Raw genomic sequence first — 72,089 nt, forward strand, 5'->3', positions numbered from 1 at the left:
AGATCTTTACGCTTAGTAGTGTAATACCTTAACCAGCATGTCAACTTGTGAAATTTTTATTGTTCATCTGTGGCAGTTATGATATACCTTTCGCCAAAAAGTATGCATGCCCTTTCACATTGTAAGCTTCTTTAGTAGTAAATGCAGTGGTTGTAGAGCGTGCATGTGCATGTATGCCAGCTTCTGAGATCTACTATAGCTTTCAGATGAGAGATCAGCACTGCTCCACACAACTGCACATTTAATCTAGTCTAAAAAAAGCTTTGTGCTCGTTGCCTTGCATGATAAGTCGACCACTTGCAATGTCAGTTGCTGTACTGGTGTGCTTGGACTAACAGACCTGACACATCAGTGAAATGTTTGTGTTGTTTGCAAGTTGCCCAATGAGCACAATAAATATTTGTTGCTTCGAACTGCACCGGTGACTCTTGAATTACATTTGCAGAAATATTTATAACAATAAGTAATGACCACTGTAATCTTTATTGCAATAAGACTGAGCTGAGACTGTTTGCACATATTCATATAAAAAAACTGGGGGTACAAACAAGAAAAAAGCGGTGTTTTAACTTTCCTCTTGCGTTAATGTTTACAAACCCAATATAAATAAAAATCGTGTTACTTGTATGTACTAGGACGAACTTGTCATCATTATAGATAAACCCATGACTGCAAGGGCATTTGCATGAACTCAGACGCTGAGTAGCTCTGTGTTTCCCAACAATGTTGCCCATTGTATTTTAACATTATTGTATTCAGCTTGCCATACAAATTTGCTGCCTTGAATGCTGAGCTTAAAAAGCACTCTTAAATTTTTTTAACAGTTTATCACATCCACTTTGTCAACATACCATCATAGTGCTAGCTATTTTGGTGGTTCATCGTATGCCAAACTACACACATTGTATTTAATTTTCACGGTGAGTGAAAGTTGCATGGAACAACACCGCACGTATTTACACACACGTGGTGACCCAACCACCTTTGGCTGATGTGGGGAAAAATATCACATTTATTTATAACCAAATTTCACTCCTTAAGAAGCATTGCTTACGTGGGTCATAAACAACCCAAGGGGCAAGATGAACCATAATATATTCGCAGTGGTTAGCATCTGTAGCATGCAACCAGCACAATCAAAGCGTGCTGCTTTTAGGCAGGATAATGTGTCCAAAAAAAGTTCCCGCTAAACAACAATATAAAGAATCAAATGCAGTGCTCAGTAGAGCAACTTACATGGAATTAATGTTGCATGTACGTAGACTATTACAGCAATACATGTCATGACTATGTGAAAAATTGAACAAAAATATCGTCTTATTTTGCAATACTGAACCAAGCTGCTGTAAGTTCAAACCTGTCACAAAAAAAAATCTTGAAACCTGAATAATAGTCAGCATCATGTGTGGTCCGTAGTACACTGCCTAACTTATTGGAATTAACATAGCAATGGCATTGCTGCAGGTCGCATTTGAATCAACGTAAGCCAGGTTGAATATTGAACTGTAAAGTGCGTTCAGCAATCATGCAGGCAGCCTTTAGGCCACTTGCAGCAAACATACAATGCAATATACTCTATAGTGTCAGTGCACATATGCAGTAAACAATAATGCTCCATACTCAAAGGGTGTGGCTGGAAGCCATACTCATGAAAGGTAACATTTACTGAAAAAATGCCTTCTCATCCATAAACATACACTTTCTCGAAGATGTAAACACATGTTTTTAGACCCTACGCCCATAACAGAGTCACGTAATCACCTGCTTCAGAGCGTCGTTATAAAATAATTGAAAATTGACCAGAAACTCCTAAGAAGTCTTATTACAATAACTAAGGCAAACCATACTCCTATCAAGAGTGAGCCGAAGACACTATGAGTGTACACAGAACGGGACATTAAATTCTACGCAGCAATGTCATGTGTTAGCAATCGGTGTTCGAGTATTGTAGTCGTTAAATGCAGTTCCTTGGAGCCCAGGAAATCTGCAAATGTCATTGTCAGAAAAAAAAGTTGAATTTTTTTAGTCATAATATGTCTCATAATTGGACCCCTTTCAAGTTCTTGATATTTGGCTACAATTTCGCATTGCGGTGCAGCTCGTTTATGTATCGCTTTTTCTATAAAATGGCTGTGAAGTACTTGTTGAATTTTCCTACATCATATAAACACGGGCCCGATCCCATTTGAAGAGGAAACATAGCTAGAAAAAGCTTGAATGAGGGCAGTTTTATTTACAAGCTGCTCAGGCGAGGGGTGCCTCATCACTTCCACCAGTCCACAGGGATCCCCAAAATATGCAAGTAATGTAAATCGTTTCTTCTGTCCTGAAAATATTCATGGCTGAAAAACTCTGCTCTAGTAGAGTACATTTGAAGACATAACTGCTCCCCCCCCCCCCCCGCAAAACACGTCCTCTTCAAAGCGTACCAATAACAGTAAATAAAGTAATGTTAATAAGCCGACACATACTTCAATGACTCACATAGAAAGAGTTAAAAGGATGTTCACTAAAGGCAGCAAAACTAACACAGAGCATAAAATCACAGTGAGACACTCTGGGGCAGATGGTCCCGCAGCCTTGCTGCCAACGTAGATTTGTGGTCAACATCAACTGGCTCACTGGAGAATATGCCAAGGTCGCTGTTTGCAATGTCACTATCTTCAAAAACATCGGCATGTCTAGGGGCAAGGTTGTGCAGCACACAGGCTGTCATCACAATTTCCACAGCCTGCGGAATGCTGTTAACATCGATCTTGTCCAATCACCGAAAACGTCCCTTCAGCAGGCCAAATGCTATTTCAATAAGAACGCGTTGCTTGGAGTGCACGTGGGTAAACTTGCTCATCCATGGCTGCCAGCTGCTTGTGACGTGGCAATAAGGTGGCAGCAGCCACGGGAGCAGAGGGTACGCAGCATCCCCCAAAAGATATCCACTTGCAAATGTACATGGATGTTACTTCGGAGTGCCAATTATAATGAGTTATTACAAACATATAAAGTATGTACTCTTAACATTAGTCTCTTGCTTACACTCCAGAACAGGGGTTGTTTAGCTACCCTAGCGCAACAAGAATCAATCAAGGTCACTGCCAGCCAAACAAACCTGTAGAAATTGCGATCTTATTCGATTAAATATTACTTATTCGCTCACCGTCGGATCTCGACGCTGCCTCTTCGAATAGAAAACTCTCCTCCAACACCTTGGCGTCGTGTGCTTTGTCTGGGAAGCCAACGAATACGTCAGGGAACACCATGTCGGCATCACAAACAGCCTGGAGGATGATGGAGTGGAACTTCTTCCTGTTGTAGTAGTCCTCCTCGCATGCTGTGGGTCTTGTGATGCGAACATGGCATCCATCAATGGCACCGATGACATCTGGCAGGCCAGCCTCGACGCCTTCACAACGACCAAGCGCGCGAAACGCACGCTTATTTCGTGCAGCCTCCTCGTCGTTAGGCCAGCGTATTTCTCTTTCGCTTATGGACAGCAGAAAGTCCAAAACGCGGCGTATCGTGACGTGCACCGTCGACTCGCTGACACCAAACTTGTCGTCTATGGCATTCATGGACCACTGCGTGCCCAGGTACGTCAGGGCAATCAGCATAGTCTTCGATGCTGTTATTTTCGGTCTTCCGTGCCCACCGCGAGGATAGTATGACGAAGACTCGAAGTCGGCCGTGATCACTTCACTGGTGCACCTCTGTAAACGGAACAGCCTTCGGAACTCTTCGTCACTGTAGCTGTCCACCACGCTTTCTACATACAGCCGCACCCGGTGTCGGTCTTCCTTGATGATTTGTGCGACAAGCACGGCAGCAACGGCGAGATCTGAAGTCTCCCCCTGTTCTTCCTCCGACTGCAGATCCGACATTTCGCCGTCATCTTCATCTGAAACCAGCACGTCTGCGACAAGCTTAGCGAGCGCGGCAAAATTTGCTTTCGCGGCAGCCATTTTTGCAGCAATCGGTGGCGTCGCTGGCGATACGGCGAGCGCTTGGTCACCGGAAGCCCTGATTTCGAGGCCCGGGATCACTAGAATCACGTGACAAATGACGCCGATCACGTCGTTTCCTGTCAGCGACCGTAATATCACGGTGGAGGAACGCACGTATGAAACGTTTGCGTATAAGAGCACCCTAGACAACACCTCGCGGGGTGTATTAAGTGGAGTGGGCAGAGAGGAACCCAAAGAACAGATCACTCGGTTCCTAGTGAACAAGCATAACCCCACCATTGTGGCCACACACCGGCTCGGAAATTCTGAGTCGGTGGTAATTCTATTTGAAGGAAACAAAGTACCGCGCTACGTAAAGTATGGGGGCTTTGTCACGAAGTGTATGCTGTACAGGCAGCACCGTGGGGTCTGCACTACATGCGGCCAAATAGGGCACAGGAAAAATGTGTGCCCAAGTCCGAACGCTAGGGTATGCTTCGCTTGCGGTAGAAACAACCCAGGAGAAGACCAAGCAAAATACTGCAAATCAAGATGCAAGTTCTACGGCGGCTCCCACGTCACGTGTGCGGGCAGAACAAATTTGAAACGCCGCTACAAATCAAGCTGCGGCAGAGGGTAAAACAGAACACCGAAACTATAGCCAAGATGAGACCCACCGAGATGGCGCCCGCGAAAGCGCCCGGGGAGGCTGCGCTTTCTAGAAGATACGACTTCCCGGAGCTGGGAGCCAGCGGCACATGTCACGAACGGAACGGCGGGGCGAGCCGCGATAGGAGCAGAGCGGAACCGGAAAAAGTGAAGTGGGCGGACGTCACCTCCGGAAGCCCGGAACAAGCGCGTTCGCCAAGACCGGCGCCACAGGTGCAAGCGCACCTGAGCCTGACAAACAAGTCTGACGTCAATCGCGTGGCGATGACGCAAAAGAGCGGGGCCCCGAGCAGAGCAGCAGCTGCAACGCTGAAGGAGCCTGTCAAGATGCCGAGCGGCGGTGGCTGCAGCGAACAATGCAAGAAAGAGACGTGGGAGTTGAAAGCTACCATTAAGAAAATGGAGAAGGCGATGGAGGAACTCCAGACGGCGATGGCGGCGACGCAGCTCACCATCGAACAACAACGAGGCGTCATCGACCAACAACGAGACGCCATTAGAAGGCTTCAAGAGGGGGGATCAAGGAACGAAGCCAACGACAACAAGATGGCGACAGACGCCGATGAGGAAGACAACGGAACCCCAATGAACATCGCGGGCAACGCCTTTGTCAACACTACAACCCCTTAGACCTACCAATTCACCGCCAAAGCGAAGGCTCCGACGAGGGCATCTATGGTTGCGGTGGCAAGAGGGTAGGAAGAACAACCCGAAGAGGAACTAGAAAGCGAAAGCAACGAGAAAGAAGATGATAGCGCCTCGGTCATCTCGGTGGCATCTACAAACAATGGAGACAGGATCAAACCTCTCGGCTGTGGGAGCTTCAGGGAGAAGATCGGTCGGAACGCAAGAGCTATAAAAAATGGGGCAAGAGCTTTGAGGGCCTCGAGCAGAGGATCCTCACGAAATGCACCCAAGTCATCCAACAACAACTTGCGCAAAAGACTCAGCTCCAAATCGAGCAAGCGCTAGAGAGGGCCCTGAGCCCCGAGAAGCTGCAGCTTCTCGGGGCTCAATCAATATTGCCAAACACAAAAGGCTCTCCCTCATAATGGACAGCAACAATAAGATCAAGATCTGGCACTGGAACGCCAACGGAATCCGGTGCCGAAAAACAATCCTGCAACAGTACTTGAGATTGTTGGAACCGACGGCTCGCCCAGACGTGATAGCGGTCCAAGAAACCCACACCGAAGACACGTCGACGCTGCCAGGGTATCGGACACACGCCTGCCCCCCGTCCGCTCGCACATGCGGGAAGGGTGCGGTGCAGGGCGTGTGCACGTTCATCCGGAAAGGCATCGCCCACGTGAAACACCAACACTTCCTGGGCAGCAGGGACACCGCCAACGAGCTGTGCGTCACCAAGCTAGCGATTAGCGGCAAAGGACGACGAGCCCGGGGCGGAAAAAAGAAGAGGACATCGACCACCATCTTCATCGCTAACATCTATAGCAATCCAAGACAGGGTGAGGGGAGTGACAGTTTTGCGGGTGTCTTCTTGGGCCGGCACATGACGCGAGCCGCAGCCGTCGCCAAAGAGAGATATCGTGTGACTAAGAAATGCTCGACATGTAAAACGTGCTTCAACTTCTTCTGGCAGGAGAACACCAGGCTAGGTAGGGGGTTAAATTAACCCTACTTAGGTTAAAGAAAAAAAAAACGTATGTAGGGTTAAATTGACAAGATGTAAGAACAGACTTGTTGGCGGTGATACAATATGAAAACATGTGGCCATACAAAAAAGACAATGAGAAAGATGACTGAAAGATATGCTGTCCTGCAAATCGCCCTGTTGTTTTTTCAGATCACGTCTTTGTCATGCAGCACGTGTTTTTTTCAATGAAAAGTTAAACTTTTTTAGTTCTTTGCAAATGAAAAGTTGCTTCTTAATTGGTTTTTCATCACTTCTAGAAATAAATCGGTTCCCAATCACTTTATATCTGTCGTCTTGAATTTTAAATGTACTGTCTTCGGGGGTGCGAGTGATGCCTTCTTATTTGTAAGGTGGCACCGCCCTTTTGGGTATTTATCACTCTGTGTGTGTGTTTTTTTTTTGCAGGCTGTCTATGTAAAGCGTGACGAGAAAGCGATGCGCTTAGCATTCACAATGTGTATGTTACGCAAGGCCTTCACGGAATTTGGCCAAAGGACGATCTGCGGAAACTCTGCACTCACTCGGCGCTGTGATCTTCCAAACAAAGTTTACCTTTGCTGAATATCCAAGTGTGAGAAACTGATGCAGCAGACAGCTCCAAAACATGATATATGGAAGTCGCGTTTAGATAAGCTGCAAATAACAAAAGAAAAAAAGAAAAGAAAGTGTATCCTCAGTATTTATGCACTTTTATTACACTATAGCAGTATATATCTGAATAAACCATCTAAAACTTGGTGAATCGGTGGTGCTGCAGAAAGCAAATGAATGCTTGTCAAACTGTGCAAATACAAAAACAAGCATATGATCTTACCATACGCATGATCGCTGCTTCTTTCCTTTCCCCCCAAAAAGCACGTGGTACAGCTAAGCGTACTTAGGAATTGACAACGTAGGACGTAGCAGATGTTCAACATGAAAAACTTTCTTTCTTGAAACAAGTCACTTTAATTGAACTTTGCTGAATAAATTTTCTTCGTATGCCCCTCCAAACAAGTGCAAGCATGAAATTTTAATTTGACTGCATCACCGAAGTGCCTAAACATAAATAGTTTATTTATATTATACTCTCAATGCCAAACATTCTACAGAGGAGAGTGGTCAATACAATTATGTTATATCATGTTATGCAAGACCACTTGAAAAGAATAATAGTCTTACTTGTTGGCAACTGAGTGGAGAAGGTGCTTCTATAGGTGAGGTGTAAACTCGCAAAGGCTTATGGGATGCATGCGGTCTGCACTGGTTTCCGGTTTAATGGCTCTCCGTCCGTCCGCTGCGTCTCTCCTTGGGTATCAGTGGGCTCTCTTTCTTTATAGCAACCTAACGTGTATGCTGTGAATTTCTAGAGACCGTTAGCATAGCCGCACCTACGACTGACCACGAAAAGAAAGCATGTGCTGTCGTGATATATTTTCCAGTGGCAAACAACAGACTGTACATGCTATCACGATTCTGCGTTTCTTCGTAATAATAAGTGGCGTGGACTTTGCTGTCACGTCTTTGAACTATTTCACACTTTTAAATGAATGTAGGGTGTCAACGTGCTTATTTTTACGTGTTTTCTTTTTTGAGGGTGCTCAGCTGCTTTTGCATTCGTAGTTGCATCGCAGCTCGTATCAATGTTCATCATGTGAAAATGGTATCCTTTATTATTTAAACTACGCGTTCAACGGCAACGGCCTGGAAAACTGTTAAATCGTTCGTTCGTTATGACCTCGACTATGACACAGCCCTGACAAAGCTTTAAAAACCTAAATATGTGGGCGACAACTTTTTTTTTTTAGGAAAGTCGCGCTTATTTGGCGTTTCCGAATTGCATCGGGTGGGTAAACAAGCTGGCCTAGAGGACACTCACCTCATAGTCAGGCGCTGTGCATGTTATGCGTAGTTACCTGTTCTGTTCGATTTGCAGTTGATGATGTATGAATAAACTCAGTACTAAAAGAAATGCTTGGAAAAACACTTTAAATCCCCAGCAACATATTGCATAGTCATTATATAAGTAGAATAGTATTTTCTCGTCTACATAACGTTATACTGACATAATTTTCTCCTATTGGTGCGAGGTTGTCGCCATCAGAACCACTGACTGATTGCATATACATCGCTGCAGTTGATGTCGTTGACAAATGCTGTGTCCATGGATTCCGCAGCGTCACCGCTGGCCTGATGTCGCGCGGCTGCTGTGTCACGTATTTTCCGGTATCAGGGTCAGAGCTGGCTGCACGTTACGTGGCGGCCGCACATTTTAGCGTGAAGACCATATGCTTGTAGTAGATGCATATATAGTGATCGTGGTTGTGATGAAAAACTACACATTCTAATGCCTTTTGTGCTTCCGTCTTGATGCTTCAGTTCCTCTTTTGTCATACCAAAATGTCGACGACACGTAGTCAACCTACCGTGAATTTTTGCTGGGAGCGCCTGTGCGTAAATACCAAATGTGTCATACAAACAAAACTATCCATGCGGAATTTGGGACAAATATGACCCACCTGACGTTAGGCATCCAAAGGCTATAGCACTCACCATGGCTGCCCTTATTACCACAAAACCCACTTCCATAATTTATCTTTATTTCGAGGGAATCTAAACGTCTTTTTTTCTTTGGCGCTTGAACTCGAGTAACCGATAGCTGCACAATCAACCATGATTGCGAGAGTGATTAGCCTGCAACCAAAACTAAAGAAAAGACGTGTCTACAGCTCCAAAAACACGGCCAGCAAAACAGGGCACCGCGGTATCTTGAACCGGAAGCCGATGCAGACGGCGCCTCGCATGAGCCTTTGCAGGTTTATGCCTCACTTATTCAGATGCTCTCTTCAGCATGAATAAATTGAAGGAAAGGTTCATGTGGCAGCTTGGCACTTTGACTTTGGTGTCCATCTATTCGCATTCAGGTGTGGCAAGTAGTGTGGCATCTCACTTACACACTTTTTTTTTACGTTTACGCTCCTTATTCTTTAAAACTACTTAGTCATCGACCTACATGCTTCTTTGGCATAATTACTAGCAACTGAAGAAATTGTCACAATGGGTGCAGACTTGCTGTTTTGCTTTCACTAAAATGCATACCTCAACAGAAAGGCGCACGCCAGTGAAGTGGATAAAAAGCACCATTCCTTTTCTAGCAACCAGCAGCAGATCAGAACAATCTATGCAGTATTAAAGAAAAAAGGGTATTTTAAGAACTTGTTTTTCTTTGTTAGATACAATATTACAGAGCACAGGAAGGAATGGCAAGGAAAGTCTAGGAGATGTTATTTGTAGCAGTCATCGGTTGCAGCAAGTTGTCTTTCTGCCCTCTTCACACTTGTATGATAATTGCAACAAATAACATCCCCTTGAATGTTATTTGGCATTAGCGTCTATTCTAATTAGTTCGAGTAGCATTGTATTGGTGGCTTTTTTTAATCAACCTAGGTTATACCCATTATGGCAACAATAAACCGCTTGGGAAGACAGCAAAAAATTTTCTGGCAATGATACTGAAAGAGGTCGAATATTGCACTGAAATTTTGCCCACAATTTTTCGGTCCAAGAAACTGATTGGTTTCTATATAGTTTCATTGTGAATAAACAAGCACGCCACCGTATTTTCTACTTGTGTAGTTGCGCATGCGTGCGCGCTAATTTATGAACGTGCAAGATAAAGAAAATCCAACCTGCGCCTGTTATTTGCACCACCGCGTTCATGTCTGCTCGAGAGGCTGCGTCTGCTGTCCGTCTCAACAGTGCAACTTTGCTAAGAGTGGCGAAAACAGGAGCTCGCTTGCTTATGGGTTACTGTACTGGCTGAGGCCAGCTCAGTGATGACAGCAGCCGAAGGGAAGCTGCAGTGGCGAAAGTCTCATAGCTTCGTGTGGTGCAGAAAACAAGCCAACAAGGCAGTTCATGCATGCAACTTCATCTTAAGACAACGAAAAGACGGAAGAAGCTGGCCAACACGAGCGCTGTCTTTCATGTGTTTAGTCTTTGCACTATTTCAAAATCAGCCCAAACCAACTACCCCAACTTCCGTTATTGCTGCAGTTTGTGCAATCACAGGCCGATATTCTTTCTGGGCAAAAAATACAAAAAGAAAAAAAGCAAAGGCAGTGGGGCACCCTGTACGGGAACGCATGCGATATCGTTTTAAATATGCAGTCAGACATTTGCAGTAGTTTGCAGGAACCCATCGAGATGTGGAGACATGCGTCGAAGAAAAAAAAATATGTCGTCTGGCTTTCTGAAGTCCGTGTTTGTCCAGCTCACATTCTTCCGCATTGAAGCCGCGGGTCTTGGTCACTAATGCAACATTAAAGTAGCCAAGCGCCATTCATAAAATTCAAAGACTGTGGTAGCCATGAAAGCAAGAGCTATTCGCCTTGAAACGTTGACGACGGAAGTGTGTGCATGATGCAGTGGCGTTTTGCTGACCTTCTGACGGCCAGTAGGCAAAGCGTCGTGCATCAAATATTGACACTCGATGTTCCGAATGGTGCTAAATGTGATGGCCACGTATTTATCCACATAGATCTCACAAATTCACGTGAAGCAGCACTCAAGCTTGGACTTTGAGCACATGCCTTGAAGCCAAAAAGGTGAACAGGAAGTCGCCTTGACACCTGCTTCAGGAAGCAGGTGGTGTTTTGCGCAGTTGAGAACCAAAACCGAAATTGCAATTTTATGCGCAAAATCTTTGATTGACCTGTTATTCGCATGTGCCAGTCATAAATGCACGAAACAAACTTTTTTTACCTGAAAAATTATTATTACAGCGTAAATACTCCTAGGCTATTTGGATGAGCTAAAGGTTTGGAAGGCAGAAAATGTTAGTCTCAAAACTTTTCATCCCTGCTGAAATGTCATAACATTTTGATCTGTAGAAACTGGCCGTAGATGAATATATTAATAATTAAATAATTAAAAAGATTGTTTGAATATGTGATGCCATGCTGGCTGTTGAGCAGTGAGGATTCGGCGCGAAGTTCAAAGGTTTGCTCTTGAACCCTTTTTTTATTTTCATTATTAACTTGTGACTGCAAAAACAATTAAAAGGCTTCGTTCCAATAATTTTCCCTCTTGTGAACCATTATCTGCTCTATACAGTTTCCTTACACATAAATGTTTAAGCCACTTCTCATCTCGTGGTCAACTTATCACTTGACACAGTGCTTCAATATAGTTCCAGATTGAAACTAGGGACCATGGGAAGTGATATATTAACTTTTCGTGTCACTCTGACGCACGAGCACCCTTACTGTGAGCTATATGTAAAGCGCATTCGGTGTAAATAAAGTGTTTTCCTTCTGGCACCTTTTGGCAGTCCGAGTGTCTCCATCTCTCTTATTCATACACGTCTTGTCGGATGCCTTCATCTAGTTGACGCCAGAACCGTGCACCTGCTTGAAAGCATATGTTGGCTTGATGCATTATTTGAAACAAAAATAAATAACAGAATGATTGTAAGACTTCACGTATTGTTCCTGAGAGGTCTCTTTAGACCACATGACAGAATGCTGCATTTGCAGTTAATGAGTTGAGAAACTTGCGCATTGTTGAAATTTGCTATACTTCTTTATTGCCTCATCCATAAGAAGGAGTCTTATTTGCACTGCAGAAACATCCCAGCATAAAGGACCAAAGTCATCTCTTATCTTCCAACTGAGCTGCTGTGATGCACTTGCAAAAAATAAATTTATAACAAGGTATTAATATAACATTCTCTGAAACTGCAACACGCAAAAATAGGACTTAGCAGAAAGCTCAAAAAAGACATCTTTACTTCAAGGTGATGCAGGCATAATAGCGAACGTGCAGCTTCCTTAAGCTATGAAATTTCGGCCAGAGTGACTTCTACTCACTCCTACCTCCTTACCTTGTATAAAAGAATCTCACAACAGAGAGGCACACAAACTTTATTACATAAGATTTTCATTTATTTATTTATTTATTTATTTATTATACCCTGAGGGTTTTCACATTACAGAGGGGAGGGGCACGTTACATATAAAAAATGGGAAACAACACTTGATAAACATATACCAGAACGAAATTTCAATAATTGGCAGAATAATTCAGAGCTACGTTATATTTTTTTATTTATTCATACTCTCAGCCCAAGGGCCAAGACAGAAGTTCGGGATACATATCTGGCACGTACAAAGAACATATGAAGAAACAAGTTTCACACTGCACGCTCAAGGCGCATAATACACAGAAATAACAAAAACAAAAACGCAAAACTGTATCAGAATACATCCCGCATAGGTCACGGAAAAAAGAAACAAGTTCGAATACATCCTGTACACGTCACCAAAAAGAGAAAAAAGATTTGAAGTGATATAGTACACATTGAACGTATTGATATATAGTACATTGAAAATATTTGACCGACAAGCAATTTGGTTACAAATATTCTGACAAAGCCTTTTCGAACCTTTGTAAATCGCAATGTTCGACTATGTAGTGAGGTAATTGATTCCAGTCATCAATTCTCCGAACCAAAAACGAATACTTGAATAAATCTGTTCTGTAGCTAAGTGGTGTGATATGTTTCGAGTGTTTTGTTCTGGATGTGGTAAATGGCTGTAGTGCGGTGTGTTCCTTTAGGTGAACTTTGTAGTCTCCATTGAGTATCTGGAAAAAGAATATCAGTCGATTATGTTGCATTTGTCGTTTCACCGTCATTAAACCGGCTCTGTCTCTAAGCTCACTAATAGACTGAGTTCTGGAATAGAAGTTGAAAATGAACCGCAAGGCTTTGTTTTGTATACGCTCACATTTTAGTGCACTGTTTTGGTGTATGGTTCCCATAGATGACATGCGTAGGTCAGTACTGGAAGAATAGTCAATAGTCATTTTATACGCCATTGTTTTAGCTTCCGGGGTGGCATCGTGAAGTTTTCGTCGTAACGACCAAAGTTTACGCATGGCTTTATTGCAAATACTGTCAACATGCATGGACCAGTTCAAATCATGTGTAAGATAAACACCTAGATACTTAACATTCTTTACTTCAGTCAGCACTGTGCCTTTGTTGCTGTAAGAAAAGGATTACGGATCTTTTTTACGTGTCATGCGCATGAAGAGAGTTTTTGATGCATTCAGTTCCAATTGCCATTCGTCGCACCAAAGACTAATTTTTTGTAAATGGTTATCAAGCTCCAGCTGATTGTCAGTGGAGCTTATCTTCGCATACACAATGGTGTCATCTGCATAATGTTTTGTAGCTATTGGCTGAGAAAAATCGGCACCCATGTCACTGATATAGATAGAGAAAAGTACAGGGCATATTACTGACCCTTGTGGCACGCCTGATCTGACTGGTTTATTGGTGCTGGAGACATTATTTAATTCAACAAATTGTTGTCTATTTGACAAATATGCCTCTATCCATTTTAATAGCTGACTGTCACCAGTCAAACAAGACAACTTTTTAAGCTACTTTCTGTGAGATATTTCATCAAATTCTCTTCGGAAATCAATAAATATGATGTCTACTTGACCTTTTCTATCTAAACACTGACCATTTTCATGCGTAACCTCAGTAAGAATTGAAATTATGGAATACCCTTTGCGAAAACCACGCTGATTATTACCTAAAATACCATTTCCTTCTACAAACTTCATTAGGTGAGTAGTCAAAATGTGCTCCAGAGTTTTACAACAAGTACTTGTCAAGGAAATTGGTCGAAAATTCGTGACGTCATATTTGGAACCCTGTTTATGGATCGGTATTATCTTGGCACGCCTCCAATCTATCGGAACGTCACCGGATGGAAGTGACAGATAAAATGAACACCATTTGGCATAACGCCTTAAAAAGGCGTTGAGAATTTGATCAGGTTCAGGGCATTTTTTCACATCTACTTTAAGTAGGAAACCCAGAATGCCTTCTTGGGTTATAATTAGCTCAGGTAGACATTGCTCATTAGAAATTCGCACTTGAGGAGTTGAACCATCGTCCCTAATGAAAACCGATTCATAATATTCATTAAATTGGCAAGCCATCTTATAATTATCCGTGATAGTAACATTATCGTTCTTAAACAATTGGATGCCAAGTTTTGGTCCTGAAAGGTACCTCCAAAATTTTCCCGGTGATGTTTTAATGAAATTGGTAAGTTTCATTCATGTAGCTGTGTTTCGCTTAAATAATTTCCATTTTGAGTTCTTGAGAAAGGAAACTGACGTAATGACGTGCTTTTGTTGACAATGGTCTGTTAGCCCTCGTACTTTTCAAGAGTCGTTTTTTCTGAATTATTTTTCGCGTAATCCATGGGTTTCTTCTGTTAAATTTCTTGGTGCGTCTTGGAAAGAATAGTTCTATTGCTTTCAAAACAAACAATGCATTGAAACATGTTCAATGCATCATTTACTGATGTAGTATTCAAAAAGATCTATTGAGTGAAATTATCATATCCCTGCTCTAAATAATCTATTGCTCCAGTATCATCTGCTTTAGAAAAATTGAGAACTGTCGTAGTTTAATTCTTTTTTACCCGAGTGCGCGTGGTATCTATATGCGTGGTCACCATTTTGTGATCAGATATCCCTTCTAATACTTCACATTGATATTTGGATTGCACGGCAGATCTGCTCAAGAAGACCAAGTCGAGCAGTGATTCTCCTGATTCGTGGATTCGCGTAGGTGTAGTTACAATTTGTGTTAGGTCAAGGGAGAAAGCCACATCCAAAAGAACTCGTGACTCAGCTTGTTCATTTTGACCTTCCTGATAATTGACCCAGTCGATATGCGGCAAATTGAAGTCTCCAGCCAGTATGATCTTGTGATTAGAATGGCTAAACTTATCAGTTAAGAAATTATTAAGAAGTATCATATATTCTTCAGAGGTGCCAGGTGGGCGATACACAGCGATGACTACAAAATACTGCCCATTCATTTGTATCGTGCACGCAACGCACTGTAATTCCGGTGGGGTGAAAATTTCAGTGCTATGAATTGAAGTTTTGTGAATAATGGCAACACCCCCTCCCCTGGATTCTCGGTCTTTGCGACAGGCAGTATAATTGGGAAGCAGGAACTGTGTATTTTTAACTGATTTGCTCAACCAGGTTTCTGTCATGATTACAAGGTACGGTTCATGTTCAAAGAGCGCAGCCTCAAAGAGTGATGACTTATTACAGATACTACGTGCATTAACATTCATAACTGTTAACTTGTCAGGAAAAATTTCCACAGCCGTCCAAGCTGGTGTCTTTCTCGTAATAGCGAGCGTTTCGGCACTCTTTACGCGAATCAGTGGAATCGTCCCAGTAATACGTCTTGCCATCTACGTAGAGCTTATCGTAAGCAAGGTGCACCCGCTTTCCACTCAACTTCTCGTCTTTAGCGCTTTCCCAAAGGCACTTTCTGCTGTGAAGCACGCGTTTTGAAAAGTCACCACTGATTGAGACGTGCAAACCCTTTAGCTTGTAACAGTTACGCATAATTTTCTGCTTTTCCTTGAAGTCGTATAGTCGGAAAATGACAGGTCGCGCTTTTGTCTGTCTTTTCCATATGCGGTGCATACGCTCCACGCTTTTAGGTGATAAACTGATGACAGAAAAAAATTTTCTGTCATTGGACAGAAAAATATATAAACTATGTCTACAAAGACAACGTAGCAGTAGTGATAATGCAGATAGTACATGTTCAAACACTAAGCAAAGAACAACAAACAATGCAAAAACAAAAAAACCAAGAGGACATGACACAGAAACACGCACAATAAATATATACACATATATACATACATAACACAAAGCAGAAATCAAGTAGTGCCAAACATGTTTTGTAAAAAAAACCTTAAAACGTGATGTGTCGGTGATTGCGGTAGCTGATAGTGGGAGTAGATTCCTTTGAGATGTAGTTCTTGGAATGAAAGCGTGCAAATGGGTTGTCGTTCTGCGTTGAGGAACATGAACTTTTTGTGGACGATCGATTCTGGGTGATATGAATGAGGGGGGTTTTACGAAATGTTCGCGAAAGCGATTGTTATGATAATAAAGCTTATGAAAGTGACTTAGCCGGGCTATTTTACGCCGAATGGCGAGTTCAAGAAGCTTGAGCTGATATTTCATGAGTGTAACACTGGCCGTGCGGTTATAATTGATCAAGATAAAGCGAACTGAACGATTCTTAACTGCTTCGAATTCATGTGTTAGTGTAGTGCCACCAGGATCCCAGATGAATGATGCGTATTGAAGCGATGGACGAATGTAGGTACTGTAAAGAAGCTTCTTAAGGGATGAAGGTGCCATGTAGAAGTTTCTGCGAAAATACCTGAGTTTACGGTTAGCTTTGGCAATGATGTACTTTAGATGATGGTTCCATGTCAGGTTATTTGAAATATGAACACCTCGATATTTGTAAGATGAAAGAGCCTCAATTAGGTATTGTTAAGATGATTGATTGATTGATATGTGGGGTTTAACGTCCCAAAACCACTATATGATTATGAGAGACGCCGTAGTGGAGGGCTCCGGAAATTTAGACCACCTGGGGTTCTTTAACGTGCACCCAAATCTGAGCACACGGGCCTACAACATTTCCGCCTCCATCGGAAATGCAGCCGCCGCAGCCGGGATTCGAACCCGCGCCCTGCGGGTCAGCAGCCGATTGTTAAGATGATACTGTGGACAAACAAGTGAAGTGCGGCACACACGCATTGCTTTGCATTTAGAAATGTTCAGGTCCGTGTTCGATTATTGGCTTCAGGTAAATATGCTATTTAGATCCGCCTGAAGCGAGGTAACATTGTCTTCGTTACTTATTTTTTGATAAATTACGCAATCAGCAGCGAATAGGCATACCTTTGATGAGATGTTAGTTGGCAAGTCATTTATGAAAATTAAGAACAGGAAGGGTCCCAACACAGAGCCTTGAAAGACGCCCGAGAGCCCCGGTTGGACGAGGGAGCAAACATTGTTAGCAGAAACAAATTGTTTTTGGTTAGAAAGAAAGGCTCGAATCCAGTTAAGCACGTTAGGATCTAGATTTAAATGTCTGATTTCTAATCTAATGTCTGATCTAATTTAAATCTTTGATTTGTGAACTGGCCCTATCTTACCAACCAGCCAGTCTTCCGGAAGGCTAGAGTGCTGCAAAAACGGTGAAAAAATGCATGACAGGATAATAGAGCAGTATTCAACGGTGTTTTTCAAGAATTCAGAATTGATTCTATATACTCCACAGAATGACGAGGGTTTAAGTTTTTTAATGACCGCACGAATACCTTCGGAGGTAACGAAAATAGCTTCCATGGGTAGGTAATGGGGTGAAGGCAAAGTGATTTGGTTGTTGGTGGTCACCTGGCGTGAGAACGCTTTTATGAATGTGTCTTTTAGTAGAGATGCGCATTTTACTTCAGGCAAGGGATGCCCATCAGCCGTCAGCAAGGCTATAGCGCGATTCTCGCTGCCACGCACGAAACTCTAAAGATGTCTAGAGTTATTTTTCAGCATAGTTGGTAGAGTTTCACTGAAAAAGGAAAACTTTGCATGTTTTAGTGCAAATAAATAAGTTGAAGCAACAGATTTGTAAGTTGACTAACGCTGATCAGACGGGAATTTGGTAGCAGCCCGACAAAAACCTTCTTTTTTACGGTTAGAAGGATGGTTAACGTATCTGTTGTACCATGGAGCACCCGTATTACACAACACCTTTTGATGGGGATATATTTAACTGTTAGCTCGGATACTTTATCCTTGAATAGGTCCCAGTTGCTCTGCACCGATTTTTCGGTGTAGTTAGGTAAGAACTTATCTAAAAAAGTGCCCAAATCAATGTTTATTGAGTCGAAGTCAGCCTTTTTGTAATCGCGTATTGTTTTAAGCTGTTTACGCCTGCGTGAGAATAGTAGTAAGATATGCGCTTGAATAATTTTGTGGTCACTGATACCAGAACATTGGTTACAGAAGATACAATATCTGGTTCTGATGTGAAAATAAGGTCGAGAATAGATGATGTAGTATTCGTAACGCGCATTACTATGGCACCATAATAATGGCATTACTATGAATGTCCTTTAGTTGCCAACTGCATCACTCAGGAGAAAATTGATAATAAGCTCACACACTACATTAAAAAAAGCTGACTAGTAAATGCAGACCAATAATTTAAAAATAAAAAGCGCTGTAAAACTGTTCTTTGTTACATTCAGCTGACATGACATTGGAAGTTCTTTGGAGATGCCGATGTTATGTTTAACTCTCATACGCTCTTTACAGATGTAGGAGCGTATTAGAGTTGAAGCTGTTTGTTTTACCACTTATGTACTCGAAAGACACGATTATGTACACTTCATAACATAAATGGTGAGACTCAAACACTTTGGTGATGGTCTGGGTCTGTGAACGTACTTGTGAAACAAAATCATAGTTTTGGTGCACTACAGTACAAAAAGACACAATGAACAGAAAACGAATGACGAGAACAAGCGCTGAACTTTCAATATAGTATATTGGGAACCAGCATGTATATTGATACCGTCCTGAGAAGACTGAGGACCTCACTGTAAGGCAAAATTGCCCGAAAAAGGAGCAACGGCGCCCAATGGGCGCGCGCGATGAATGAATAGACCGTTGAGGAGCAACCACGGAGGGAAGCGTGCCGCGTGCAAACCACTTAGTCTCCAAACACGCTCCAAAGGAATGAACCACCCGGGAAATGCGAGCAGTGCGCAAAGCATTGCCAAGGTCACTAGTCGTCCTCCTCTTCCCCTGGCTGAGTCTTTCCCTGTATTTTACGGGAGAGTTCGCGCTGCGTCGTGCACGGAGTGCTCCGTCACGGCCGCCTGGATTTGACGATCTAGGAATTATGACATGGCGCTTGTGTGTACGCTTGGATCCCCGTGCGCTGCTTCTTTTACGTTTCGCCACACCCAAGAAGTCTAAAGCAGGTCTCGACACACCATCATGCCATGCTGTATATCTCTGGCTTCAAGATAGGCACGTCCAACACACGGCAGCAAAAGTTGGGAAGGTCAACATGGCGGCCGAGAAGACAGCAGACCTATCGAATACATTAGTTAAGTCTGACTTAGGGCAAAAACCAGCGCTGGATTCTTTCGGAAGTAGGTGATCATTCTTTATTCTACTTGTTGCGCGTGCGATATGGGTCGCGCTTGCTGGTATCGGGCTCGGTAATGTTGTATATCGCACACACTAAATCCACCGCGAAGGTCACCTTGGGCGTCTGCAGTTCGCCTGTGCTTTGCGACTGCCTGGAAATTGGCTGCCATTGCCGTCGGATTCCCGTGCGCTCGCTCAACGGGTGCTCGCCTGTCTTCGGCGCCGTGATGAGTTCCGGGCTCTAGATATTGGGCTGAAACCTCGTCGCTGTGTTGGGAGTTGTCGAAAACACGTAGCGGGTTCTCGTAACGAGCTTGGTTGTAGTGTGTCACACGCTCTAAGTGCACCATCACGGGCTGGTGGGGCTTTCACAAGCGTCGGAACTCACTGAAAATTGGTCGTCATTACTGTTGGCGTCCCCGTCAGTCGGTCGCAAGCAGCTCGGCGCTGTCCGTTGGCCGCGGCGGCGGACTCGAGTTTGCGCGCTGCACTCGCACTCGCTCGAGTTGTGGAAAAGGGCAGCATTACCGTAGATTTTTTCGGCGTTAGCTCCATACCAGCTCGGCGCTGTTCGTGGCGGTGGCCAAGCGTACGCTCGCTCTCCTGTTCGAAGTTCACTGACGGCAGACACTCCGCATGCAGCGCCGTGTTTGGCTCGCATTCGCTTGCTCGAGCTGAACGCGTCGCTGGCTTAGAACTCGCCGACTTTTTGGCGGCACGATGGTTCGTGGAGTTGTGGTTGCGGCCGCCGCTCCTAAGCTATTGCGTACGTGGATCGAAATGAGTCTTTCACGATGTGTGACATCACGGTGAAATGCCATATCTCACATATGTTTTTATTTCACCTTGCACATATTTCTGATATGCATTCGTATTCATCCTCTGTCACGTGTCACTCACTATTTTACATACTTATTGTGCAGCCGAGGGCGCACACCGTGCTGAAGGCTGTGTGTGCTGGCGTCCACGATGCCTGCCATCCATACCTTTCTTCAGAGCAGCTTCAGAAGGACTGTACGAAATGTGAAGGTAAAGTTATTTGTGTCATATTTTACAGGCATGTTTTCATATCAATTTGCACGTACTTGTCATGAGCGCGCATCTTCATCGTCTGTCACGAGTGTCTAACTACTTTTTAGAATCTTATTGTACGTACAGTCGTGGGAACACAACAGGCAGAAGGCTGTAAGTGCTGGCGTCTGCAAAGCCTCTCATCTATCACTTCCGTCGGAGGAGCTCCACAAGAAGTGAACAAGATGTGACAACGAGACTGTACTTGTACACTTCACCATGTATTCACCTAAAAGAATGGAGAAACTTTATGTGTATGTAGAAAAATAAAACATTTCGATGTCCCGCTTTTCTCTTTCGTTGTTGCCATAACTGCGAAAGCAGTTACACATAGGGGGCTAACTACTTTTTCGCGTGTTCTTTTCTGCGCTATTTTTCGCTCACTGCGCAGACAAACAGGCGAAAAAGTATTATTCCTGGCAGAAAATAACTAGAGAAAACAATGTTTGAACTGAGGATAAAAAAGTTCATCCGATTGGAGTACTTGAGTAGATCAACCGTTCGTCCGGTGAGGGGCAACTGTAAGGACTAACGGTTGCCCGGTAAGGTGTATATGTGAGAATTGACAGTTGCCCTAAAAAGGGCAAGTGTGAGGACTGAATGTTAGTCCTTTTTGGTGAATTGTGGGACTAACGTTTACTCAGTAAAGTGTAAATGTGAGGACTAAGTGTTAGTCCCTTGAGCTAGTCTGTAAGGACTAACTGTTAGACCCAGTGCGTTAGGAATAATGGTTGTGGCAGCCCCATCATTCCCCAAAAGAACGAACCACACATACTTTTAACACGCTTTTGCCTTAGAGAGCTGGTGTACCCCAAGCACGTAAGACACAATGCATTGTGCACATCATCGGTGAAGCAATTTTTCCAGCCGGCCAAACCTGTGTTCTTTCCCTTGGAGCGAAGTTTGCAGTGACATTCAAGGAGTCGAGGCCAGCACAGCTTTCTTTTGTATGTAAGGTTTCGCATGAAGCGCCTCTCGATTTAAGCGCATGTTGTGTTTCAGGAGGTGCGAACCTCCTTAACAGCTGCAAGAACCTAAAACCCAACCTACCCGTAGGACGAGTGGCTTCTATGTGACCACTCCATCCACAATCTCCTTGTCGATAAGAGAGGTGGTTTCATGATTCTACTGAGCAAAAATATTCTTAAATCAACGTCGAGAGAAGCGATTTCTACAGTCAATTCTCACTCCGATGTTTCATTTAGTAAACAGAAGTCTAATGCAAAAAGTGTGAGAAGCTTAACCTTTCTGATCTAGTGGAGCAGATCGATAAGAGCAAGAACAATTTTTCAAATAGCTTTGTAGTGCGAAAATTCACAAGGTCGACACGCCTTTTTGGACAATTGTATATGAATCTGAATCAGCGTAATATCAAGCTTTTAGTGATAGATGACCTTTCTATTGAGACTAAATCTAACCAGGCTTTAGAGGTCTTTGACACTTTCACTGACATGCACTGTCAGGATTTATCGATTGATATCGAAGACCTTTTTTATTCCTCACATCATAACCTAATTTTTGAGTTTGTTGAGCATTCTATTTACAAACACCGTTCCGTTGCTTTCCAAAACTCTGCGGGTATTTCCGCTGGTGTTTTCTTAGAATGTTTCAGCTTTTATTAGCCGTCTATCTACGTAATGTTTGAAGGGATCCCACACCTGCAGAAGCAAGGCGTATGCACCCTTCTTGCATCGCTCGGTTATTAGAGATCTAGTTCTTGCTCACGTCAATCGTCAGATCAACGCCTTGCTCACCAATGAAAACATTCTTAGCATATTCTGATATGTTGACAATTACCTAATTGTTTTAAGTTGTGATCTGTACGCCTTTGAAATACAAAGCAAAATACTGCTTGATGTGTTTCTTGGTGTAATCAGCTCATTAGGCCTAACCCATGATCTCCCAGTAAATGGCCAAATGAAATTCTAGATATTCAATTTCATTGTACATGTGTTAGCGTCTGCTGGTGCTATGAGCCATGTACTAACAAACCACTACTACCTTTCAAGTCCTCCCACTGTAAGCTCGTTGAACGAGCTATTGCCACGTTCTTCTTCAAGAGTGGTCAGGGTAAATCTTGCCCACAGTGTACTTCTGAAGCATTTGAGCGTCACGCTACAAGGCTGTTAGGTGCTGGGCATCTCAAGCCACTTCACATTTTAGTTGCAGACAGTCTGCCCAGGAAGGTGCGCCACCACTCACAAAATTGTGAAGCCGTCGCACAGCACTGGCAGAAGGTAGCATTGATACCTTATATGCACAAGTTGTCACCCAACTTAAAAAAGGTGGTCTAGTGGTAAACGTGAAACTCGTATTTTCAGCACCAAACAGGCTCTCTAAGCTCTGCAGATTGACCAACCTGGAGGCAACGATGAAACAGGTCTGTGGCAAAAAGCACAGGACGTCTTTTGCTGATTGTGCAGAAGGGGTAGAGTATGAAATTCTTTTAAAGTGAGGTAAAGAGTACGATGGCCAAATCGGACGTAGCATAAAGGATAGGCTAAGAGAGCATGCAAAGAATGTCAAGAAGGCGCATGATTGAAAATATTTTGAAGGTTACCTAGCTAGCTATTCTATAACCTGCCAGAATTGCTCTCCCAATCAGCGTTCGTCATTTGTGTTCTGTCTATTGTTTGTTTTCTAAACTGTAGTGCACCAGATCAATGTACTGACTAGCCCAACTAGCGGCTTTGATAATGAAAGGCAGTAGCTGTCACATTGCTTATTGGTTGAAGTTTTGTAACATAATTATATTACTGTATTCTTATTGGGAGATGATATAGACTCTAACCAAATGTTTTGAAGAAACCCGACGTTTCGGAACCGACTTGGTTTCTTCCTCAGGGGGGACTGCGCGGCCCACGTCGCAGCAGCGTCTTCAAAGCACTTGAGGGGTGGCTGATGACCCCCCCTTTCTCTCTCATTTTGCCGTGGAGCGTAGTCCGGACCTTTTGGATCGGAGTTCCACTTCAAGCATCGAAAATTCCAGGTTTGTCACCAATCTTTCACCTCGTCCACTATCTGATCGGGAAACTTCTGTCCTGCAAAGGACATGGCAATAACATGTCAATGATGCCCCGTCTACCGAGACTTGTCGTGGCTGTAGAGGAAGCCGTTCAAAGCGTGAGGCCGGGCGCCAGGAGGAAATGAGGCTGAAATCAATTGAGATCCTTTCAAAATTATCGTTACAAAAGAAAAATAATCTGACCACGGAGGAGAACCAGGCACTCCGGGAACTTTGATGGAACCAAAGCATTGTCATCATGCCCGCCGACAAGGGCAATTCGACAGTGGTGTTGGACAGCGGGGCCTACTATCGGAAGGTTTCAGGTCTTTTGGAAAGGGACGCATACACGCTGCTAGTAAATGACCCAACAAAGAAAACCCAGACATAGCTAAACAAGCTACTCGTGGAAATTCTCAAGCCTTAACCGGATCTCAGAACACTTTTAGCTGCGACTAATCTGCCGCAACGCATCCGCACCGAGTTTTTATGGACTACTAAAAATTCACAAGCCTGACGTCCCCCTCCGACCGATTGTAGACATCACTTTTTCCCCATGCCGAGCCTTTTCAAATTTTAAAAACCTCATTCGAGCCACCACCCGCCGTGCAGAGCAACACAGTATACGGAAACCTCAATCAACCTTAATTGGCAGCCCCCCGTAACGCGTACCGGTTCCATGCGTTCACGAAACCAGCGACATATGGGCGCCGATCTTCAAGAAGGAAGAGGTTTGCATCACGCACGTGCCTTCGTGTAGGCTAGGCCACCTCCTCCCCCGCCCGAAAGACCGGCCAACAATGGACAGGAGCCCCGGTGTCGTCTACGAAATTCCGGCGTGGGCGGTCCGCAATTGATAACGTTATAAATCTGGTCTCATCTGTTCAGCATCAAAAAAATGGCAGCATATCCATGGAGTGAATAATGAATGAGTGGGGCAAAGCATCCGTCCGTCCATTCGTTCTTGCTTCCATTCGCTCATGCATCCATCTGTGTGACCGTCCGTGCGTCCATTCGCCCGTCCGTGCGTGCGTCTGTTCGTGCGTCCGAACGTCCATCTGTGCGTACGTCCCTGCGTTCTTCCATGCATCTGCCTCTGCGTCCGTCTATGCGTCCATCCGTCGGTGCAGCCATCTGTGAGTCCGTCCATGCATCTGTCTGTGTGTCTGTTCGTTCATCTATTCAACACTCCAAGTACCACCATGTCGCATCTTTTCATCATATTGTGACGTCTTTAGTAATCATTTTATCCACTTCATTTTGAATTACTTGGCGTTCCTTGTGAGATACGCGATATGGACGCCGCCGTATAGGACTGGCATCACCAGTGTTGATCCGGTGAGTCACTGCAGTTGTTTGGCTGAGAGGACGGTGGTCAAAGTCGAAAACGTCTCTATATGATGTTAGCAGACTACGGAGGCTGGCAGCTTGCACTGCAGTGAGGTCGGGAGCAATCATCTTGTTTATGTCATCTGCAGGCAGAGTGTAATTGCGGCCAAGACAGGGGGATGTAGTATCGGTGTCCAAACCAGTAACGTTGCAGCTGTCAAGTGGAGATAGGGTGGCCAAAGACATGTCTTGCGGAATAACTTGAGTCAAGAGACTCACGTTGAGTAGTGGTATAACCACTGTATTATTAGCGACGGCGACAACAGTGTGAGCAAGGGCGATGTCTCGGGCCATCAGTACGTCGACTATAGGAGTGACGAGGTAGTCACCGTCGGGCACATGACGTGAGCACGACAAAGTGACATATGTAGCAGCTTGCGGAGGCAAGCGAACGTGGTGACGAGAGCATAAACGGGGAGAATAGTCTGCTGGAAAATCGGCAAACTGCGGCAGTTCAAGCTGAAGAGCACCAGTGGCACAATCAATGAGCGCAGAATGCCGTGACAGGAAGTCCAAACCAAGTATTAGGTCATGAGGACACATTTCAATGACGGCAAACTGAAATAATGTAGGATGACCGGCAATGGACACACGGGCCGTGCACATTCCTTGAACATTAGGGGTCCTCCCATCAGCGACACGAAGTTTGTGGGAAGCGGCAGGCGTGAGCACTTTATGTAGGCGTCGGCGAAGGTTGGCGCTCATTACTGAAATGTGCGCTCCAGTATCTATAAGGGCAGAAATAGGCGCACCGTCAACGGCAACGTCTAACAAATTTTGTCTCGTCGGAAGTGTCAAGAGAGGATTTGTGGAGGGAGTCGAAAATGCAGCGTCACCTCCGGGCGCTGCACCGTTTAGTTTTCCGGGTAGGCAGGAGCGGGGTTGAATGGGGACGACGGCCTGCGAGTCTGCGGTGAGCGAGACGACTGGCGACGTCCTGGAGGCGAACGCGACTGATGACCATGCGGTGACGGAGATCGGCTGTTGAACCTTCTGTAGTTGTTTTGCGGAGAAGGCTGCGTGGCAGACGCGAAGCGGGTGCTGTCCTGTCGGTAGTGAGGTTGAGATGAAGTCCGAGGTGGCGAGGACCAGCGGTAATTGCAGTAACGGACGACATGACCGATACGGTGGCAATGAAAACAAATTGGTCGATTGTCGACGGTTCTCCACGCAGCAGGGTCGCGAGATCGGGCCGTAAACTGCTGCTCGTGATAGGACGAGGGTGGACGCCATGAAGCTCGCTGCGGGCTGGGCAAAGCGCACACCGAGGGAATACATATGCTGGCGAGTTCTTGGAGGATGATGGCTTGAACCATGTTAGCAGTGAGTGGGGTGGTGTCACTTGCAGCGGTGTGAGCCGGAGCAGAGGCAATGGCTTCAAGTTCGCGCCGTACAATTCGGGTCACTTGATCCGATGAATCTAGAGGTGGTGGCTGTGTTCTTGCACGGTCTTCGCAAGATGATGTTGCAGCCGTATTCGGAAGGCGGGTAAACACGCTGTGAATCCGCCGGCTTTTCGCTTGCTCAAAGCGCCGACATTCTTTTATAATGGCGTCCACTGTAGAAACATTTTTGCAGATGAGGAGGTTGAATGCGTCATCCGCAATCCCCTTAAGAATATGCCCGACCTTGTCAGCCTCCGGCATCTCGGCATTGGCTTTGCGACACAACGACAACACATCTTCTATATAGGAGACGTAAGACTCGGTCGAGGTCTGCGCCCGAGACGCGAGCATTTTGTTCGCGGCCATTTTTCTTCCAATCGGCTTTCCGAACAGGTCCAGCATTTTCTCCCTGCACACTGCCCAACTCCCAAGTTCTGTTTCATGGTTCTCATACCACGATTTGGCGGTTTCCCTAAGATAGAATAACAGGTTTGCCAGCATAAGAGTTGGGCCCCATCGGTATCGAGTACTCACACGTTCATACTCTGCCAGCCAATCTTCAACGTCAACTTCATCTTGATCGCCGGAACCGCTGAACGTGCCAGGATGCCGCGGGGGTTCGAGCACGAAGGTGGTGGTCGCAGAAGGAGATGTAGTAACCACATCATCTCCTGCCGCAGGAACACCAGGAGCAGATGCAGACGCCGTACTCGCCGTCATCGTTGTGGAATGACCCTTCAAACGTCGGCCGCTGCGAAGTTCCGTTGCGAGGCGGTTACCCAGCACCTCCACCAAATGTGACGGGGCGAGGTCTTGGCTTACAGGACAGCGTCACCGAGAATCGGCAGCCGAACAAGATGTCTGAGTTGGCTCTCGCGCAAACGCCTAACGCACAGGCGTCTACTTCATCTTCGCTAAGTGCCACGCTTGCTCCTGTCGATGATGCACCGTAACAATATATTCCGCATATGCACCACCGTCCAGCGGACATTTCAAGGACTAAGCGAGAGGTGGCACACGCACACTTTCTTACGGCTTGCGCTTTGAGTCTACTTCCCACCTTTAACCCTTCGAGTTCATGGTATATACTACTTCACTGTAATCATGACACTGCGGCCCAACGCTCGCTAAACCTTTCTAAAACCAAGGAGGTTATGCTCAGCGAGTATAACGTAGCAACCCTTTCTTGTCAGATAGTGCTCAATGTACATGCCAATGGCTGCTAAGAGGGAATGAGAGACAGGAGAATTCGGCTTTCAGTTAACGCGCACGCTGCGAATTTTTCATTGTTCAACAACGCACAGAAGAAATCTCTCACTGGCACCACCTTGGAGGTTAAAATGTAACACTGGTTACACTACGACTACTACTACGACTACGAGGGACGAACAGGTGCTGCTATAAGGAGCTTCGCCCCTAAAAAGACTGAAACGTCTACCTGCGGCGTTGTTCTCGGACGTGAAAGGTGCTTACGATAACGTATCACATGAAGCCATTCTGGATGTAATGGAAAATTTTGGATTAGGGGGTCAGGTTTAGCAATGGGTTTATAGCTATTTGAAAGGCAGAGCTTTCTTTGTACGGACGGAGAATGGCACAACAACGCATCATTGCATCCGTCGTGGTGGGCCTCAAGGTGGTGTTCTTAGCCCTACACTTTTCAATCTAGTGCTCCTCGGCCTGGTTGACGCACTTCCAGAATCTGTCCATCTATCAATATATGCAGATGACATCTGCATCTGGGCGTCAGGCGTGACACGCCTTCATTTGCGTGCCCGGCTTCAGAGAGTGGCTACACTAGCGACAAAGTATCTGGAAGAACGGGGACTAGAGCTGTCATCAGAGAAGTGCTCGCTTATAGCATACACGCATACGGCGATGAGCGCATATGTTATTAAAATTAATGGACAGACGATCAACTACGTGAATACCCACCGATTCCTCGAAGTCATAGTTGATCTCAACCTCTACTGGAGCCCTCACATCGCCTACATGAAAACTAAGCTCACCATGATCACCCACGTGCTGAGGTTTCCTGCTGGAAAAACTTGGGTGCATTCGTACGAGTGATGCTGCAACTCTACACTGTTATGTTCCTCGGTTATATGCGATACAGCTTACCCGTGCTTTGCGGGATCCGAAGAACAAACTTGCGCGTTCTCTAGTAGATCCAAGCCCAAGCACTGAGAATATGCCTTGGTCTCCCGAGATGCGTGTCTATGGCTGCGACAGTCATCATTGCGCGTGATTATCCAGTCAACGAATACATCCGCGTAGACGCTTTGAGAATGCACATAAGACAATTCGCTCGGCTTCCATCTCATCACGTCGCCTCACTTCGAACTATTAGGCCCCACTCAGCGCTCAGCGCAACTGTAGCTCAGCATTGCGCAGTGCTTCTATAGCACTTCACGCATGCAGCATGGCCACCGCTACCATTATGGTGCCTACACCCACTCAAAGGCCTTCTTACAATTCCTGGCATCCAAAATAAGAAAACGTCGTGTCATCTAGCCCTAAAACAGGCCACATTACTCTTCCTGCAAGAGAAGCACAACGAACGACTTCACATTTACAGGGATGGCTCATTGTCTTCATTAAGCTCAGCAGAGGCAGTGGTTATTCCCGCGAAGCACATAACAATTGAATTCATGACATTGCATTTGATGTCATTGACAGCTGCAGAACTCGCCACCATACGTGCAGCTCTGGAGTTTATAGTGAAAGAACCTTTGGGAAATTGGTCTATCTTCTCAGACTCGAAGGCAGCTCTTCAATGTCTTATGTCACCCTTTTGCCATGGACCTAATGAACAGTTAGTAGATGAAATAAAGCTTCTTCATCACCAAGGAATCGAGAAACAGCACAGCATAGTGCATCAGTGGATACCAGGTCATCGCGGTATGTATGGCAATGACCGCGCAGATGAGGCCACTAGATCTGCACATGACGATACCCAATACACAGACATCCCGTTCTCAAAAACCGACGCAGCTAGAAGAGTTAATTCGCTAGCACGTGACCGCACACTGGTACAGTGGAACTCAACAGACTTCACAAACGCGAGCCTGCACAACATCGATCCCGATCTGCAGCTTCGTCTTCCCTCAAGGATATCTCGAGCTGAGGAGACTCTTCTATGCCGCCTGTGGCTTGGAGTGGCCTTCATGAGCGCAATCTTTTATCTCATTGGAATGGCCAGCTCTACTACATGCACTTACTGCAGCTGCGAAGAAACCATCGCGCAGCTTCTGTGTGAATGCACCCATTTCAACGCGCAAACACAAGAACTGACTGCAGCTCTGGATGGACTGGATGATCGGCCTGTGTCGGAATAAAGGATTCTTGGTCATTGTCCGAAACCATCCTAAGCCCAGAAGGCTTTGAAAGCTTTGCTGCGCTTTTGCGGACAACTGGCCTCAGAGACAGACTGTAGTGTCTTATACTCTTTCATATTGCCGTTCCTCTGTCGCATTTTTTGTATTTTTTCTCTCTCTTCACAACATTTCTATTTGACATCTTTTATTCTCCTCACACCTCTCCCCAGCACAGGGTAGCCAGCCGGTCTAACAACTAACTAACCTCCCTATCTTTCCGCTTAAAATTTCTTCCTTCATCCCTCCCTCCCTTCCTTCCGTCTTTCCTTTCTCCCTCCCTCCCTCCCTCCCTCTCTCCCTCCCTCTCTTCCTTCCTTCTTTCCTTCCTTCCGTCGTTCCTTCCTTCCTTCCTTCCTTCCTTCCGTCGTTCCTTCCTTCCTTCCTTCCTTTCTTCCTTCCTTCCTTCCTTCCTTCCTTCCTTCCTTCCTTCCTTCCTTTCTTTCTTTCTTTCTTTCTTTCTTTCTTTCTTTCTTCCTTCCTTCCTTCCTTCCTTCCTTCCTTCCTTCCTTCCTTCCTTTCTTCCTTCCTTCCTTCCTTCCTTTCTTTCTTCATTTCTTCCTTCCTTCCGTGCGCCGAGTGCCCCGCGTCGTATATCGGCGAGATGAAAAACCTACTGGAATGACTGAAGCAACACGCCAACGATGTGCGGAAGTTCTACAAAGAGTGTGCGCAGTCGCTGAACATGCTGAGACATTGGACCATTAGATAAATTTCTAAGCGACGGCCATCCTCGAAAGTGAGCCGAACTGGAGGAGAAGGTTGTCACTCGAGTCGTGGCATATACAGAGAACAGCTCATAACATCAACCGCTATCTCGGAACCCTTCTCCCAGTGTACACACACGGACTGCGCTCCACGGCAAAACGAGAGAGAGAGAGAGGTCATTAGCCACCCCTCGAGTACTTTGAAGACGCTGCTGCTACGTAGCCTACACAGTCACCCCTGAGGAAGGAACGAAGTCAGTTCCGAAACGACGGGTTTCTTCCAAACTTTTGGTTGGAGTCTAGATCATTTCCCAGTTTGATACCCAACCAGACAGGTTTCTGTCAAATTTTTACGTTCATGTATTCTTAATTTCTTACAGCAGTTTACTTCAAGTGGTTTACCGAGTAGATTAAATAGAGGAATCAGATTTAGGCTGAAAGTAAGCCAAACTTGAGAAGCAAAAGCTTGCTAGTGTCTCTTCCAAGCTTAAGCGTAAATGGACCAGGAAGGGATGCCACAGATGTTAACTGAACAAGCTTGCATACCTTGAGCTGTACTAAGAATAGAGCGAACATTTATATAACTGAAGTGTTTTCAGAGCTACGCTTTGCAAGATCCGTGGCCTTGGGGATGTCTGCTCGACTGAATAGTTGGTTACAAATTCATCAGATGGCCCTTCTATCGCCCAGTATGTATTAGCACGAGAAACAGCCCACATGTTCACTTCATGGTACAGCAGTGTGTAGGAGGCACCAAATGATGAAATGTTCTTCCATATTATGAGAGCTTAGGATTTTTGTGGGAAATCCATGGCAAATACGTCCACATAATTAAAAGAAATCAAGTTGTTGAATAAAAGTAAAGAAAATTAGGTACTGATTTGAACTTGAAACGCTCGTCTCTATGCCTGCAAATACGACAAATGATGCAATGCAAGATCAAGTTCGGCTTCAGTTCCATACACGTGCACTGCGAAGAAGAACACAACAAAGATACTGGCATTTTTATGTTCGGCTTCACCGCTATGTACGTGCACTACAAAGAAGCTTGCATTTAGGGTCAATATTTGCCATTCCAGCATATCAGTTGAATGAGAGGATGACTCGGTACAAGTTACACAACTTTTCAGGAAGTTATTACAGGTGCCAAAAAATTCAGCACTACATATGGGAAGCATCTGGGAAAGTGTTCTCGAATCCCGGCAGCATAGACCTATATTATCACACTATCTGATGTTGACAGGTATATTTCACTATTGCATGCGGGATAGCAGTAAACAGGGCAGAGTACAACAACAAATAATCGAGACGACTGCTCACCTGTTTTGGCAGCGCACTTCAGACTGCGACGTCTTCCGATCGAGCAAGCACGATGTAAACAAAATCAACACGGGGCACCGGTTCGTGCACCACGTTAGCCACAAGAAAGCTGCATAATTCACAGAGCCAAATCACAGCCAAGCAATCAAACTCACTTGAGCAAGGCACTAGCTTGAGAATCAGGCCAGCGAACACCTCACTGGCCAGCGAAGCGGCGTTTCAGAAACTCCGCTCCGAAGTAACAGTGCCACCATAAAAAACCCTAGGTCAAAAAATCCCCAGAAAACATGTTCTTAAGTAAAATTCTGTACGATAGTTAGACGCTCGCGCTAAAGATGCCGCCGAGCAAAAGCCTACGACTTCCGGTCAGTCTGCAAGCAACTGCCCACGCTGCTTGTTGTTCATCGTGTTGCCTGCATGCGTGTAACACGTTCGGGGAGTGGCGTGTCCTCGTAAGGGTAAATCGCGTTGGCGATTCTTTAAAAGCATGTGCGCAACGCAGGTTCCATACCGGCCTGATTACGGCAGTCACAGTTCGCCAACAAGCCAGCAACTGACGGAGTCGACGGTTGGAGTTACGGCAACCGGACGTAGACGGTGTTTTAGCAAAGCGTCGGCAATGACGTGTGCCACGCGAGATTAGCAGGGGCACTCGACGAGAGGGCAAAGCAGTGGTCTTTAGAAAAACCTATGCATGCCGTTTTTGGTACAAAAAATACATACAGAATATTTAGGTGTTGTTATTGTGTCTCCATTAGGCACAAAAATTGCTCTATATTCGACAATATCACAAGTATGAACCCTGAAACTTAAGCAATATTGGTGGGTGCAGCAGACTGGATTCAATTTTGGCCGTTTCCGGTATCGTTTTGGCGGACAAACAGACAAGTCCACCGACAGATAGACAGATCAGGGAGACCAAAATTTTTGCGTCGAAGGTCCCCAAGGAAGACTGTCATATTTAAAAAATGCAGCTATATGAGTGAGAAAAACATTCGATTGCTACAAAACAGGTAGAACCACACAGCCCGATGATGATCCACCACGCCGTGGTGGCCCTAGTGGCTAAGGTACTCGGCTGCTAACCCGCAGGTCGCGGGATTGAATACCGGCTGCAGCGGCTGCATTTCCGATGAAGCCGGAAATGTTGTAGGCCCGTGTGCTCAGATTTGGGTGCACATTAAAGAACCCCAGGTGGTCTAAATTTCCGGAGCCCTCCACTACGGCGTCGCTCATAATCACATGGGGATTTTGGAACGTTAAAACCCACATATCAATAAAATCATCATCGGACACGCGAAAGAGCATCACCACCAGGACCCTTGTCCAGCGCGCCTTTAATGCGAACAGTTTGAGTGTTGCGTTCGCCTTTCATTCAACTGTGGACTCCTCCCACTGCGACTGCCTCAGCCTCTTACGGAAGGATGCGACTGGGCATTCATTGTCACCTATCATTTTGGAGAGGCAACATGTGATTGCGGTTTACATTGCATTTGTAACCAAACAGAAAGCTTTGCCGGGGTAAGTGCTCTCAACCCAGGAATCAATGCAAAAGCCCTCTAAGTGACTCAAACGCAAACTGTGCCTCCTAGCTCCACGACAGATTGTTCGGAATCCTTTTGAGACATACTCGAACTGATGTTTCTGATACGTGACTCTCCACTAAATACCTCTCAAAACGCCCCCCCCCCCCCCTCTGCATTGGTAACACGCCATACCCAAACACTAAATAAAAAAACGAAAAACAAGTCACTAACATCATTTCTTACTCAGTGATCAAGAAAGCTGCCTCAAGCCTAAAATAATAAAAAAACAACCCAGACCAAAATTACCTTCAACAAATCTGGTAGTTCAATTCTCCAAAGAACTCATGGCTCCATTTCACACTTGAGTTGCACACGTGATAGTATTGTGATGACTTCTTCTTATGAACGGGGAATAAGCAAGACGTAGAACCCACTCGTTTCACCGCCGAACCCCAATGCTAGCCGCTTTTTTTTAATGCGCTTTCACGTTTTCTTTTCTGAGAAGTTGTCACCGCAAGAGCTGTCGTGCGCTAACAATTCGTCTCGACGCAAGTTTGGTTCCACTGACTGGCGTGACTGCTTTCTGTTTAACTCTTCCCTGTCAGTTACAGTGACGTGCGGCCACTTTTTCACCGGACGATATACATCGGCAAGGGAGTCATCGCGCCCCGCCGCGGTGGTCTAGTGGCTAAGGTACTCGGCTACTGACCCGCCGGTCGCGGGTTCAAATCCCGGCTGCGGCGGCTGCATTTCCGATGGAGGCGGAAATGTTGTAGGCCCGTGTGCTCAGATTTGGGCGCACGTTAAAGAACCCCAGGTGGTCGAAATTTCCGGAGCCCTCCACTACGGCGTCTCTCATAATCATATGGTGGTTTTGGGACGTTAAACCCCACATATCAATCAATCATCAAGGGAGTCATCGCGTTCCTAGTGCCCATAGAGATAATTTTCGCCAAACGGACCACGCCGATCGCGGTGCATATTAGGACATTGCGCAGCCAAACAGCCGCTTTTTAACTGCGCCTGCTCAAAAAGTGACGCGGACTTAGTCGATTGTGGCTCTCTTGTTCGGCCATCCTGTTTCTCCAGTGTGCGCTGCATGGCGTTAGCGCTAGAGCTTGAACCTCGAGTCACTAGCTCTGGCTCCCTCATCGGTGAATACAACTTCTGTCTAATCTCCTGTCTTACACAGTTCACCTTCGCATCCCACTTCTTTAGATAATCCAGTAGCTTTTGCCGATGATAATGAAGACATCCATAATTTTTCGGTGTAAGCAAAACGGATACACTCGCAGGCAACTGATGGACCACAGCGCATCGCAATTTGACCGGCTGAGCAACGATATCTGACGACGTTGAAAGACAAAGAGGTACATACAGTAGACGCATGGTAACACTATGTCCAAAAGCGTCGATTAGTTTTATTGTGCCACTACTCTGACCCGGAATCTCCACGGACACTTAATTTTCTCGTACCACCGTGACATCTGCACCTGAGTCTACGTGAGTGAAAGAGGGATTCTTTCCTCCGAGAATATCAATCCGCGGATCCCTCATCAGTAAGTTTTGCCCATCATGAGAGTGTAGCGATGGTGTGGCTGTGCTCTCAAAAACACCAAAAAATTATGAAAAAAAAAGAATATTAACAAGTTCTTACTTTTACAGAAAAGGGCAATGAGAGTGGTAGCAAATGCGTCTTTTTATTCGCACACCCAGGAATCGTTTGGTCGGTACTGAGTAATGACCGTAAATCATCTTTATAACTACCGCTCGACGTTGTCTTACTGCGTGGCAAATAAGAAGAATAACTCATTTTATAATGATCTATCGATGCTACAAAAGAAATCTCAGTGGCACGATACACGTTTCCCAGAAACGTGGTCTATTCCAACGTAACGGAATAACGATGCTTGTCAATCGATAACTTATACACTGCCCCATCCATTGAATAAATTTACAGATAACGCTATTGATATATATCGCCTGCCAAATAACCGTTTGCAAAGCGTATTTTTGTCGCCTGACTGTGTTATTTCTGAAATTTGATATATGTCGCCCACCAAACAACCGTTTGCTTAGCGTATTTTCTGCCACCTGACTATGTTATTTCTAATTGTGTGCGATCCGTATATTGTTATTATTTGTGTTGATGTACACTCTTGAAATGAACTTGACCATAACCTGTCTTATCTGAGAGGACGTTTTGATTGTAGATATCAGTATTTCTTGGTGGTGTTGATTTTTTGGTATTTTCGTGGGTCATTCGCAATCATCTCTGCGTACAGTACTGCTATATCTGTTTATTTTGTGCCATTGATGGCACTGTGATTCTTTGGTGTGTTTTCCCAAACTGTCAATTCAGTGGCGTCCGCCTCGTCAAGCTACTTCTCACAGTGGCTTTTTGCGGCCACTCCATTCTTTTATGAAAAAGGAAAATAAAGATTTGATTTGATTCGATTTGATTTGAAATAACCATTCAGTTCGGAGAGCTGCGCATAAAAACTCTGGTTTGTTAGCAACTGTGTCACCTGAGAACTCGTAATCTCTCAGGAAGTGGCCCTGTTTTCTCCCAGCAAATTGCCCTCCTGGTTCGGTGCTGAAATTTGCTCTTCCAAATGGTTTGGCTTGCTGCCCATAACTCAAAATTCTTGGTTCGGTAACGCAGTAACTGCCCTGCCTGCCGCTGTCGAGGCTTCTTTCAATGTTAGTGGCTAACTCAGTAACATCCTGCCATGGGCTTCAACCAGCTCTTCATTTCCTGCTGTATGACCAGTGAGCGGACATCAGTCAGCATTAGCTGCTTGAGCCTGTCGGCTATCAGTAATTCCTCAAGAATTTGAAATGACACCACCACTCTACTTCTAAGGTAGCACGTGAACATGGTCTCCAGGTGTGCCTTCACTTGTCTCCAAGATTCATCTGCCTCTCACTTTCTTTAGAACAGTAAGAGTAAGAGCACTTGATTTACAGTAAGCGCATTACAGAGCTCACTTATCTTCAGAAACATTCAATGGTACACGCGTAGAGTCATCCGCAGCTCCTTTAGCACTCTATCTAAACTTCAAATCCGAGTACGGCAATACCCCAGCTTTCGCTTGATTGGCAACAAACGTGTGCATCTTGTCACTTGAGAATCGTAACAGAAACATGCCCTAAACTTCCTCGGGTATGCTCAATGCCACAAAAAGGGCGTCAAATGTTTGAACCAAGCGGAAATCATAGGCTCATTGGTATATGCATGAGTGCTAGTACTGCTTTCAGCGCTTTCGCGTACCGTCCAATACTGCTCTGCTGGTTCCGGTTTTCCGGCTCCTCTGATGAGGCACGCGAAAACCTCATCTTCTCTTGCTGAAGCTTGAGCTTTGGCACTACAATTTCAAGCTTCAACTCACGGGTGCAATCCCATTCATTAGCACTTTCCTCTTATGTCACATCTCTATATGAATCCGCCATCTCCCACAGTGTGCCTGAACGCAACTGCATTCATTAAAAATATTTGAGGGCTCTGAGAGAGCACAAAGCAGGCCTCACCTTGCAGTTATGCGTCGCCCGATGACCTTGGCAGTTGGAACTGTGTCCGTCTCATCGCCAACGCTGGCTGCGACGAACTCTTCCGGTGCTCAACAGGACAACTCTTGTCGTTGCCTCACGTACTGTCCCTGCTGCTCTGCTCTTGTTCGCTGACGTGCAGCGCTCTTGCGCCAGTCATCTCTTCGTTCCGAAGTTGACAGCAGGCCCTCGCACAGTGCCAGTGCTGCTTCTCACAGCCCGCCAGCCGGTACCAAGGCAGCGTGCGTCTTGTCAGCTTCCCTGACTTTAGCACCTTCCTTGCTGCGGCTTTTCCACATCTTGTCGACTGCACCAGTTAATTTCCTACTCCTCGGCTAGTATACACTAGCTAAGAGGGGAAGGTGTTTGAGGTTCAAAATGGGCACCCCTCGATAACCCGAGTGCACGGTGACAGCGCGAAGGAAGAGCCGCAGCGCGCTGAAGAGACGCTTTATTGCAGCGCTCAGGTGTCTGCCCAGGTCCATGCCCGAACCTCCACTCTATTCTTGCATCCAAGCACCCTCTTTTCAACCCTCCGTCGAACAAAATGTCTCCACAAAAGACAATTACACGTAGGGCACACAACAGTTGATGTTTGGGCTAGTTGGTGCGTAGTCATATTTTCAAGTTTTTTCAGTGCGCGAACATAGAAAAAAGAGACAGGGTAGACAGAAAGAACGCTCACTTACAACTAACTTTATTTCTCAGAGAGGCAAGGATATATATGCCTAAAAAGGATGATTACACAACATGAAAATAAAATACAAGTTCAATCAATGCGCCAATATTAAAGCACGTGTTACGGGTCCTCTATTGCCTCAAAGCCCACCCAGGTAATCACGTTCTGTCTGTGATAAAGCAACCGATGAGGTGCTTACGCATTTATCGCCTAGTGAGTGTATTTTTTCGGCTCCAATAATTTCTCGGGTAAGCTGAAAAAGAAACAGCCAGCCTGTCGTACTAACTTACGGGCACGACGTTTCAGAGAGGATAAAATAGATTCCTTGAGCAGCCAACGTTCATGTGTTTGTTTCTGCACCAGAAAAATTGCCGAGACTTTGCAAACGAGTTATTACACCTCGCGCAAACTCTGCCTCATGCTCTGTTGCGCACAGGACACGTCACGTCTCAGGCGCAGTGGGAGTCGTATATACTTGATTCCACTGACGTGTGGGTGCGTCTATGTCAGCCAACCTAGCAGGCGCATAACTGACCGCCTCCGAGAACACCAAAACAATGTGCACATTGTGGTACAAGGGTATTTTGGCATTCATTGCTGAGATTGTGGGTGCACCCTCCTCCTTGATCGGTGCTCAATATTGGCAAGGCATAGAAATCGGCTCACCCGAGAAATTATTGAAGCCAAAAATACACTCGCTAGGTGATTAATACGTAAGCACCTCATTGGTTACTTTATCACAGGCAAAACGTGATTACCGGGCTGAACTTTGAGGCAGTGGAGGACCCGTAACACGTGCTTTGATACTGGCGCATTGATTACGCTTGTATTTTATCTTCATGTTCCGTAATGATCCTTTTTAGGGATATATATTCTTGCCACTATGTGAAATAAAGTTAGTTGGACTTCAGTGCTCTTTCTGTTTACCATGTCCCTTTTCTTTATGTTCGCGTGCTGAAAAACTAGCAAATATTGCACACGTAGGGGCTCGTATCACTACAACCAATCACTGAAACACTTTCATGATGGACACAGCATTAAAAACAAGCACGTCACCATATACAACGCGAAGGAATAGGTTCTCAGTGCGTCACACTCTCTCCCATGTCAGGCCGTGTATCGGCTTACAACCGCCGGTAGCCGTTCTCAGGCTCGAGCTCCCTCAGCTCGTACACCTAACGTCTCGTCGCAGAAGCCACCATAAGCGCGGTGAGCACGCTTACAGGCCCTGTGCGCCGACAATACGCGCACGCCGACAGTGAGGCACCCGTCATCCCGAGAACACTCGGGAATGACTTATCGGGGGAGGGGGGGGAGGTGAGGGACACGCACGCTGGCATGCCGTAACTGCCTCCATCAGCCCAGTGGTCACGTCCGTGCGGCCTTCTCCAATGACACACGTGCATGCCCAACAATGAACTTAAACCCAGATGACCATGCTAGGCCTCGTTCTTGCAAGACGTGTGTCCGGGCAAGCGTTCTTCGTTTTGTCCGACAGGACAGGACAAACAACTTTATTTGGTCCTGAGAGGCAAGGCAGTGGGCCAAATATGTAGGTCCCCACCCAGCCGTTGGCTAGTCCCATGTCGGAACAGAGAGGCCATGCCTCTCCGCTCGTTCACGGGCCCTCTGGACAGCCTGAAGCTGGACGTCTTGTCTGGGGTCTGTGATTGCCGTCGTCCAGTCTTCTTCTGTTTTAAAATCCTGTAACGCAGGGCACTGCCAGAGCATGTGACTCAAAGAGCAAAATTCACCACAATCTGGACAAAGTGGATCAATATCCGAATGAAGCATGCTCAGAAAGCCCCTAGAGGGGTAAGACCCCGTCTGGAGCATGCGGAGTGTGCTTGCTTGTGATCTGTGGTCCGAAACTGGGGGTGTCTTTGACCGCTCTGCCCGGTAACCGTGTGAACGACAGAGTTCCTTTTATTCCAAGCGTTGGTCTTCCGCGTTCCCATCACGAAACTGATTGGCACCGTTATAGTTAGCGGGGGAAACAAGCTCCACGCTTTTGCAGCACCCGCATAACTAGCGCCATAAAAGACGCCGCTCTGCATACCTCTTACTAACTACATCCTTCATAGTATGGTGCAAGGATATAGAAAACAAGCGTTATCCTGTCGGAAGTGCGCCAGACATCACTCTTTACGAGTCTCCTCTCGGGCGTTGGCTGCAAGGTGCTCGGCGGCATCGGGTACTGCATAGGTGTAGTCGCCGAACTGGAAAGGGGGGCAATGACATAATGTGACTTCAAGTTCCACGCGCTAGCCGATACTCATGCCCCCTGAATTGATTGCGGCGCATCAGCCTGTGGGCCCAGCTGCGCGCGACCCGTGTTGAAAAAAAAACGTTGAGAAAGAAGCACAAATGAATCCTCGGGACTGCTAAGAGATTTCGTTCTAGCTGTGTTGTCATTCTCGGGCACAAATTCGTATTGCCTACGTTGGTGTAATTAAAGTGTTCATTGAACTGCGCGTTATTATATAGTCCCGTTGTTGTTCATAGAACTCCCACAATCCTTTGAAGGTGTGGGCCAGGGAACGAAAGGTGCCCGGTGCAATATATCGTGGGCTAGCTGATTAGCCAGCTCATAGCCGTCTATTTCTGATTGCCCAGGAACGCAGCGTAAGAAAACAGAGGAAAGTTGGTGTGTGGGGATCGCTCCCTCGACCTGCCACTCTAGAGAAGGGGGTAACGTGTGGTTCTGTAACTGACGAACGACGGCGTAAGCTTCAGAGAAAACTATGTACTCGGCGACCGAAGGGAGAGAGGAAAATTATTATAACACATGAACAATGAAAAGCATCTCAAGCGAACGTACATTTCGTAGGTACAAGTTTGACCCACTGGTGTGAGTTTCAGGTGCAGAAATGTGTGGATGATTTATAGCATAGCTGCATGAACCTTGGGGAGCCGTGAAAGATGCAACCGTGTAGGCGTCTTCCTGCTTACACTGTAAGCAAAAACTATCCGAGTTTGGGGTTTTTGTGGCTCATGACCTCTGAAAACTCTCTCGCGTTTAAAATTACTACCTCGTGCATGAGTAAAAGATGGTACATGACATAGTTTTACCACCACCTCTCAGGCAAGTAGTAAAAGGATGTCAAAATCCAGTTTTACCACGTAGGGACTTTTCTATCACGCGATTTTTAACCTGCTTTTCAGAGTTTATTACCACGAGACTGCAAGGTGCAGGTGCTTCGGTGGCTTTTGCCCCATACCCCCATTGTGACGCTCTCAGTGAATCCTGAAGGTACGTGAGCACCACAGATCTTTTTTTTTGCATCTCCGTGCCTCAGGGCTGACCTCGAGTCAACGCACTTTCACTGGAACTGGGGGCAGCATAAGTACAACAAGCGAGAACAGCATTCTGTGAACGAAAAAGAAAAAAAGACGGGAGGGGGGATCTCAAAAGAAGGAAAAAAAGAAAGAAAACCTGCTGTGGAAAGTTGTCCTGCATATTTTCGCAAATTGTTGGCTTTTGCTCGGTGGCGGCCTTGGAGACAGACGGTGCAAGAAGCTCGGTATCTGTGTGTCTGGTTAAGCTGATGGATCTCACGTGTTTCCTACATCATCGAGCAACCGTGTGCTTCCCAGTGCCTCCGAACCTGCAAGTCGCGGATATCTCGCTTCCGAGCCGAATCGCAAAGATCTGCCAGTGGTAACAAAATAAATCTGGTGTCATCGTCCGTGCTTGCTACTGGAGAAGCAATAAGCAAAATGCTTCACTCTGTCGTCGGCACGGAGCCGTGGCCACCAGTGACCAGTGGGAGTGTGTCGCCGGGGCAGGTAAAAGAAGCATCGCATATACTTTGTTCCACAGTAGGCGATGTCTGCATGAGTGAAGTGCTGCCCGAATTGCCCACCTCATGCACCAACTGTTCTCAAACATGTAGCGAGAAGCTGATACGAGGCAGACGGAACCAACAAGCAGCTGCCGGTTGGTTGGTTGGTTGCGAAACTTTATTGAGGTCCTGCAAAGCGCACGTCAGCGCGCAGCGGGCGACTCCCACGTCGGGACCGTTAGGCCAAGCCTATCGGCCGCTCCGCGGGCCTGCTGGACGACCCAAAGTTGGTCGGCCAGGAGGGAGCTGCGTAGGGCCGCCTCCCACCTGACCGATGTAGTATTGGGATTAGTGTACAATGCCTTGCACTCCAAGAGCATGTGCGCCAGCATGGATACATCCCCACATACGGGGCAAGCGTCGTTGGGGAACACGTCAGGATAAATGGCGTGAAGGGATCTCAGGTTAAGGTACGTGTCGGTCTGCAGTAGTCTGAGCGTAAGGGCCTGTGGCCTATTAAGATTTGGATGAGGGAGTAGATATAGTCTCCACACGAGGTAAAAATGTTTTGTTATTTCGTTGTAGGTGGCAGGCGTGCCCCTGTTTTCCGCAACCCCGTTGGCCCCGAATCGTTGCCCGGAACCAGCGCGGTCGGTTAGCGCGCACGGCCTCGTGGGCAGACTCATTGAGGTTGAGGGGAGCGCCTTGGACCTGTTTAACATGTGCAGGAAACCAGATCAGTACGTGGTGCTTGATGCCGTCGCGGCCACCACTCTGGAGCACGCGCAGGGCTTTCTTGGAGATTACACCGCGCTCAAAAGCGCGAATAGCTGACCTAGAGTCACTATAGATGACCTCCCTTTCACCTTCTAGGATGGCCAGGGCGATGGCCACTTGCTCGGTAATCGTCGGATCGTCAGTGTGAACCGATGCGCAGCTGGTGATTTGCTGTTTGGAGTCGACGACGACTGCGGAGAAGGCGCGGCTCCCACGGTACGCTGCCGCGTCGACAAAGCTGACGCCGGGCTCCTCACAGTGAATCTGCTTGAGAAGAGTGGCAGCTCTGGCCCGTCGCCTACTACGATTGTGCTCGGGATGGACATTCCTCGGTATCGGTGCCACGGTGATGAGGTCACGAATCTCACGGGGCACCTGTCTCATCTTCTTGTCCACTTCAGCCGGAGAGTGACCGAGCTCTCGGAGTATATGTCTGCCGGTCTGGGAGATCGAAAGGCGCGTGAGCTGGGCCCACTCCTGCGCTTCGGCAATCTCCTCCAACGGCTGCCGGTGAGCATGAAGAAAACCCGGACGGTGGTCTTTCGTAGGAAGTATGCATATACCACCCCGTCCCCATAAGATAGTGGTCACGTGTTCATTTGCGTCTGAAATGATGACGAAATTCGCACAGGATATGTGTTCTGTGATCGCCAGCGGTGTTTCATCGGATAGCCGTGCTCCTCGAAAAAGCCTAGTACGCCGTCGGTAAGAAGCTTGTGTGCAGGCAAGCACCGCTCCACTACGCCTGTTGTGATGAATACGTGCTGCTACTGTGTTTGTGCACCGTCACTCAATGAAAATCATTGAGCTACCATGTTTTGTGCGTACTTAGGTATATTTTATGGACTTGTGCATCAGCAGTGCTAACACGCGTGGGGCGATGAGCTCGGTGTGCCAAATAATTATTGGATACTCAAGAAGGTGAGATCGGGTACATTTAACATAAAAAGTCGGTGCGACATTTAGTGCCCTGCAGCCCACTTCAAGTTTACGCTTGCACCTTCAACCGTTGTTGGTAATCAATGCAAAAAAAGAGCTCTCCTACCGGTACTACAGGGCCGGTCAAAAAGTCGTGCCTATATATACCGGATTGTCAAAGTGTAGTTGAGCAACGCGTGCATTCTGTTCGAGTGGTGTATTATTCTGCATTTGTTGTGTGTGCATGTTTGTATGTGAATCTATGTGTCACCAATTCTGCCGTTCAACAAATTTAATCAATTCGGCTATTTATTAAATTGGTCGACTCTGGGCGAATGCACCCGTCAATTTTTTTACCACCGAAATAACTCCAAGAAATCACCTCAAAAACCTTGTGAAGGCAGTAAAAATTTACTCTCTCTATACTCGCTCAAAACCTCACTGGATAAATAATCACTACTCTCCCTACGTTCAAAGACTGAGTTAGCACGAGAGTAAATTTTTACCTCGATAGTAGGTGGTAAAAAAAAAACCCAGGAAAGGTAGTGCGCTAGAGGACAAATGGTTTACCCAGTTTTTGAGGTTATTTCAGGTCATTTTCGTTTAGTGTGTAGAAAAAGGAGGGAATTGATGCTGCTGGGCTGCGTGACGACGGCTTGCGTGGATAATGGGTGACATGCTGGACGGGAGGGCAAGTATGCGAAAGTTGGATGCAGGGGTGCACGCGGGAGAAGGCAACACGAGAGCGGGAATGTAAGGTATAAAAACTTGCGCCAATATACATTGACCATGAAGGGTAAGAGACAGACGGGCAATCTAATAGCCGCAACACAGAAAAATCACAGAATGTAGCAGATGGGAGAGCCCAGTAGCAAAGAGCTTATTTCTGGAGGTAGTGATAGCGAGGTTGAGAGTTGCCTTGTATAGGCCTAGAAGGGCTGTTTCAAAAGTGTTAAGTTTTTTTGGGTGAATAGAACGTAAGGAACAAAGTGAAAAAAAAAACTTGTTCAGGGGAAGCACGTGAGCAATCCGGCACGCATGAGCCTCGTGGGAACCCGACTTGCGAGTTACAACTCGTCGCAAGAGGTGAGCTACAAAGTGGCAGGTCTTGACAACGTCATGTAGGGCCTGCACGTTCTTGGTTGCATGTAAAGAGAAGCCCAGAACTTTGCATTGCTGAACGGTCGGAATGGGAGTGTCAGCAAGATGTATGAAAATGAGGACATTGTGGGAGCACTGGTAAGCAAAGCGATTTAGCAAAAGTAGCTAGAATTTCTCCGGAGCTGGATACAGGCCAGCAGTAGTAAGAAAAAAAGCGATAAGATCGAGACCACGTTGTAAAGTGTTTTGCACGTAACCGGTAGATCCGGGCGTACACCCAAGAGTGGTGTCGTCGGCACAGAAGATGTGGGGGAAATCAGAAATCTCTGATAGCTGTGAGGCGAAAGGGACCACAGCCTTAATAAAGAGGGTAGGTTATAGTAGTTCCTCTTGGGGGGCGCCACGGGTGAGAAAGTGGGTGTTGGACAGATGAGTTTCTACACTAAAGCGAGCTAATCGATTACAAGAAATGATAGGATACAAGAATACATATGGAAATCACACGAAAAGGTGGAGAGCTGAGTTATTATGTTGCCGTGACATACCGCATAATGCCTTGCGGATATCATCGGTTAAAAAACATGAATCTGGCTTCGAGTAGGTGTTAGGAAAGTGTGCTGAAGGACGAGTAACATGTGCTGTGCATAGACGCGGCATCAGAAGCCGATAAGAGAACGAGAGAAGAACTCTTTCCTTGAACAAAATCACGCAGGCGAGTCAGGGCAATTCTCTCAAGTGTCTTGCTAACGCCTAAAGTCAAGGAGATAGGGAGAAGGTTAGAGAGGGAGGGAGGCTTGCCGAATTTCATAATCATGAAATGAGAGAGTATGCCAAAAGCTCGGCATACATCCGCTGCTCCATGCTTCCTTATATGCGTGTAAGCGGAATTTATTGTGTTATTTGGAAGATTGTGGAAGGTAGCATATGCTATTTCATCCTCGCCGAAAGCCGAGTGGGTAGAATTAGTGACCAAGGCAGCTTCAAGTTTCTTGAGAGTGAATGGGTTGTCCTAGTCTGGGTTAAGATCACTACAGTAGCCGGGTAGAGATGTGTGAGGTGGGCTGGAAGGTAGAACGACGCTAAATTGTCAAAGACATCAGTCGGAGTCCTGTGAGTGAACGCTTTAGCTAGGGTGATAGTGAGGGCCGGCTTGTTGCCTGAGAGACACCCAAGGACAGACCACGTGGATCACAAGTGCAATGCGGAGCCAAGACCGTCACACAGCGTATTCTAAAGAGAGTGTTTGAAGGATGCACCATGAGTATAGTGAACTAGAACATGATCTAGTGGCGTGACTGGCTGTGCTTCGGCGTCAGCTTTCACGCGGATGCTGTCAGGTTGCGCCGTTGGTACTTTTCATGCCAGCTTCGGCTGCGTTGTCGGGCCGTCGTGGACTCCTGCACAGCTGCGGATGTGGTTACTTTCAACGAGTGATTAAATTCTGGTTTTCGCAAACGCAAAATTATGACATTAGTTACTGCGTGGACAAACAAGCAAAAGCGTTGGCACACCAGGAACCAGAGGTGGCTTTCCTCGGGAAATGCGCACTTAACTGCCCTTTATTCCGTGCACATAATCGCGCAGGATGTATATTGGCTCGAAATGATGTTCCCACACCGCTGAAATTTTGGTCAGAGGCTTATCAGCCCTCCGGAGCTTGCGCTACCAGTTTCTTTTAAGATCGTCATTCCTGGGAGCTGCAAACAGCGACGCCTTCGGAGCGCCCCGGTTACAGATTGGGCAACCCAAATCAAAGTATTGACAATCCGTTCTTCGCTTCAACATGTCGTGAGCTACATGTTTGTTGGTGCGGGATATCTAACAAAGTGCAGAATCCACCCTGGTACTGGCGAGAGAATGCAGCAGAGTGCAATTGCACACGTGTAGTAGAGTAGCTCGTTAGAAATTGAAATGCATTATTCTGACCTGAAAGAGACGGCTCATCAGCTTCGCTCTCTTACGTGGCCCACAAGAGCGTGGTACGCATACCGCTAGAGCGCTTGTTGAGAAGCACGCACACGGACCGGAGGAATAAAAAGCGCGTCTCGTGTGCGCTAGGATTTCCTTCTGGCAGTCACTGGCCCTCTCGTTTATATCGCTCGGGCTAACAATTATTTCGAACATCTGCGAATGACAAGAAAGCGACAGCATTATGCGTCTCGTTTATGGTATTAGCCTTAACGCGTACTTTGAAACGCGCTTGTGATAAAAGGAAAACAGAATAACATGCTACTAGATGTAACACAATACACGAAAAAAAAGAAAAGCAGCTTATTTACTTTTTCATGTTTTACTCGGGTGACACTATCCCTTAGGGTAACCTGTATATAAATCTTCCGCGTACCTAGGACAGTCGGAAATACAAATACATACACTCATCACCCAGATTCACGGTTTCCACAGAAATGTGGACACAGCACTTCTTTGGCACCGCAGCAGCTCGCAATCCAATCACTCACCAACGAACACGAGCACAACAACAAGCAGCACACATCACAACTCCGAAGAGCCCGATGGCACATAGAGAACAATGAAACATTCGTTGTTTCTCGCCGAAGCGCAGTAACGCTGCAGGGACTGCAATACCAATGCTAACGCGCCGCCGAATGCCTGCGTTGGTTGCGTTGTGTGCCACCACAGCGCACAACGCAACCAGCATCGTGAGCCCATTGACATATGCGGTAGAGCTTCCAGGCCTTGACGAAGTTTCTTCAGGTGGCGGTGGCTCAACGCGCCAAACTCACACACATCCTCACGCACACGTACTGATTGACTCCCGCCCTGCCCACGCTATCAGAGAAGACGGCACCGGCACGTGCTAGCCTCGCGCACATAACAAGAAAAGGTGCAGTGGCGCCGCGAGAAATCCTAGCGGCCGTCCGTGTCGTTTTGGACCACCGTGACAGCAGCCGTGGTCTGCCGGTTGTTCCACTAGATCATATTCTAGTTCCCTATAACCATGAGCAATTATTTAAGCTCGCAGAGCGTCAATGCGCGTCAAAAGATGAAAGTTATGCGGCTGGGAGCAGAATGAGTGCTTCAAAAGCTTAAGATGACGCCATAATGGCAGAAAGTGAGCATCAGGATCAGGAATTGGTATTCGAGAGTGAATGCAGCGGCTGCACAATTTCAGTGCTGCGGATATCTGCGACGATCAATCATCATAAGTTTTACAGAAGGCAGAAAAAAGATGAATGCGTAATGCACCTCAGTCAGTGTGAGGGGGGGGGGGGAGCTGATTCTTTAGAAAAAAAAAGGTGGAAAGGCGAGGAAATGGGGTGCAGAGTGCACGATAACTGTCTCTCATGTGAGGACACCTCAACCGATACATACAAGGGGGAACGGGGGAGGAAGAGTCTGTTAGAGTGAAGAAAATGAAGTAGGCTAAAAAGAAGAGGGGGGGGGGTTTGAAATCATGGAGGAGAAAAAACTTGTGCGATGGAAGAAGAACACGCTTTACCTTGGTGAGCGGCCTAATAAAAGTTGCTCAAGCAAGCTAGTGTCCTCAAGAAAGTCCAGTAAGGCCGCAAGGGCAGAGTGGTGCTGGTCTTCGTAGTCGGTGGGGTGTAGGAGGTCCTTCAGGGTCACATATGACAATCCGACGAGACGGTATCTTTTCACGATCCGCTTGCACGCTTCAATTCACCGAGAGAATGACACCTACACAAGAGGTGGGACAGTGTTTCCACCGCGCCGCAGTCAGCGCAGTTTGGAGAGCTCGTGCCGCGGAGACGATGACCGTTCCGCTGACCGGACGAAGCTGATCTGTGGGGCTAGAAGGAGCCCTCGCTCACGGCGAGTGAAACCAGTGACTGGCATGGGAGGAGGGGAGCGTGCGGCGACAACCCGAGAGTCAGGAAGCTCGCGCGTTAGTCAGTATAAAGAACGCGGTGTTTCCGAGTGGCGTGGGAAAGAGGGGTCATAATGTGTACGATAAAGTGGTCACTGAAAAACGTTTCGGCTGACACCTGACAATGAAAAGAAAAAGAACCCCACAAAAAAGTGAGGTCAGGTGTAGGGAAGCACTGTGAGAGAGTGTCCTCTCGAGTAGGGGTGTGGAGACAAGCCGAAGGGGGCAGGTTTCAATGTCTGAGGGCCGCCCCAGAGTCTGCGAGGAGCATTGAAGTCCCCCCAAGGAGGATATAGGTGGCCAATGGAAGGAACTGGAGGAATTCACCTAGAGCATTAAACAAAGAGGATGTGATGTGGTGGTAGGGGGAATTGTACACAGACATCAGAGCGGGAAAACTTGAGAAAAAGGTTCGTAATAGACCACTCCAAATAAATATTTCAGCATGGAGGAGGGAACATAAGTTAGTTCAAAACGAACGTCGTTGCGCACGCAAATGGACGCAAGTGGCGGGTCTGTCGTAGCATGGTAGGCGCGGTAGCCCGGATCGGTGCGGACTGTTCGAGTCTCTTGCAGAAGAAAGTGGGGTAGTAAAGGGTGGGTGAGAAAAAATTTGGCAGACACCACGTACAGTGGGAATCGATGATATGCGAAGCACGAATGAGAAAGGTTGATATGTCACTTTAAAATCAGCACAATGTTACGGGGTGGAGGTAAATGATGCCGTACATGACTTCCGTGTCATGATTATCATGTTTGGATGTGTCGTTTACCTTCGACATCTATTCATGTCACGTGATGCCAAATTTGGCATCATGGAGCTAGCGAAAATGTGGGGCTAGCGAAATGCACGCTTTGAGCGTGGTATGTTGTCATGTTCTTACATGACATGCGTGTCAGGATTATCATGTTTGCACAAGTCATATATTTCGTCATCCATTCACGTCACGTAACACCAAATTTGGTATATGTGGAGCTAGCAACATATCCGCGAGCACATCATGAAGGGCTCAATATACTTTAATGTAGCGTTGACGCGCGCGCACGCTGGGTACAGCGACGCTACGTTAGCAAAACGCGAATACTATATAGTCTGACGCCAGGCACGACCGGCGCTGCCCGAAGGAAACCGGCGCGGAATGCGACATGCTGCATTTCGTGCCGATGCGTTATCCAGAAAACACTGCGTCTCCCTCTTTTCGTGACGGAGGGATGCCGTACGTACTGAAACGCACATGCGTCAAAGCAACGCAGTGCGACGCGCGGCTGCGAGTATATGGCAGGACCGGCGCCTGGCATAGCAACGCCGGCGTGACGCAACAAAACGAACACTGGCGAGCTCTAGCACCGCGTCACGTCGAATTGTAATGGCGCCTTCATTGTGGCATGTTGTCATCTTCTCACATGACACGCATCTCATTATCATCATGGTTACACCAGTCACCCACCTTTGTCATCAATTCACGTCACGTAATACCAAATTTGGCAAATGTGAAGCTAGCCATACGGCCACGAGCGCATCATGAGTGTGGAATGTAGTGATGTTGTTACACGACATGCATGTCGTTATTACCATGTTTAAACGTGTCATTTATCTAAGTCGTCCATTCGCGTTGCGTAATACCAAGTTTGGTACATGTGATGCTAGCGAAACTGCCGTGAGTGCATCATGAGCGTGGCATGTAGTGATGTTGTTAGATGACGCACATGTCATGATTTTCATGCTAGGGTCTCTCTCGTGTGTTTGCCAAGCAATCATGTCATACCATACCAGTTTTGCAACATGCCATGTGAATAAAACGACCGCAGGAGCTGCAGGACCATAAAATGTAAGTCGTGACATTCATAACATACATGTCCTGATTTTCATGTTATGACAAATGAAATGTGTTTTTCATGCAGTAAGGTTATGTCATGCCAAGTTTGGTATTGATACCATTATTGAAACGGCCAGGAGAGCGAAATGTCCTAGGTGGCTAGATAAATCTATAAATAGACAGACAGGTAGATATATATATATATATATATAGATAGACAGATAGATAGATAGATAGATAGATAGATAGATACGCTCAAAGTAGCTGAAGTTCGCTAAGAAATGCTTCACATTTAATATTCGTGGAGTGTGTCTTATTGTGGCGAAAGTTGCGGCCATTCCGCTGCAAAATATCCAGGTCTTTTGCACGCGCCATGTAATTCGTTTCAGTAGGAGAGGTGCTCGCACGAGCATGTTCCTTTTTTTTAATGCCTAGCATTTCTTCGAGCGTATCTTGATCTATCTATCTATCTATCTATCTATCTATCTATCTATCTATCTATCTATCTATCTATCTATCTATCTATCTATCTATCTATCTATCTATCTATCTATCTATCTATCTATCTATCTATCTATCTATCTATCTATCTATCTATCTATCTATCTATCTATCTATCTATCTGTCTATCTATCTATCTATCTATCTATCTATCTATCTATCTATCTATCTATCTATCTATCTATCTATCTATCTATCTATCTATCTATCTATCTATCTATCTATCTATCTATCTATCTATCTATCTATCTATCTATCTATCTATCTATCTATCTATCTATCTATCTATCTATCTATCCACCTACGACTTCAGTTCTCGATACCAAACTTGGTATGGCGTAACATGACTGTATGAAAAACATATTTGACTTGTCATAACATCAAAATTAGGACATGTATGTCGTGAATGTCATGATTTACATTTCATGGCCCTGCAGCTTTTGCGGTGGTTTTGTTCACGTGGCATGTTGCAAAACTGGTATGGTATGGCAAAATTGCATGGCGCACACAATCCACAGGCCGTAATATTAAAATCATGACATGCTTGTCATGTAAGAACATCACTACATGACAAGCTCATGATGCGCTCGTTGCCGTTTAGCTTGCATCCCATATACCAAATTTAGTATTACAGTACGTGAATAGATGACCAAGGTATGTGACTCAGGCAAACATGATAATCATGAGATGCATGTCACGTAACAACATGACTACATGTCACACTGATGATGCGCTCGCGGCCGTTTCGCTAGCTTCACATATCCGAAGTTTGGTATTACGTGACGCAAATGGATGACGAAGGTATGTGACTGGTGCAAACATAATATTCATGAGATGCGTGTCATTGGAGAACATGGCTACATGCCACAGTCAAGGAGCCAATACATTTTGACGTGACGCGGTGCGCGTGCTCACCGGCGTTCACTTCATCGTGTCAGGTCGGCGTTGACACGCCAGGCGCCTGTCTTGCCATGTACTCGCAGGCGCACGCCGCACTGCGTTGCTTTGACGCATGCGCATTTCAGCGCGTCCAGCGTCCCTCCCTCACAAAAAGACGGAGACGCAGAGTTCTCTGGGTAATGCATTGGCGCGAAATGCAGCATGTCGTACTTCACGCCGCTTGCCGTAGGGCCGCGCCGATGGACGCTGGTCGCGCTGGACGTGCCTGGCGTCAGAATATAGAGTGCTCGCTTTTTTGCTAACGTAGCGTCGCTGTGCCCCCATGCGCGCGCGTCAATGCCACATTGGAGTACATTGGGCCCTATATGATGCACTCGTGGCCGTTTTGCTAGTTCCACATCATATACCGAATTTGGTGTTAACTGACTTCAATGAATTACAAAAGAATATGACTGGTGTAAACTTGACGATTCTGACACGCATGTCATGTAAGAACATAACAACATACCGCGCTCATAGCGTGCTCACGGCCATTTCGCTAGCTACACATATACTAAATTTGGTAACATGTGACGGGAATGGATGACGGACACATCCAAACATGATAACCATGCCATGAAAGTCATGTACGGCACCATTCACCTCCACCTCGTAAAGTTGTGCTGAATTTAAAGTGACATATTAACATTTCTCATTAGCACTTCACATATCATCGATTCCCACTGTACGTGGGATCTGCCAAACTTTTTGGCTGGTGGAAGTGATTCTTGCAGAGAGATCAGCATAAAACTGAATGGTTCCAATTGTTTTTATTAGGTTTCGAGGGTGGTGAGAATTTGCATATACCAAGTTTCCAGTTTAACTAAGTGAACGTAGTGTGTGCTGGCGATGAATTCCATCATGTAAGCCTATTACGATACATGGATGTCGGGGGTTGGAGTGGTGAGTGTAGAGAGTTGCTTATTTAGCTCCGTGAGTGTGGAGGTGAGAGTGGGTGTGGTGGTTTCTAGGGCCTGTGTCAGTGTGTGTATTTTTGTTGTAACTCGTCTGAGACGCGCGGTTGCTCACTCTGGTTGCGCTCCAGCATTGCGAACCGAAGGTTGAAGGAGCGACTCTCGTTACCAAAAGATGGTGAGGGTGCGTCAGATGAAGAAGGGTGCACCTGTGACTGGCCTTACAATTTAGTGGCCTATGAGCCCGGATGGGTTATGGGGGGGGGGCGGATATCATGTGCCGAAGAGGAGGGTAGAGATGGTCGACTGGCTCGGAGCAGGGCTGTGCGAAGCATAAAACAGCTTTGCACACTCTCTTTGCTTCGCAAAAAAAGATTAATTGATATATGGGGTTTGGCGTCTTAAAACCACCATATGACTGTAAGAGGCGCCGTAGTGGCGTCTAGAAATTTCGACCACCTGGGTTCTTTAACGACCACCCAAATCCGAGCACACAGGCGTACAGCATTTTCACCTCCATCGAAAATGCAGGCGCCGCAGCCAGGATTCAGTCCCATGACCTGGCGGTCAGCAGCCGAGTACTGCTTCGTAAGAAGAAAAGGGCAGGTTGAGTCGAGAGACGGATGAGTCATGGATGCACTAGGGTTGGGCGCAAATGTGAGCGGCCGGATCGGAGAGTAGAGTTGCTGCTCAGCGGCGGCACCTGGTCGGAATGCTACGCTGAGGGTATTGGTGAGCACGGTGCCGTATAGCAAGGCACCGGGTGCAAGTAGAGAAGTAGAGGGCTTAGGTTTGTGTGGGTGGTATCGGAAAGAAACGCGTTTAAAATATACAAAGCGAGCAATGACGGTGCCAGAAAATCTTATGAGCAAGGATTGAGTGCAGCATGAGTGCAGCACCAACCTCTCCTTACATACATTTAATAAAAAAAATGAGTGCAGCATGTTTACTAGTCGTGAAAGGTTCTAGGTAATGCAAGAGCGGAGGAGATGGGAAACGACCACCAACGTAATGTATGACTCCGTGGCATAATACGAGATGATTGGGGGCATATGGCTTATGGTAATTAGCTTGCCGTTAAATTCTAGATTCATAAAAGAGAGTAAGAGGTGGACAGTCACAGGGAAGTGTGTTTTTAGAAACACAAGGCTCTGAGCTGATTTGGCCTGAAGGGTGACCTTCGCGCTGCTTCTGGGCGAGAGATTTGGGGCGGTGGTGATGAAAGCAAGCAAGTCATTTACAGGCAGTTTGGGCGGTAGTGTCCCATGTGGAAGTTGAAGTGGAAGTTTATTTTCATTTCATTTATTTCATTTATTGCATCCTTAAAGGCCCGAGGGCATTACATAAGGGGGGGCAAAAAATACGCTGTGAATGTGTATAATTCAAGTTGAACAAATTATTATAAACAGTACAGTTCTAATATGGTAGTTTGGTCAAAAATGACAACAAAAATGAATCAAATAATACACAAAAGAAACGCTTTGGCTGGGAATTAGAGAACAAATAACTAGGCACAAGCAAATTATACATACAGTACATTGGTAGAATATATTTACAGCCACGGGTTAATGGGTGGAATCAAAGTGGGATTCCAATTTTGCGCGGAATGATGTGCGGTCAGGTGTGGCAACAATGGTATCGGGAAGATGATTCCAAAGTGTTATTGCTTGGGGGAAAAAGGAGTCGTTCATTGCGGATGTACGGCCGTTGATTCGTGCAATGGGGTTTGAATGGTTAATGCGGGAAGAAGTTCTGTTTGGGGGCTGTAAAAGTTCGTGTCTTGATTGGGGTCGGAAAAAGAAACTGTGGAGGAGGCATAGGCGCGAGATGAGGCGGCGCGACGCGAGTGATGGCAGTTCAATTGATTGTTTTAGGGCGGTGACGCTGATTTCTCTGGAGTACTGTAAGGTTATAAAGCGGGCAGCGCGGTTTTGAACTGCTTCTAGTTCGCTAACGAGGTATGCCTGGGATGGATTCCAAATGGAATGGATTCCAAATTTTAGACAAGAAGAAAAGCGGTACAACAAAAGAAGGAGATGTACAAATTTATTTTTATTTTATTTACAAATACTGCTGGCCAGAGGCCAAAGCAGGAGGGGCAAGATAATACAGTTGTCATACACATTTCAAAACAACATCAACAATAAAGAAGTAAAAAGTGAAAAGCGTGACTTATTTATACAAAAGCAACAAAAGGAAAGAGTGGGGAGGGAAAAGAGGAAATAGTTGGAATAGTTAAAAAAACAACTTCAAATTTCAGCGTAAATAAGATCGGGAGAGTGTAAACTGCTTGCAGGCAAATCGTTCCACTCTTCAATGGTACGAGGAAAGAAGGAAAATTTAAACAAGTTAGTACGAGCAAAATATGGTGTTAAAGAAAGTGCATGTGAATGCCGAGTCTGGCGTGTTCTTAGTGGTGTGCGGTAGGGGTCAGGGTTTAGAGCAAATTTGCGGTTAGAAAGTTGGTACAAAAATTTGAGACGTAAGAATCTGCGTCTCGACTGCAAAGATGTGACACTATTTGAAAGCATTACACTCGTTACAGAACTACCAGGCTTGTAAAGAGAATAAATGAAACAAACTCTCCTCCGCTGAATTTTTTCTAATGCATCAATGTTAGTTTTAGTATAAGAATTCCAGGCAACGCATGCATATTCTAATTAAGGGGAATCAAAGATTGGTAAGCTAAAAATTTCACTTTCGTAGGAGCATCCTTAAGTTTGTGCCTTAGCATGCATAATTTGCGGAAAGCTGCGGAAGAAACTTGTTTAATGTGGGAATCCCAACTTAAATTATTTGTTAGAGTGACACCAAGATACTTGTATTCCTTAACTTCTTTAAGAGGTTGGTTAGAGAGCGTGTAGTCAGTTAGTACTGGCTTTTTCTTGTTAGTGACACGGAGCAGAACTGATTTATCCAAGTTTAGTTTCATCCCCCATTGATCGCATCATAGACATATATTGTTTAGAGTGGACTGGAGAGCTGCTTGGTCATTAGAACTAGTTATCGAGTTAAACAGAATACAATCATCTGCAAAAAGTCGAACGTTAACAGGTAGGTTTACACAATTTACTACATCATTACAGTATATCAAAAATAGTAGAGGACCGAGTACACTGCCCTGTGGGATACCTGAAGTAACCGGCAGAAGAATTGAGTTCTGATTATTAATGCACACAAACTGGGAGCGATCAGACAGGTAGTTACAAATCCAGGCTAATAGAAAATTTGGAAGTCCAATAAGCTGTAATTTAACCATAAGTTTATCATGGGGAATGCAGTCGAAAGCTTTGCAGAAATCTAGGAATATGACGTCTACTTGGCTGCCTTTATCAATCACAGATGCAAGAGAATGAATGACTGTACATAACTGAGTTGTTGTCGACAAGCCCTTTCGAAAACCATGCTGATACGGAGATAAAAAGTTATGCTCATCTAAGTGTTTTGATATGAATGTTGTGACAATGTGTTCTAACATTTTGCTACAAGAAGATATAATCGAAATTGGCCGATAATTGAAGACAAGAATAGGGTCTCCCTTTTTGGGAATTGGCTTGACACGAGCCATTTTCAATTCTTTAGGTAACGTTGCAGTACGGATTTAAGCTTCAAAAATTGTAACAAGGTATTTGGACAAGGGCTCGGCATACCATCGAAAAAATTCGTTCGGTATTCCTTCTGGGCCACCGGAGGATTTTACTTTTATTCGAAGAACCATGTTGCCTTGAATTCCAACGGTTATGAGCTTGGTGCGGCGTCGGGCAGTCGAGGAAGGTTTCCGGTTGGCACTAATGGTGGTCCAAGTGCCTTCGGCATGCGATGTATTGTCGTCGTTTTCTTGCTATGCTGTGAGGTCCATTTCCGTCGGAGTCTCATCGGCAGTGGTGGGAAGCAAAACTGCTTGGAAGGAACGCCACTCTGTGGAAGAGGCTCGTTGGCAAACTCATTTTATATACTCTCTATGTCAGGTTGAGGTCCAATGAGAACAGCAGGAAGGGCGGCCAATGACAACGTCGACGCGGCATTGCGGCTTTCGGATTCCGGCGTGGCCGGAAAGGCGTTGGCAACACCGAACGCAGCTGATGGTGTAACGACAGGGACTGGCTCTAGCCTCTTCGTTTCGCTTAATTCGTTGTCTGTGGAAGGCATTGTAGCTACGCACGCCGGTCGAAACGTGGATTTCGAGCTGGTTATCACGCAGACGCTGCCAGCGTTCCTCGTTGCTGGAGTGTGCGTGTAGCCGGTGTAGCTGGGGAACGCTAACAGGTGACAGAGGGTTGTCGGCATGGGTGCGTCAACATCGCCAGGTTAGGATAATGTAGGCCCAACTGCGGCAGCAGCAAGACAGGAGGCTGCACTTGCCAGCGGGGCAGTGCTCGGGCTCGTTTGGGTAAGGGAGCCTTCATGTGCACGCGTCTCCAAAAAACGTGGACACGCGCACATGAAGACTCTCTATTGTTGGTGAGATGCTGCATACCAGAGGTATTGGCGTGGCTTGTTAGGGTTAACGTGGCACCACAGCTTTTAAAGGGCCACTCACCAGACCTCATACCAAATTTTAGTGAGACAGTGGAGTATGTTGGGTGTCTGATGAGGAACATTTTGCCACAAAATTTTTTGAGTGGGTTCATCATGAGCGGAGAAAGCAGGTTTTTTGAAGGGGCGCGAAACGAGGATGAGAAGAGGCAAGATCGAAAACCTTGCCGCTCCTTCGCGCAGCCTTCGCAAGTAAAATATCTTCCCCACCTTCTCCGGCATCCGACGAAGAGGTGACGTGCGTATATGACGTGTCCAAACAATTCAAACCTCCGAGCATGCGAGCAGCGTTACTTAGTTGACCAGCGTTATTTTGTGGTCTTCTGCCTGTTTATGCGGGATGGTGTGGAAACGCTGGCTTGGACGCGGTAGAGTAGAGAGCACAATGAGTGCGCGAACGCGTACTAGCGTTCCCCGGCCGTTGTCTGCTCAATGCGCTGACCGCGGGGACACGAACGCATGCGAAACGCTGGCACATTAGCCCCGCATCTGGTAGCAGTTCAAAAAATGAAAGAAAAACGCACACAGTTTTTTTATTGCGTTTCATTATTTATTTCAACTTTTATTAATCTCTTGAAGCAACAAATACATAAACTGCGCTCGTTGTTCTAAATAATTTTTTTTCATGTCCCGTGGTATACTGCTGACAATGTCAAAGCAGAGTCGTCTACGTAGATGACCAACATCACTGCATTAACGAGTACGTAGGGCCATTCATACGTCCACGTCATGCCCTCATTCTCTAGGCGTGCGCCGGAAGAGGAGAGGGGGAGCAGCGTTCATCTTGAAATTTGACCCATTTCCGCGGCGCGTAGCGTTGCAAATTTTGGCAGATGTGATCATGAACGCCGCGTCTAGGCATTGCGCTTGTCAGCTCACAATTGTCGAACCTAGTGACTGGCTCTTTAAGATACATGAAGGGGCCTTGAGGGCCAGCGTGGCGTTAAATTGGGACTCGCATGGTGTCCACGTGTCGCGGAAGTCTTCTTAAAGGAATCTTTATTTTTATGGTTGTGTCACTGCGGCATATTTTGATTTTCCAACTTTTGACCACTAAATGTTTTAGACTTTCACCACGTCCACAGCATATTTGTTTGAAAGTATTTCTCAGTTTATTGTGCGCGAAGCAACAAGGCTTCAATCGTTATGAATTTGTATGGGCAAGAAATGAGTATTCGGAGAGTGTGGTTAATTCAATAATTTCATTATGAATGTATAGCAAACGATACAACTAAATACACACCACTATAGCACACAGCTGTTTGTATCAGGCAGTAAATACAAATGTTCCCATTCTGCATTGGTAGCATGAACGTAGTCGAAGTATTCACAGAGTTCATCGTATATAGAATATCGCTGCAATGGTTATTACATTATTTGACTGAACATCTTACGAATTTTCAGAAAGGACGGTTCATGGGAACATGTTCACGTTCGTGAATAATGAAGAGATCATGGAGTGCAGATGACAAACGCAATCAGCCCAACACTACCACTTTCCCTTTCCTTTTCTAGGAAACTTGCTAGACGAAAACAATTGGCAGATCCCCCATACAGAGGGAATCACTGATAAGCGAAGCATGAATGAGGAAGGTTGATATATCACTTTAAAATCAGCACAACAATACGAGGTGGACGTAAATGATGTCCTACGTGACTTTCATGTCATATTATCTCGTTTGGACGTGTCATTTACCTTCGTGATCTATTCATGTCACCAGATACCGAAATTGGTATATGTGCAGCTAGCGAAATGGCCGCGAGCACGCTATGACTGTAGCATGCAGTAGTGTTTTTACATCACATGAAATATCATGATGATCATGTTTTGACGTGTCACATATCTTCGTCGTCTATTCACGCACCGTAATACCAAACTTGGTTATGTGAAGCTAGTGAAACGGCAGCGAGTGCACGCAACGTTGACGCGCGCCCATGCTAGGCGCAGAGACGCTACGCTAACCAAATGCGAGCGCTCTAATGAATGACACAAGGCCCGACTAGCGTCTGTCGGCGAAACCCGGCGGCAAGCGGCGCGAAATGCGACATGCTGCATTTCGCGCCAATGACGTAACCTAGACAGCACCGCGTCTGCCTAGCTTCGTGATGGAAGGATATCGGGCACGATCAAAGGTGCATGCTTCAAAGCAATGCACCGCGTCGTGCGCCTTCGAATATATGCCAGGCAGATTGACGCCTGGCGTGGCATCGCCAGCGTGACACGACAAAACGAACGCCGGCACACACACGCGCGCTTGGTCACGTCGAACTGTTTTGGTGCCTTGAGTGTGGCATGTAGTCATGTTCTCACATGACACGCATCTCATGATTAGCATGTTTGCCCCGGTCACATACCTTCGCCATTCATTCACGTGATGTAATGCCAAATTTGGCATATTTGAGTGTAAGCAAATTTTATTGACAATTTAACACGTAGCTTGATTTCTGTACACATCGCAGAAAGCCTGGTTCAAAGCAGTAGCATTGGTAACAGGGCATCATTACAGATTTTCGCACCAGTATACAGTAGCTATTCGTCGCAATTCGTAATTAACATACCTTCTATTACAATTAGGCATGAGTACCACAGCCCTACCTCAAACATCAAACGCCACCTGGCTGACAGAGAAAAACTAGATGCAGTATAGGCAAGTGTATATTGCCACATGGTTTGCTTGGGTGAGATCGAAGAGTGAAGGAGGACAAAGACGATCTCTCTGAGCCGCTGCTTGGCTAGTCGACTAAACGAGCCCTTTGTATCAAGTTCGTCGTGAGTAACGTGACAAGACTGGTGGAGGGTCTGGGTAGAACGTCTCACGATCCACCCGATGCCCAAGACCCCGCTCAGCAGCCGGAACACAAGCCCTGCACCCGTGGACACTCCTGTTCATAGAGTAAGCCTCCGCCAACGAGGCCTACCGCCTCAGACTCCAACCACTGACGCAGCGACTATGACTTCACCACAAGATCCCGTGCAAGCTCCGACACCTTCCACGCCGATCTACTGCACCGTCCAGAACCCGCTCATGCCTAGCCCCTTTCACGGAGAGCAGCATGAAGATGTTGACGACTGGCTGAGGGAGTTCGAACGTGTCGCAGCGATAAATTACTGGGATGATGCCATGAAGCTCCGGAACGTGTACACTTGCCTAAAAGACGGTGTCAAAATGTGGTTTTTGAACAGGGATGATGTTCTGACATCTTGGCGCGAGTTCCAGCGTCACCTCCTCGAGACCTACAGGAGTCCCGACCGGGGCGAACGGGCGGAGCGTGCACTACACTCACGCATCCAGATGCCCAACGAGACCGTCTCGATGTACGTCGAGGACATGACACGGCTTTTCAAGCGAGTGGATCCTGCTATGGCAGAAGAATAAAAAATTGTGCCACCTCATGCGTGGTGTGAAGGAACAACTTTTTGCTGGTTTGGTGCGTAGTCCTTCCAAAAGTGTTGCTGAGTTTCTTACTGAAGCAGCAACAATGGAGCGAGTACTGCACCAACGGTCTACCCTGTTTGACCGTCAAGTGAATGCTGCCTCAACTCCCGAAATTTTCACCACCCCTGGGAGCAAGAGCCCCGAATGGATTCGTGAGATCATCCAATCTGTCGTCCGGGAAGAAATAGAAAAGATGTACGGGACAAGGCAAATCGATGTTGGTTCTATCACCAGTGTCATCCGTGACGAGGTCCAGCAGGTGCTGCACGCCCATCGTTTTCTACCCACGTAGGTTGATCCGGAAACCGCTCCTGTGTCTACTGACAGTCAGCGTCGTACGTACGCGGAAGCCTTGCGATCTGCTACGCCTCTTTCTGGTCAGGGAGTCCTGACCCAGACAGTGCCGCTCGTCCCGACCCAGACAGTACCGCACGTCCCGATCCAGGCAATGCCATACGTCCCACTCTAGTCAATGATGCCGTGAGTCGCGATTCAGTCAGCGCACGCTGATTGGGACATCGATAGTCGCCGTGCACCGACGCTCAAGTCTAATCTCTGGCGTACGCCAGACAGACGACCCCTCTGCTATCATTGCGGTGAGGCTGGTCACATTTACCGCGAATGCCCATACCGGCAACTTGGACTGCGCGGATTTTCCATCAATTCCTCTCGTCCCCGAATCGGTCAAAGGCCAAGGGATATCTAGAGTATCAAGCGCAACAGCGTGCACCTTTTACACGACGGCAATCGCGGTCACCATCTCCGAAGAGACCCGCAGCCACTGGGCCACGTTTCGGGGTGACGGCACGGGAACGCTCCCCGAGCCCTCGTCGGGAAAACTGAAGGTAGCGGCCTTCGGGGGCAAGGTCTCTGGGACTCAAAGTGCGGAAGACCTCCCATCGTTGCTTGCACGCAACGCCGAAGGCATTTCGTCAGAGAATAATCGCAGTATCGAAGAAACGCCGACATTCACATCTGAACCTAGTGACCGCGTGTCACTCGACATACCTGTGCTGATTGACGGTCGTCAGGTCAGTGCACAGGTAGACACCGGTGCAGACTATTCAATTATCAGCGGGAGGCTAGCGAAAGATCTCAGGAAAGTGATCACGCCATGGAATGGAACGCGAATTCGAACAGCTGGAGGACACGTTGTAACACCGCTGGGTCCCTATACCGCAAGAGTGAAAATTTGTGCGTCAACGTTTGTGCTCAGCTGCCTCGTTCTTCACGACTGTTCGCGTCAGCTGATTATCGGCATGGACTTCCTTCGAGAATATGGTGCCATTGTAAATCTCCGTGAGTGCATCGTGACCTTCTCGACTCAAGGCGCAACAGAGACGCTGATAACTGCCGTAGACCTGCGCTGTGTGTTGCTGACGACAGTGTGGCGCTGCTACCTTGAGCGACTGTTCCCATCGAAGTCACTTGTGAAGACCTCCCAGACGGCGACGTGGTGCTGCTCCAAGGTGTTGTGCGTGTCCGTGACAAACAGTCAATGATACTAGTTACGAACTTTATTTACGAGCACCGGCATCTTTTAGGCGGAACCACCCTAGCTTATGGAGACCCTGTTGTCGATGTCACAGAGTGCTTCGCGTCCGAGGAAACGCATGAGGATGAGGAATTTTCAGACCGCATCGACATTAATTTGACGCTGTCAGACGAGAGAAAGGCTGCACTTCATGACCTTTTAAAGGAGTTTCGATCTTGCTTCGCCTCTTCTTTCAAAGTCCGTCAAACACACCTCACGAAGCATCGAATTATTACCGGCGATGACGTCCGTCCCATCCGGCAGCAGCCTTATCGCGTTTCTGCCAAAGAACGTGAGGCTATTCAGACACAAGTAAAAGAGATGCTCGATGATGGGATTATTCAACCATCCATCAGCGCTTGGTCCTCGCCAGTCGTTCTAGTGAAGAAAAAAAACGGAACGCTGTGATTCTGTATTGACTACAGGAAGCTCAATAGCGTCAAAAAAAAAAGACGTCTACCCGCTTCCACAGGTCGACGACTCCCTCTACAGGTTACGACGCGCGAAGTATTTTTCGTCCACCGATCTAAAGAGTGGCTATTGGCGAATTGAAGTGGATGAACGAGACCAAGAAAAAAAACCACGTTTGTGACTCCAGACGGACTTTACGAATTCCGAGTTCTTCCCTTCGGCCTCTATTCTGCACCAGCCACTTTTCAGAGGATGATGGACACAGTTCTCGCAGGTTTGAAGTGGCAAAGCTGCCTTGTCTACCTCAATGATGTGGTCATCTTTTCCAAGAGCTTCGAAGAACATCTGAAGCATCTGATGAAGGTTCTGGAAGCCATTCGCACAGCTGAACTCACACTGAAACCTCGAAAATGCCATTTCGGCTATGAAGAGCTGAAATTTCTGGGACATGTCATTAGTGCGGATGGAGTGCGACCTGATCCAGACAAAAGTGCTGCTGTCGTCGCCTTCCCTGTTCTATCAGAGAAAAGAGCAGTACGCCGTTTTCTCGGCTTGTGCGCGTATTATCGCCGATTTATCGCCAACTTCTCGAAGATAGCTGAACCTCTTACGCGACTCACCCGAGATGACGTGCCCTTTGCTTGGGGCGCAGAACAAGATACAGCGTTCACAGAGCTACAGCAGAGAATGCAAACAGCCCCTGTTCTTGCCCATTTTGAGGAGGACGCTGCTACGGAAATTCATACAGATGCCAGCAACGTCGGACTTGGCGCTCTCCTTGTACAACGACACGGCGGCGTTGAGCATGTGATAGTTTACGCCAGTCGTACTCTTTTTCGAGCTGAGACCAACTATTCTACGTCAAAAAAAGAATGCCTCACAGTCGTGTGGGCGACGACCAAATTTCGGCCTTACCTCTACGGTCGTCCCTTCAAAATGGTGACTGACCACCACTCGCTCTGCTGGCTGGCAAATCTCAGAGATCCATCCGGTTGTCTCGCACGGTGAAGTTTGCGTTTGCTGAAGTTCGATATTACGATTATGTACAGGTCAGGGCGCAAACACGAAGATGCCGACGCGCTTTCTCGAGCGCCTGTGGGGAAAGCTGTCAAGGGCTCCGAAGATGAACATGCCTTTCTCGGAGCAGTTAGCGACTCCGAATCTATCTCAAAGCAGCGGGCAGACGACGAATTATGCCCAGTAATTGATTCCCTGGAAGGCCGCAACTCTCAGGTCCCTCAACACATTGCTCGCGAACTGTCCTCTTTTTGTCTAAGAAGAGGCATTCTTTACAAGAAAAACGCCCGTGGTAGCGACAAAGCCTTTTTACTCGTTGTTCCTACCGACATGCGTGATGAGATCCTCCTTGCATGCCACGACGAGCCCACGTCAGGACGTTTGGGCTATTCGAGAACTCTCGCCAGAGTACGCCAACAGTATTACTGGCCTCGACTATCAATTAGTGTACATCGATATTTGAAAGGCTGCCGTGAGTGCCAGCGCCGCAAGACTCCACCTGTGAGACCCGCGGGCCTGCTCCAGCCGATCGCACCACCACGGCCACCGTTTGACCTCGTGGGAATGGACCTTCTCTGGCCCTTCCCTTTGTCGTCCTCTGGGAACAAATGGATTGTAGTTGCGACAGGTTATCTTACTCGTTATGCTGAAACAAAAGCATTAACCCGGGGCACGGCATCTGAACTCGCGCAGTTCTTTGTGCACCAAATCGTTATACGGCATGGTGCCCCGTCATGCGTGATTATGGACAGAGGGACGTCGTTTACAGCACGAATGATGGAGGATATTTTTAAACTGAGCTGCACAAGTAATCGAAAAACAACGGCTTATCACCCGCAATCCATAGGGCTGACAGAGAGGCTTAACAAGACTATAGCGGACATGTCAATGTACGTGGACGTACAACACAAAACCTGGGACGAGATTCTTCCATACATCACGTTTGATTACATCACGGCAACGCAAGAAACAACGCGATTTCCACCTTTCCGACTTGTTTACGAACGCAACGTGGGAACTATGCTCGAATCTATGCTTCCATGCGACTAAAGCAATGAATTTGCTCAAGACGCTGAGAAATACACTCAATACGCCGAAGAAGCTCGTCAGCTAGCTCGCATAAACACCAGTCACCAACAAGATGCAGACGCACGACATTACAACCTCCGCCATCGAAATGTCACCTACCACCCTGATTGATTGATTTGTGGGGTTTAACGTCCCAAAACCACCATATGATTATGAGAGACGCCGTAGTGGAGGGCTCCGGAAATTTTGACCACCTGGGGTTCTTTAACGTGCACCCAAATCTAAGCACACGGGCCTCGACATTTCCGCCTCCATCGGAAATGCAGCCGCCGCAGCCGGGATTCGAACCCGCGACCTGCGGGTCAGCAGCCGAGTACCTTAGCCACTAGACCACCGCGGCGGGGCCACCTACCACCCTGGACACCGAGTTTGGGTGTGGATCTCTGTCCGGCGACCAGGCTTATCCGAAAAAAAAAAAAACTCCTAAGCAGTTATTTTGGACCGTACAATGTTCTTAGACAAGTCACAGATGTTACCTACGAGGTATTTCCGGACGGCGCAGCGTCTTCTCGTCGAGAGCTTCGGCCTGAAACCGAGCATGTCGTTCGGCTGAAGCCCTACTTCACACAGTAGCCCTTGTGGTTTCACGTGCTACGATATGCCGTGACTTTGCGTTGCTGCTGCTGTTTGTGTTCTCCTGTGTTTTTAAGCCTTTTCTTTTGCGCTTGGCGCATGCGTTGACGAAACTTCCTCATTTGCGCTGCGAGTACCGGCACTCTCCCTCTTTTGGTTCTCTATATCTGCGTGTGCATGCCTTCATTTTTTTTATTTACGAGCATCGAGTCGATGCTTTCAAAGGGGAGGAGGGACTATTGCCACATGGTTTGCTTGAGTGAGATCGAAGAGTGAAAGAGGACAAAGACGATCTCTCTGAGCCGCTGCTTGGCTAGTCGACTCAACGAGCCCATTGTATCAAGTTTGTCGTGAGTAACGTGACAATATGGTTAATCACCAGGGGAAACTGGGCTAGGGCAGAGTGATGCGCAAAGGTATCATGGGACGGGCAGCTTCTGGGTATGGTGAAACGTTTACAAAAGTAGTTCAATGTGACAGCTTGTATTGAATCAGCCTGGGTATATTACCCAGAGCTGGTCTGTTCTGACCAGCTTTTATGACATTCCTCGAATATGCCTTAACAATAGTGTCACGGCGGTGATAGAATGAATGAAATGAATATATTTACAAAATATGCAGGGAGAGTCAGAGGCAGCTGCCGCCAAGATGCAGGCCCAACAGCAACAACAACACGAGCACGGCCGCTTTCATCGTCTTCGTCGTCTATAATGCTCTTTCGTTGCCGATGTCGCGTAACAATATAAAGTACTTTCTTTCATAGAACTTATAAGCTCAGCCTCATGCGTCATGTTGGATGCGTTAGACAAATGTGAGCTGTACTATGAGTTTTGCAATTGACTGTAGTAATTTTGTCATTTGACTTTTTAAGACGCCTTAACAAACCGCTGAAAACTGTTCTGCTGTACTTGCTTTTGGTGTGCAGCGTCTCTAAGTAAAATATTTCTGGCTTTTCTAGAACGATCTCCTTCCTTATTACATGACAAAATGACAGTGTTCATGGCAACAATCGTGGCGGCATCGTGGCGGCACGGTGTCCAGAGGAGGACCAATGAACCTGGAGTGTAGGAAACTTCTCTGTGATGGCTATCGTAGCGGGCCTTCTGAGAGAGCTGCGAGCCAAGAAGACGTTCCCGTGCGATTATTTGGCGGGCCATTTGAGCCCAAGCAGTGGCATACCGGGCGTACTCTGTAACCGTTTGCGTAGTTGATGCGAGAAGAGTCTCGAAAGGTAACCCTGGATGGCGGCCGAAGAATAATTAGAAGAGGGAGAAGCCAGCGGTGTCGTAGCGTGACGAATTGTACGCGAATGTCACATAAGGCAAAGTACTACGCCAATCAAGGTAATCTTTGGAAACGTGCATGGAGAGCATTGTGGTCAATGTTTTATTTAGGCGCTCGGTAAGACCATTTGTTTGTGGGTGATAGGCCGTAGTGAGCTTGTGACGCGTCGAACACGAGCAAAGGATGTCACTTACTACTTTTGAAAGAAATGAGTGACCACGATCAGTCAGCAGCTGTCGAGGAGCGCCATGTTGAAGAATTACGTCATGAAGCAAGAAGTCCGCGACTTCAGTGGCACAGCTTGTCGGTAGCGCTCGTGTGATAGCGTATCTTTTGGCGTAATCAGTGGCTACGGCGATCCACTTGTTTCTAGTGAGAGAAGTAGGAAATGGACCAACGACATCAAGACCAACGCAATAGAAGGAAACGGTGGGTATGTCTATTGGTTGGAGCCGACCAGCTGGTGGCAAGGTGGAATGTTTGGAGTGCTGGCAGGACTCCCATGCAGCAACGTATCGGCGTACAGACCGGTAAAGGCCTGGCTGTAAAAAATATACGCAACACGCGATCGTACGTGCGCGTGACCCCGAGATGTCCCACGGTTGGGGCGGCGTGAAGCTATTGAAGTACAGCGGAACGGAGTGTCGCAGGAACTATGAGTAGCAGCTCTGGTCCCTTGGCGCTGCTGTTGCGTCGGTAAAGAATGCTATCGCGTAGAACGAACAAGTGTAGCGAAGGGTCTACGTGGGGCAAACGTAGACTCTGCATGATAGACCGCAAGTGGAAATCGCTGAGCTGTTCCGTGTGTATGTCGGTGAAAGCCGACATGGCGAAGACACAAGGATCAGAATAATGTGCTGAAAGGTCAGGTGGGTCCACGGGGTGACGGGATAGACAGTCGGCATCCTGATGAATCTGGCCAGATTTGTATGCAACATCGAAGCTGTATTCTTGTAGTTTCAAGACCCAATGGCCAAGTCGTCCTGTTGGATCTTTAAGGGACGTCAGCCAGCACAAGACATGGTGATCTGTAATTACCGAAAAGGTGCGGCCAAGCAAGTGCGGTCGAAATTTCCCGACTGCCCAGGTTAGTGCGAGGCACTCACGCTCTGTAATAGAAAACTTGCTCTCCGAAGGAGAAAGGAGGCGACTGGCATAAGCAATGACGCGATCCTGTCTTCGTTGCCGCTGGGCAAGAACAGCACCAATTTTATGTCCGCTGGCATCGGTACGAACTTCAGTATGGGCTGACGGGTCGAAATGGCCCAAAATGGGTGGGGAAGTAAGTAATGTTGTAAGGGTGCTGAAGGCATCTGCTTGGTCAGTACCCCAATAAAAAGGCATGTCCTCCTTCAACAGCTTCGTAAGTGGTCGGGCAATGTCAGCAAAATTTTTCACGAAACGTCGAAAGTAAGAACAAAGGCCGATAAAAATCCGTACATCTTTGCCAAACGTGGTATGGGAAAATCTTTGACAACTCGAATTTCGTCATGATCAAGTTAGACGCCTCGAGCACTGACAAGTTGGCCCAGCACAGTTATTTTCCGATGGCCGAAGCGACATTTGGAACAGTTGAGCTGAAGTCCTGCTGTCCGGAAGACCTCAAGAACAGCCGTTAGGCAGCAAAAGTGGCTTTCGAATGTAGGTGAAAATACGATGACGCCATCGAGATAGCACAGGCACGTGCTATCTCGATGGCGTCACGCAGGAGAGAGTCCATCATTCTTTCAAGTGTAGCTGGTGCATTACAAAATCCGCATGGCATAACCTTGAACTGAAAAGTCCATCCGGTGTGATGAATGCGGTTTTCTCACGGTCTCGATGATCGACAGAAATCTGCCAGTATCCTGATCGGAAGTCGACAGATGAAAAGTAGGCAGACCCATGTAGGCAGTCGAGAGCATCGTCAATCCGCGGCAGTGGATACACGTCCTTACGTGTTAATTTTTTTAAGTGACGATAGTCTACGCAGAAGCGCCAGCTCGCACTCTTCCTCATGACTAGCATGACCAGCGATGGCCATGGACTGCAGGAAGGTTAGATTACGTCTTTTGTGAGCATTTCTTCAATTTCGTGCTGGATAACTTGTCGCTCAGCATTAGACTCGCAATAAGGACGTCGTCGGATGGCGCTGGCGTCTACAGTGTTAACCCTATGAGTTACAAAGGATGTCTAACCCAAAGGGTGGTCATCAAAATCAAAGATGTCGCGGTAGGACTTCAGCAGGTGCCGGATGGGATGTCAACTGTCTGTGCTAAAAGAAGGTCCGGAGCGATCATCTTGTCGATGGTTGCATCCGCTGCGCTCTTCGAGGATGAGAACGGAGCAGAGGACGAAGAAGATTCGGCAACGCACGCCGAAATGGCAGCATCTATAAAGAAAATTTTGCCAAAGTCATACCATCCAGGATAACTTGAGCGCACCAGCTGAAGTTTAGGATCGGAAGAAATGCTGTATTTCACGTGACTATCAAAAGTGTGTAAGGCACGGCAACATTTTTGGCTGCAGAACGTCAGCAATAGGTATCAATATGTAGTCGCCATCGGGAACAGGAGGGACAGATCTCAGGTTCACGTAAGTAACAGCTTGAGGTGCTAGGTGAACGTAATCTGCAGAACACGGACGGGGTTTAGCTGGTGTTGCGTCGTCATGATAACACGGTAAATCAAGTTGAAGCATGCCGCTTCCACAATCCATAAGGGCAGAGTGGGCGGATAAAAAGTCCATGCCGAGGATTAGTTCATGGGAACATTTCTCGAGCACAGCAAATAGCACTGTCGTGGAGCGATCAGCCACACTTATACGCACGGAGCACATTCCAAGCACGGGAAACCTGCCGCCGTTGGCGACCTGGATGACTGATACTGTGGGTGGCGTTAAAACTTTCCTAAGGCGGCAACGAAGTTCTGAATTCATCACCGATATGTGAATCCCTGTGTCCACAAGTGAAACAACGGGTGTGTCATCTACTTCAACGTCAATAAGGTTGCGTCGAGTCGTCAGCATGGTCAGAAGATTTGGCGGGTAGATGCAGCATCACCTGCGGGAGCTGCATCATCTAGTTTTCCCGTGGCATGTGGTCAGTCGGCGATGTTGGTCGGCGAAATTGGGGCGACCGGGACGACGGGTGACGGTAGAACGGTGAACGGCACTGGTGAACATGTGGAGATGGAGAGCGACGAAGATTTGGCGCCATAGAAGGAACGTCTTCACTGGTGGCCTGAGGTGACTCCCGGTAAGTTTGAAAGCGTCCATGATCCTTCTCCGGCCGATGGGTGTACCCATAGGATGCCTGATGCCAATACCACTGAGTGTTACAATGGCGGCCCACGTGTCTGATACGGTGGCAGTTGAAAAAAATCGGGCGATCGTCAGCAGTCCTCCACTCGGCTGGATTGCGAGGGCGCGCTGGAAGGTTTTGGCTTTGGGCATACGAAACAGGGGGTTGACGACGGTCGATCGGCTGAGAGGGAGCTGTAGTGCACTCGGAGGCCAGTCCAGCATTGGAAAGCTCTTGTCGCACAATGGAATGTACCAGTGGTACCATCTGAGGGCTAGAGTCACAGGCATGGGAGCACGTGGACGCAGGAGGCAGAGCTTCAAGTTCACGTCTGATTATCTTGGTCACGTGCTCTGCAGTTAACGGCGTCTGTAGTGCAGGCCCGTCTTCGCACGACCAGGTTGCTGCTGTGTTTGGTAGTCGAGTGAAATGATGGGTGATACGTCGACTTTTCGCGGCCTCAAAACGCTGTCACTCCTTGATGATGGCATCGACCGTGTTGCAGTCCTTGCATATGAGAAGGTTGAATGCATCATCTGCAATGCCTTTCAATATGTGAGCTACTTTTTTGGTTTCTTCCATACTGTTGTCTACTTTTGGGCAAAGGGCAAGCACGTCCTGTATGTAAGTCACGTAGGACTCTGATGACGTTTGCGCACGAGATGCCAACTCCTTCTCGGCCGCTGCCTTTCTACCCACAGACTTACCGAAAAGGGCGCATATCTTTTCTTTGCACGCATCCCAGCTTCCAATTTCATCTCCATGGTTCTTGAACCACACTTTTGCTGTTCCTTTCAAGTAGAACAGGATATTGGCTAACATAAGAGTTTCATCCCAGTGGTAATTCTTACTTGTACGTTCGTACAATGGCAACCATTATTCGATGTAGACATCATCCGTGCCACAGAACGTGCCAGGATCAGGAAGGACAACAGTTGTTGTTTTAGTCGCCTCGGCGGGAGTGGGTGCCTGGTTTGTTATGGTGGAAAAATCCAAGCGTCGGCCACTGCGGAGCTCCGTTATATCGCGTTGTACCACGCACCACCACCAAATGTCACGGGGGTGAGAGAATGAATGAAATAAATATATTTACAAAATATGCAGGGATAGTCAGAGGCAGCTGCAGCCAAGATGGGGGCGTAACAGCAACAACAACACGAGCACGGTCGCTTTCATCGTCTTCGTCGTCTATAATGCTCTTTCGTTGCCGATGTCGCGTAACAATATAAAGTACTTTCTTTCATAGAACTTATAAGCTCAGCCTCATGCGTCATGTTGGATGCGTTAGACAAATGTGAGCTGTACTATGAGTTTTGCAATTCACTCTAGTAATTTTGTCATTTGACTTTTTAAGACGCCTTAACAAACCGCTGAAAACTGTTCTGCTGTACTTGCTTTTGTCGTGCAGCTTCTCTGACTAAGTAAAATATTTCTAGCTTTTATAGAACGATCTCCTTCCTTATTACATGACAAAATGACAGTGTTCATGGCAACAATGCCGAATAGTGTTAGTGCTTGTGCAATCTCACAGCATCAGATAGAAGATCTCGAATTTCACGTATGGCAATAGGGAATTATGGCCCAAGAATGTGAGCTGTGAATGTCTGCAAAAAGACAACACCTTGTAGTCTGTTTGCGCAGACATTAAAATGCACTATTTTGTCTTGTAAAGATAGCCTATTCGGGAAATTACCTAAATATACGCTTCACTTAAAAAAAAACTAAGGTCCTAGTAAGACGATTTTGTAAATTTGGAAGCGTCTGGAGCTTTTTTTTTTGCAGTGAACTTTCTCGCACACTGTTTTTGAGGGTCCGATTAAGGTCAATTACGTGCAGCATAAGCCATGCATAGCGAAATTGCTGCAGCATGCCCAAGCGATACTTTTGATAGCAAAATATTTCTTTGGGCAGACCACGAATCTTTCAGCACAGTAGCCATGCGGCACAAATGCGTGACCACATCAATATGTTCCACAAAAACATTTTTACACATCATCCGCTACCGCTAAAAAAACAAAGCACAGAAGGCAGCGAAAAAACTGCCGCCTTCCTTACCATGAGACTGACGCGCAGCTAAAGTTTGGTGAGAAGATAGGAATGCCCGATCACCAGTCCTTAGGAATCGCTCACAGATACAATCTGCTGGCCTATTCTCCAAGATTCGTTGCACGATGCCATCCGCAAAGCACTACAAAATACTGCGTTCAAAGCACACCATGCACTACATTCTTTTCCGCATTGTCAAGGAGGCCATTAACCGAGGTTTCACCTGGCACCCCGCCGCGGTGGTCTAGTGGCTAAAATACTCGGCTGCTGACACGTAGGCCCCAGGATTGAATCCCGGCTGCAGCGGCTCCATTTTAGCTGGAAGCGAAAATGCTGTAGGCTCGTATGCTCAGATTTGGTGCACGTTAAAAAACCTCACGTGGTCAAAATTTCCGAAGCCCTGCACTACAGCGTCTCTCATACCTATATGGTGGTTCTGGGACGTTAAACACCACATACCAATCAATTTCGCTTTGGAGAAGCGTGTCTGTTATCACAGCCTGTTCAGCTAGAGGCTCACCTAAGGACATACGTGCAAGTAGGTACGAATCCACAACTTTACAAATCGCGTGCGTTGCTCAGGGATGGCACTTAGAGCATAATAAATTTTACCGGGACAGATGGCAGTAGCAGTTTTGCTATTGATGAAGTCAATTATGTTGTCCATCTGTTCTATGAAATCTGCAGGAGATTTACTGATACTGGGGGGGTGCTGACACCCCCTGTAAAGTTGTTTGCGCCAAGTGGCGCACGCGCCTCGCCCAAAAGCCACATTTCGGGTTACAACTACCGGGTGGTAGGTGGTGTTGATTAACAACGTCATCATCATCATGGTTGTGACAGTGGTAGCGCCGGTAGGGACTCCTGGTGGAAGGCAAGCCTTGGTGGCGGGTGAGAATTGAGCAAGCCTCTTCTGCGCGTGGCGGGTGCCGTGAACGGTTGTCTCTAGC

The sequence above is a fragment of the Rhipicephalus microplus genome, chromosome 2, assembly GCF_043290135.1.
Source record: "Rhipicephalus microplus isolate Deutch F79 chromosome 2, USDA_Rmic, whole genome shotgun sequence".
In the NCBI taxonomy this organism is placed as follows: domain Eukaryota; kingdom Metazoa; phylum Arthropoda; class Arachnida; order Ixodida; family Ixodidae; genus Rhipicephalus; species Rhipicephalus microplus.